This window comes from Canis aureus, chromosome 18, assembly GCF_053574225.1.
Source record: "Canis aureus isolate CA01 chromosome 18, VMU_Caureus_v.1.0, whole genome shotgun sequence".
Lineage (NCBI taxonomy): Eukaryota > Metazoa > Chordata > Mammalia > Carnivora > Canidae > Canis > Canis aureus.
This window is the reverse complement of record NC_135628.1, coordinates 21,940,151-22,008,019: the sequence shown is the minus strand read 5'-3', so window position 1 is coordinate 22,008,019 and position 67,869 is coordinate 21,940,151. Positions and strand designations below refer to the sequence as shown.

The 67,869-nt window shown below is 43.0% G+C and overlaps 3 long non-coding RNA genes and 1 pseudogene across 3 annotated transcripts; 3 read left to right on the top strand and 1 right to left on the bottom strand.

The window, feature by feature from the left end:
* Positions 1-24,596: 24,596 nt before the first annotated feature.
* LOC144288296 (uncharacterized) lies at positions 24,597-29,417 on the top strand. Its single transcript, XR_013356257.1, has 3 exons — positions 24,597-24,909; positions 27,472-27,602; positions 28,067-29,417. It is a non-coding gene; the product is annotated as an uncharacterized LOC144288296 (long non-coding RNA).
* Positions 29,418-42,940: 13,523 nt separating this feature from the next.
* On the bottom strand, positions 42,941-46,215 carry LOC144288729 (uncharacterized). The gene is made up of 2 exons (XR_013356712.1): positions 46,000-46,215; positions 42,941-45,201 (listed from the first exon to the last, which is right to left on the bottom strand). It is a non-coding gene; the product is annotated as an uncharacterized LOC144288729 (long non-coding RNA).
* On the top strand, positions 43,445-51,855 carry LOC144288730 (uncharacterized). The gene is made up of 3 exons (XR_013356713.1): positions 43,445-46,373; positions 47,038-47,128; positions 51,674-51,855. It is a non-coding gene; the product is annotated as an uncharacterized LOC144288730 (long non-coding RNA).
* LOC144289245 (U4 spliceosomal RNA) lies at positions 49,067-49,137 on the top strand (annotated as a pseudogene).
* Positions 51,856-67,869: the final 16,014 nt, after the last annotated feature.

Here is a 67,869-nt window from a genome sequence, read left to right as displayed (position 1 = left end):
TCCCCTCCTGCCTCCCACCCTTAATAAGTAGCACCACCTTTCACTTTGTTGCTCAAATAAAAAAAATAGAATTCTTTATTCTTTCATTTCTTTACTCGCTCACCTCCCTCAACCCAACAGAAAGTTCCTTTACGTTTACCTCTAAATCGTAATATCCTTCATCTTGATCTTCATTTCTACCAGTATAATCCAAGCCAGCATCTTTCTCTCTGATTTACTGGTCTCCTTGCTTCCACTCTTGCTTGCCCTTTACAATCCATTCTTCCTGTTAAATGAAAACTTGTCCTTCATATTCTTTTTTTTTTTTTTTTTTTTTTATTTATTTATGAGAGTCACAGAGAGAGAGAGAGAGGCAGAGACATAGGCAGAGGGAGAAGCAGGCTCCATGCACCGGGAGCCCGATGTGGGATTCGATCCCAGGTCTCCAGGATCGTGCCCTGGGCCAAAGGCAGGCGCCAAACCGCTGCGCCACCCAGGGATCCCTGTCCTTCATATTCTTAAACCCAGTTGATCTCCATCACACTCACCATGACTACCAGGATCATTGCTCTCAATACTTACTCTTTCCCTTCATAGAATTTTACATCCAAATCCTTGCTGTGGCATCGTGTTGGGAAGGATGTATTTCCCTGCCCCTTAACCTTGAAACTGGTCGTGTAACTCCTTTGGCCAATGGGATGTTAGCAGACACTTTGCAAACAGAGGCTAGAAATACGTTTGGGAAGTTTGGCATGCCCCTGTCTTCCTACAGCCCACCGGAGATACTATGCCCTGAGAACTCCTAGTCTAAGGAAAATGTGTGTGGAGACATGACAGCAAATATGAACCCAACCTGAAGCCACCTACCCACACACCTGCAAACAGAGTTGGTTCCATGGTGCTACATGACTACTGTAGCCAACTCGCAATTTCAATATTTTTGTCTTAATACTGAATCCTTTCCTACTGTAAAAATATTTCTTCCAAGTTTGATTTCTATTATCAGGATCACCCTGAAAATACACATTTTTCTGTTGGAAGATTTAGGACTTCCTACAGAAATTCAAGCATTTACAAATGAAATTTAAAGTACTCTTACAGGGGCACCTGGGTGGCTCAGTGGTTGAGCGTCTGCTTGCCTTCGGCTCAGGTCATGATCCCGGAGTCCTGGGATCGAGTCCTGCATCAAGCTCCCCACAGGGTGCCTGCCTCTTTCTCTGCCTGTGTCTCTGCCTCTCCTGTGTCTCTCATGAACAAATAAAATCTTTAAAAAATAATAATAAAATACTCTTACAGATTTGACTTAAATATGTGGAGTAGGAAAACTTCTGCTTGCATACTGATTTACTTAATAATAGCATGGTGATGGTTATGAACTTGAATATTATCAAAACTTGGCAGAATTCAATTCTATTAATAAATTGCTACAATAGCTTGTCTAGCCGTACAGGGCCCCTTGCTTAAAAGGGCCCCATGCTGGCACTAATTGCTCTCCTATTACTGTTTTGAAATTATTGATTTTTTCAATAGGACTTTACATTTTCATTTTGTTCTAGGACCCCAAATTATATAGCTGGTATCCCCAAAAATGAATACTTATTATAAATTACTGAGTTTTGCGTGGTTTTATCTATATGTTCTTCCTAGTATCTATCAACTTCTAAAATGATGCTCACTTATTTTCTTGTTACCGCTGTCTCCTTCACACAGAGTAGAAACTCCACAGCAGCAAGCACTTTGTTTGTCTTGTGTGTCTTTATAGGTTCAGGGCCTGGTGCATCATGGTCTTTCAATAAACACTTGTCAAATAAATAAGTGAACAATTTTACTAGCTTCTAAAATCAGGCAAAGAGCTGTGAGAGCTTCATGGACAAAACCATTGGTTCTCCCATAGGAAGAAGGTTTACAGAAGAAGTAAGGCTCAAGCTGTTCATTTCCCTCCCTCACCCTTTGGTATCTTTTGCCTATTCAGAATGCCCAGTACCTTAGTGAAATCCTCCAGAAATCATCTTCTAGAAATCCAGTTGAAGGAAAAGGTAAGAAAGGCTTCTTTTCTTGGGGCACCCAAGGGTAAGTTCATTAGCTCAAGGTGTGGGGGAGCACAGACTGTTCACTGTCCCCCTGATTCATTTCTTTTCTTTGAATAATGCCCAGAATTTTATCTGGGCACTGGCCACTCAGCTTGTGTCTCCCTTGCAGCTATCTGTGCCATGTGACTCGTTCCAGTCAGTAAGATAGAAGCAGAAATAAATTGTACAACAACATCCACTTTACAGAGTTGCTTTAAGAATCCAATGAGCTGACTTTGCATGTGGAGGATGTAAAACAATATCTGACTCAGAGTGAGCACTCAATGAATGTTGGTCACAGTCATCATTACTGTTCGAATTTTTAGTTTTGTCCTCGTGCCAGGGTTAATTATGAATCTTCCACTGTTCTTACAACCATGTTGTATCATGAGTTTCTCATGATTGATTCAAGGTTGTTTCTTATTGTCATTCAGCAGAGTTCATTACCTTGGAAGAGATACTGCAATGGACTAACTAACCAGGGGCCTCCCCGTCGCATTCCAGTTCCCATGGGCAAATGTATTCCTGAGTCTTGGGAAAATGCATCCAGCTCAGATCTGATGTTAATGCTCTATGCTCTGTATGAGGCTTTACCGAGCACGGGCATTTCCCAGAGCATTTAGAGTCTTATTAGAAATGGCCAGAAGCATGCACTACTTTTTGGCGATAACTAGTTCCCTATTTGCAATATTTGCAAATCACTCCGTTGTAAAGCTGGGATCAGTTGTCAGAGAAGACAGAAAGAGATTGAACAAAAAATATTTCTCCTGGAGAGAAACTGATTTTAAGGTTGTATTGTGTATCCGCTACCCTTTCTTGCATCTTTCATGCATGGCCAAATGGTACAGGATTAGGACTTTGAGCATATGACGTTGAAGATAGATAAGCTGGATTTAAGCCCCAGCTCCATCTCTCCAAGTGGGTGACCTTGGGCAAGTCACAGGTCACCAAGTGTTTAAGTATGGAGTAATAACGCCCACCTCACGCGATTGTGGTTGACTTAAGAAATAAATGAGATGATAAATGCGAAGTATTTACCACAGCATCTGGAGCACAGTGGGCTGTCCTGGTTGTTGCTGTGGCATAGTCCAGAACTAATTGGGCCCAAGTCATCTCTGCCACATAACTTTCAACAGAGCTTCCCGATGACAGATCTGGTTTCGCAAGTCACCCACAATCAACAGATCCAGTGGGCAAATCATTCCCGTTCTCCCAGAGGGATTTCAATTTCCTATTGTCCTGCTCAATTAAAGAATTCATAACTGCCTCCTGCCCGTAGTGTTCAGCATTTTAAACCATGCTCCGTAAATAGAACACATTCCATCTTCTTTTAGCCACACCCCTCCCAGCCAGGGCCATCTTTTCCTAGAACATTCCCATCCATTTCATCGCATTTTCCCATTTCGAGGCTGGTTCATGGCCTTGGGAATCACATCCCCCAACGGTTTCTCACCGTAGGTGACTCTCTGGGAACAGGCCGCACGGAGGGCCTGACATATCTCCTGAGCTGAGATGTACGCTCAACACACTTGAAGTGGGGAGGAGTTCCCTTTGAGCTGCACAGGCGATAGCCAGGGTTCATGAGAAAGTGCTTGAATACGGGCACACTCGGGGGATTGCTCAACTTAGGAAGGGCAGGAGCAGAGCTCGTGAGAACAGGGGATGAGTTCAAGCCCCAGGCCCCACCACACGTTCAGACATTCACACCCTTCCTTGCATTTTTCTCCCAGAGAGCAGCAAAGAGCAGCATGAACCACAGCAGTGCATTGAGCCCAGGCTGGACTGAAAAAGCAAACAAAACAACTCTCTCATGGCCCCATGCTAGAGAGCTCACCTCTTGGCCAGTATAAAATATCTGTGATAATATAATTCGGGAATAAGTCACCTCATTCTCTACTAGTCTTTGCTATTGAATCAATAAAAGTTTCCCATTTTAGATATATACACCACTTTCCTGAAAATAATGCTCAGAGTATTTTAAAAATAAGAATATTCGTCAATCGCATATAACCCACCATGCAAAGAAAGCAGGAGGGATCGGGCTATCACTTGGACAGAATATAGTTGCTAGGACGTGGGTCTCAGTGGGTCTCTCAGTGTTCTTCGAGTGCAATAATGAAGGCATTAAATTACCAGGTCAGAGGCCCCAATTCACAAAGAAATAATATCAGTTTATTATTTCTAATCTTATTAAGTTAGAAAATAGTCTTGAGATGTAATGTCATCCCAGAATGGCTAAAGTATTGATTATGTGAAGCTGCATTCATGGATAATTCAAGGAGCCTGATTTCATTTAATTTCAGTAATTTTTAAAGCATTCCAACAAATTTTCTATAAAGCAAATAATCCTAAATTATTCCCATAAATAATGTAGATATATGGTCAGATTTGCTTAGTATTTACCAGTTACACACTTTGCATTGTGAGTTAGAGAAAAAGGATTATTTTTAATCCTATTTTCCCAATCCCCAGTGTCTTCCTCAAGGCAAATGGGCCTTTAAAAAAATGTATTGCAATTTTAAAAGATAAATATGGACATTATCAATATAGGACTTATGACAATCCACTGATGCTTGTCATTTTCTTGTAATTCTATTATGTCTAAAGCTGAAACCTCAATACTCTCTGATTTGAGATTATGACAGCAAGGAGAAGCATATAGCCAGGTATCACAGTGTTGCCCTACAGCAGCCGGACTTGCAGAGAACCCTTGACCTTGTCAGAGCCTCATTTTTCTCTGCCCACTGGCAAAGCTCTACCTGGAGGTAGAACCAAAAAGAAGCCTATCTCCCCAGCAGCAAACCACATTCTCCCCACACATTCCAGGAAAGCGGTCCCATGGCCCCAGAATCTGGTGGGTAGGAAAGCCCAGCTACTAGTGCCAGCAGCTTGATCCAGCATTTAATGAACACCTACTATGTTCCAAGACCCAGGCTAGGCCCTGAAGGATAAAGATTAGCCAAGCTCATATTTTCTATTTCAAGAAGTCCCCAACTTGATGTATGTTTGGATAGGAGAGGCTCAGGAAAATGATGTCTGGGAGGGGCTAAGGGCCTTTTCTCCCTGAGTGGAGATTACCAGGGGTAGCAAACTACCACCTTCTTTTGTCACCGCCACACACAGTGTCCTTTTTCTCCTGAGCATGAGCAGCTAGTTACCACCCACTAGGTACCAGTTACTGCTCTAGGTATTAGAAATATGGCCATTAGGAAAATCCAGATTGTGCTCTCCAGGGGCTTACCATTTGGTGGGGAGTCAATGAAAATGAAAATAGTACTACATGATATACTCTGTAAGAGTCAATACTTGTGGAAGACCATCTGGGGAAGATGACACTGAAGCAGTCTCTAAACACAATAATCCCATGTAAAAGGGGAGGCGGAAGTGGGGTAGGGAATTTTGGACAGAGAGGAAAAGCACATGCAAAGGCCCAGAGGTGAGAGAGAGCAACATGATGGAACTTCCCAGTGGTATGTCAGGAATACATGGTGCAAGGAGGAGAGCGAACACGAGTCCAGCTCCTAAAGGCCTAACATCTTGGATGCTGTGCTATGAGACTGGTATCATGGTTGAGTTGCTCAGCATCAACTTCAGCTCTGACCCTTCCACCAGTGTACCCTCCTTGGCCTGTGTCCCACATAGAATCTAGTGGACAGTTTCTCCTCTGTTTCTCATTCACATCCCTCCAGGTTGTTAATTAGACTTTTCCTATCTCTCTCCCCAAGATGTTGTGAGCAAGAAAGCAAAGTGCCTTCACACACAATTAATGAGCCCGGAGTCACTGATCCAAACCTGAGACTCACGTCCTCAAGAATGTTTCCTCTCAGGATATTTATTAGCCCAGAAGACATGTGTGGGCAGAGCATGTTATTTAGTGACCTGTAATGCCTGAATAATGATCACAATAAATCAGACCTCATTATTATGTGCGGGAGAGCCGGACGGCCCAACTGGCTAGGTAATGAGGTCTAATTTAATGCCCTTGTATTATTCTCCACATGTTTGCTGGGAAATCAGGGGTGGGGGCTCATTCCCATAGGTCCAGATGCCCTGGATGTGCAGCAGTTGCACAGGGAGGCTTGTGGCCCAAGCATATGTTAGGAGTCAGGAAAAGAGTGATCAACGATGCTCTGTCCCTCTGAGTGGGTTACGGCGAAGGTCTGGTCCCCTCACACACGCTGAAACAGGAAGAGCCAATAGCCAGAGCTAATTATAACAAAGAGCAGCACCCAGGATCTATTTCTTAGGAGTAAAAGGCAGGCTACCAGGGCAGGAAACACCAGCACAGACAGAGAAATCCAAATCTCCCTGAAAAGAAATATAACTGTCAGAGGGCTACCTTCATAAGCCAGGCCTCTTAGACCAGTCTATAATAGAGTCTGCTCAGAGCATCCGAGCCAGGGGAGGTGATTCTTGCTCCAGCCTCCTTTGAACGTGACCAGCCCTCACTTCTTTCTTGCTGTGAGGGGCCTTTTGCAACAGCAATCCATTATTGCGCTTTTTAATTCTTCATGCGCAGCCTTTTCTCATTGATTACCTAACATCATTAGTTTGGGCTCAGCCCATCTGAAAGTCAATGGAATGATCAATTTTAACCATATGATGAACAAAAATTTGCTCTTAAAGCATCCAGAGACTGAAATCATTTATCTTTTGCCCACCAAACTGTAAATCTTTTCCTGCTATTGGTTTCTTGTTGGGTAGCAGACATAAAGAAGGAGCCAGCCAGAGACCTTTGCGAAGGTGGCCTTCTCGAGATCCCCGTGGGGCTATCATCTGCGAGACCTCCGACATCCAATGGCAGTTACAAAGTGTCATATCCGTGTGCAGCCTCAGGTGCCAGACGGGCAGCCAGCTCAGTGCTCTGTTCGCTGGAGCTCTGGCTGCTCTCTTCGCCCGCTCCCAGTCCTCTCGTTGGTGGAACCTAGTTACACCCAGAAAACAGCCTGCAACCCACAAGTCTGGGGATCGTGGTGGGCAGCTCAGTCCCCACATAAAAAGCAATGTTTAGGGGTGCCCTTGTGGCACAGTTGATAGGGTGTCAGACTCTTGGTGTCAGCTCAGGTCATGACCTCAGGGTGGTGAGATTGAGCCCCAAGTGGGGCTCCAAGCTTAGCAGGAAGTCTCCTGGAGATTCTCTCTCTCTCTCTCCCTCTCCCCCTCCTCTCTCTCTTTCTCTCTCTCTCTCTCTCTCAAATAAATAAATCTTTTTTAAAGCAATGTTTAGTCAAGTCCTCCTTGTCCTCCATGACAGCAAAATAACTGAGTTCTCTTGCATTCTTTCTGAACAACAACTCAATATTTCTATGGGAAATAACACCAGAGGAAAGGTGTTCTCCAAGTTAACTTTGAACTTGAATAGGATTCTTAAATCTGCCTCTATTCTGGGATCTCTGAGCTCATAATGCATCAGGAAGTTTTTTTAATAATATAAATCTGATGCAGAATGAATCATCTGAATATAGGAGGGCAACTGCTGAGAGAGACTCATTGTGTTTAAAGCTCCCAGAATAATTTTAAAAGATTATTTTTATCCCCTTCAAAAATCTGCTCTGTTGCAGGTCATCTAGCTGAATATGAAACATTTGTGGAACATTAAATAAATCTCCGGAAAGGGGCTGAGTGTGTGCTTGGCGACTGACACAGAGACTTGCTTGATTAGAAGCCAAAACAGTGAGATGGAGGGTGGGGCCTAGTGGAATAGAATCTATCTGGGCTTCAGTGTCACAATGAGAAGAAAACTGAACCATAATCGAATTATCCTCAAAAATCACTCAGCGTGGTGTTCTCAGAAAGTGGACATACCCACGGCTCAGTAAGACTGACCCGGCTAGATTTTCTCTGGCACTGAAATAGATGACTGTGTCTTTACTTGAGCTGGATTTGGGATTAGTTGGCATAAAAAATTCATGCCCATAAACACTAGAATGACACAGAGTATCAAAAGAGGCCGATGCCCAGAGGAGACAGGAAGGCCAAAGTCACCTTCGAGGACCAGCAAAGTTACGCCTCCTGCCCCGCGTACACGGTAGCATGGTGGTTCTCGAAACTTAGCCATCATCAGAATGGCCAGAAGCTGGCTGAAGGACCAATGGACTGATGGACCCGCTTCCAGGGTTTCTGATTCAGTAGGTCTGAGGTGGGCCTGAGAGCTGGCGTTCCTAGCGATGCTGGGGCTGAGTCAGCAAACACACTTTGAGGACCATCACTTTAGGGCAGACCTTGTCTTGTGGACTGGTGGGGAGAACCCTCTGTACCAACCCCTTCCCTGGGCAGCTGTTCACGGTGCTTTCCTGGTACATTTGCAACTACACGTCTGTTTTCTCCAGTTCCCAAGCAGTCAACCGTCTCTGGCCAGACTTACTGCCAGCTCCGCTTCCTCTTATCATTGGTCTATTTTCACAGGCTGAGGACGAACGTGGGATGGCCTTCATAAACATCAAAAGACCTCAGTCTTTAATTCCTTGCTGATACTAGCCTGTAGGTTCCTCCATCGATTTACGAACAGTGTCTACATTTGCTGGATCACACAATATTTTCATATAGGCAACAGTCTTACTTTGTCCCTCTGGGCTGAGTCAAGTCTTCTCACATGCACACTTTTTGTTGGCTTTTATCTATTAAAACGTACCCCCAGGAAAAGAAGCCACACCAGAGCAAATGACACATGTAGCGCAATGCACTCAACGCAGAGCCTTTTTTTAATATGGCACGCCAGTGATTTACTGGCTTATGGCAGGATTCAGGATGTGCAAGAGATGTACATATTAATCAAGTATATATATGTATATATATACATAAATGTTACATATATAACACATATATTTTATATATATGTATGTGTAATATTTCAGAGACAAATAGTGTTAAAACTCATCAGACATTCACAGATTAGACTTCAATTCACTCTAAGAGTGCATAGGTAAAATCACATAAATTTTGTCTGATGTGTTCCATAGAATGTGTTTTTACTGTGTTTTACTCTAAGGAAAATAGAGACCACATGGTTTAGAGAAAGAAGAAAGGCAGCCACCTCCCATCTCGTTCTCTCCTTGGCTCCAGAAGGGTGACATAGATAAAGTTCTGTCCCAGGCAGTGCAAGCCAATTTACACAGTGGAAAGAAAAAGAGAAAGAACGAGCTTACCTAACCTATGGCCTCATCAGCACCGGAAGATCCTCTTTCCCAGAGTCCAGAACTCTCAAACTAGGAAAAAATTCAGAGTTGATTTTTGACTTTTGCCCAGAATCATTTAAGAAATTTTGGTTTAAAAAAGGAGGGGGGGCAGCCCGGGTGGCTCAGTGGTTTAGCGCCTGTCTTCAGCCCAGGGCGTGATCCTGGGGATCCCGGATTGAGAGCCACGTCGGGCTCCCTGCATAGAGCCTGCATCTCCCTCTGCCTGTGTCTGATTCTCATGAGTAAATAAATAAAATCTTTTAAAAAAAAAAAAAAGAAGAAAGAGATTCTGGTTAAGAATAGTTTTGTGCCTAGCTGTTTGATTTTTTTTTAAATAGCATGTATATATTCACTTCTTATATATCTCTAATCTTATCAGATTTAACGAACAGTTATAGTGTCTTTAAAATAAAGGCTTGTTTTCTTAATACTTTAAAGTGGAAATTTTGTGGGGCGTCTGGGTGGCTCAGTCAGTTAAGTGTCCGTTTTTGGCTCAGGTCATGACCCCAGAGTCCTGGGATCGAGCCCTGAATGGCGCTCCCTATTCAGTGGAGAGTCTGCTTCTCCCTCTTCCCTGTGCCCCTGCTCATGCTCTCTCTCTCTCTCTCATTCACTTTCTCTCTCATAAATAAATAAATAAATAAATAAATAAATAAATAAATAAAATCTTAAAAAAAAGAAGAAAATGGAGATTGTGTGTGTGTGTGTGTGTCTGTCTGTCTTTGAGTGTTTCAGATCTGAGGCTGGGAATAGGGAGGGCTTCATGCCATCCAAAACAGATGCCACCACATACTCCGTGACTACTTCTACAGATACTGTCTCCCAGGAGCACAAATCCTCTGGAAAAGCATTCTTGCAAATCCAAGCCCAACTTTGAGTGGCAAAGTGATACACCTAATAGAGGATCCAATTACCCAGGAAAGACTTGAGGAGGGTTCTACACTCCTAACATTGGGGTGACTCGAGTTGTTCCTTCTCCCATACCCATAATCTCCTCCCTTCAAATTCAGGAAACTGGTGAGAGTTTTTGTGAAAGCAGAACTTTCTCCCTACTTTTCTAGGAATACTGTAGCCTGGGTACTGCAACATCCCTTTTCTCTGTATATTTTTCTTCCTCCGATTCTGTAATTAAAATGTCCAGCATATAAATACTTTCCATTGTTTCCAGCTTTGCATGGGTAAAGGTTGTAATTCTGGGATATAGACTTAATTACTTACTCTATGTAGGACTCTGTGTTGGTTATAAGCTTTTCCAAGAATTTCAACGGTCTTAAGTTCTGACATTTCCCGAGTGACCATCCACAAGCATGCTTGGCTCCGGACTGTCGGGACAGATGTCAATATCTCCAAGAAGCAGGGATTTAGCGTTTGGGCTCTGACTGAGCCACACTAACTATTATTCTGCTCCTCTAGACGTTGATCTATACTAAATCTTGTGGAGGACCCGTGCTGTTTCTTCTCCCTTCTCCGTCCTTTAGAAGCACCATCCTGCCTCTCCTACAGGTTATCCCTAGACCTTATTTCTTTATTGGCTTCTTCAGAAAGCTCCAACTAATGTCTGTGTTTTGTTTTGTTTTTCCCAAAGTAATGCTAACTGCTATGTTAGAAGAACCCAGAAATCTCAACGGTTTAACAAACTGATTTCTCACTCATGTCACAGCCCATGTCATGTGAGACTGCTCCTCACTGGTCCCGTCCATCAGACTATTTAGGGGGGCTTTCCATGTTGGGGGGCTCAGCATCTTCATTAGGCAACTCCCAACGTTGTCCCAGAACTCACTTCCACCCTAACCAGCTGAATGGGGCAACAAGCATGGGTAACCTCCCATGGGAGGTTAAACAGGCTCAGCCTGGAGGTGGGGCAAATCACTGTGGCTCACATTGCTCTGGCCTGAGCCCCAGTATGCAGCTACCCAATTGCAAAGGAGGCTAGAAATGCAGTTATCAGCATGAGTCTGGGAGGAAGAGGAAGCAGGTTTGGGAGATTCCTCGGCAGCCTCTGCTACCATGGCTTTTAGAGTCTTTGGACAGTCTCTCCCTGATGGAAGACAGAGATAGGAAAGAGCCATGGCTGACCTGCTGTCTGCAGCCTCTCTCATTCCTGGCTTTCAGATTTTTTAGTAAGGGGAGTCCCAGGCCTACCCATGGGGAGAGTCTTCTAAGAGAAGAAAGGAAAGATGAAAGTATGACAAAATAACTACCAAGAAATCACAGCTCCTTTTGGAATAGGAAGCACAAGGTTCCTATTGACCTGTGTGCATACATTTGAAACAATTAAGCAGATACGATAGGAAGTTAGGTGTTGGCTGTGAGAAGCTCAGAGAAGTAACTGGTAGCCTGCAATGTTCTAGCACCTCGTTGGTACACAACTGGGGTGGGCCTTTTGCTAGGAAACTGTTAAGTCACCTGCTCATTATGCTTTCTTTCCCTGGTCTACAGTGCCCAAGGGAGGTTCATGTGAGGAGCTTGATTTTGCTGTGCTAGACAAAGCAATTTTTTGTGTCATCCCATTTGTTAGTGACTGTGAGACATCAGCACCATGCCTAGGATGGGCCCAGGTGGCACCTGCCCAGTTGCACAGGAAGTGCAAACAACAAAACTTGTAAAGAACTGTAAGAAAGACTCTTTAGTAGTAATGGCTCTGGCTCTGGGTGATGCAAGGATCCTAGTGGGTTAATAGTCACCGAGGTCCTGGGAGTCATTTGATCTTTACCGTAAACCCTAGAAAGAGCTCTTTCCCTGCTGTTCCTATTTTTAGCATAACTTTCTCTTGTTTGGTTTTATGGACACTAAAGGCTAGAACCCCTTAACACTGAGAAAGATTTTTCAGATTTGATTTGGTCATCATTCAGCCAGATTTGTCAATCCAAACAAGATTTGAGAATCCCACCCAGGGAAAGATTCTGGAAGCTGGGAGAATGCACAAATGCAATCACCTCTTCCTCCCAAGTCACCTCGCAAAGGCCAAGGGAATGGAGATGTGTCCAGGAAAAGACTGTGTTTTCTCTTTTGGATCCAGTTTCCATTCTTAAGAGGCCCCTGCGAAAGACCATCATATGTGGGTTCACTCCTTATCTCTAAACATAGAATTAACTGGATCCCAGAAGAGACTGGAGATCTGAAGGAGTGCCTCTCTCCTGGGACTGTGGGTCCACAGCCTTCAGTCTACCTCAGATATGGTCCGCTGCTCAGGTGAGAGACCTCACTAGAGGCCAACAGTCCCCCCAGGAACAAAGCATTCGCACCATTTCATGTGGTTCTTTGGATTAGAATGCCTGGTGCCATTCAAACCCTTGCAAAGATTCTCTATGACATTATTACAGCACTTGGTACAATTCAGCTGCTCCAGACCCATTTGCAGATTCGTGAGTCTTCTTGATTTGCTCTTTTCTTTTGTTCCCTGGCCTCCCATCTCATGTTCCTTTCAGGAATTATTATCTTCACAGTCAATGGGCAGCTACAGGAAATAAAAGAAGCTGTCTTCTTCTTTCAGTGACTAGAGAGGGGCCTCCTCCAGATCTTCCTTAATTTTTTCCCCAGACAGATATTTTATTCCAAGTTGATCACAAAGGTTTTAGTTTGTATGAACACCCAAATGCCAATAAAGCAGCATTAAGAAGAGTGTTGTCATCAGTGATGAGTAAGAGGGCAATTAGGGAATTTCGAGAAGCTCTACAATATGGTAGAGCTCAAGGGTGGGGGATGGGCAGGGTTTCGACAAAGTGATGAAGAGTGGAGTTGAGTGAGTAGAACTGGGGCCACCTGAAGGGCACCTGCCCTCTCTGAAAGGGCCACCCCTCTGCAGCTTCTGTTGATGGCTGCCAGCCCCAGTGTGGGCCCAGGATGCCAGATCTACCAAGTTGCAAGACAAAGTGGAAATAAATATTTCCATATGAATTATCTTAATCCTGCAATGATGAAAACCAATTTATACTTCTAAAAATCCTTAGCTGGCTCAATCAAACACATCTGATGGTGGATGCTCATGGGACCTCTGGTGTGCAACCTCTACAAGTCTACCCTTCCATAAACAATGGAGAACCAGCTATTGTTGATATGTCTCTTTTGTACATTGGTACAGTTCCAGGTCATGGGATGTCCATGTGCAAAATAAAACAACTCACATTCAGAACTTACCATTAGGTAGTGGAGAGCATTTGACTGTAGAACTTATCACACAAAAAAATTTGATTTAACAAAATAGACTCAATCTTCTCACAGTGAAAAGTGAGAGTACAGGCTTTTGTGTGCTTCACCTCCTCTAAAAACAAAATATGATCTTTTCTCAGCATTTTAAATCACTCACTACTACTCGATATAATTTTCACTGAAAAGAGATCTTCATTGCCATGAAGCAGTATGAATGTACTTCATGCCACTAAACCGTACACCCAACTGTTTAAAATGTTTAAAATGGTAATTTTACATTATGTGCATTTTACCACAATTTAAAATAGTGGGGGTAGGGGGAGTGGATTATATCCAAGATTTTGGTCTTGGGATGCCGGGCCACAAACATGACTAATCAGCAGCCTTGGGCAGGGGTGGAGTATTCCACTCAATTAGACCTCAAAAAAGATCTGTTGATTGATTGGAAAAGGGCAAATTGCTTAAATACTACCTCAGGAGGGAAGGGAGAGAGGATTTGAATAAAGGTGCTGAAAACCTGAAAGCAAGCCAAAGTCCTATAAACAGTCTAGAGAATTGAGCAGAGCAGACAGGCCTGTCTGGTTTATGAAGGCACAGCACCTATCCGTGACCAGTTCCCATGAAAGAGGGTAAGACTTTCAACTGGAAAAATAAGTAGACATGCGAGAGCTATATGCCCATTTGGCTAAAGCTGGTTTGGCTGGGCCAGACCAGCATATAAAGGTTGGACTTTGGGGATGGATTATTTCAAACATCAAAGCCTAAACTACTGCTCACATCTTCTCATTGGAAAAAGACTTAACCTCCATCGTACCACTACCCTCCTAGGTCAATAACCATTAATACAAGTAATTGGCCCAAATTCATAGTCAGCGGACATGGTCATTGGATATCAGCTGATTTCATTGCCACATATTTTTTATATCTACTTCATTAAAGATTTTAATGAATCCAGTTCTTAATAGGCCACATCTCTTCCTAAAGCAATGGAACTGGAAAAAAAAATGTTAAATACTACCAGAGAAGTCAATGATTTTTAATCATCTAAAATTCATCATAAAATTGTTTTATATCTCAGGGAAATGTAAAATCAGGTAAACACAAAACAATCCAATTCTCCTTGCCCTCACGAAATCTGCCTCTGTATTCATTTTTACTTAATTCTCAATGGAAAAAATGTTCTCCCATGGGAGAAGGCTTGTTTGCTGTCCCTCATAACCACTGCAGTAGAGCTTGAGAGTCTGGGAAAGTCGGCGTTCCTGGTTCTGTGCATTGAGATCTTGAATCTTCTTAAGGTCAAAGAGAATTCTACTCCTTCTATTGTTCTTCTTGCTTGAGGTCATTACCTAAGTGCTTCTCTTTAGTTACAAAGCCTAGCGTGGGGGCACCTGGGTGGCTCGGTGGTTGAACATCTGCCTTTGGCTCAGATTGTGATCCTGGGGTCCTAGGATGGAGTCCCACCCAAGCCTGTTTCTCCCTCTGCCTACGTCTCTGTCTTTCTCTGTGTATCTCTCATGAATAAATAAATAAAATCTTTTAAAAAAATAAAATCTCCAAGTGGGCTTTCCAGATATGTAATTAGTAATAGTGATAACATTTTTTTTAAGTTTGCAATGGGGTAGAAAATACAGAATAATTACAACCATGTAAAAAACCAACATCCCCTTTTTAAAAATAAGTGCATAGAAAAAAGTATGAGAAATACACTAAAATATTTATAGCAATCTTCCTTAGTCATGTAAGATTTGCGATCTTTTTGCTATAGCAAATCAAAATAAAATGCTATTTAACTTCATAGAGAGCTTTTTCCTCTATTATTATGAAACCAAAAAATGAAAATTAATTAAGAGCAGTTACGGTTTTATTGGGTTCTACTTCCCTATCCTGAGCATCAATTTTTTTATAATAAGATGTATTTTATAATTGACATATTTTAAATTCATGAAGTAGGGCACGTTTGTCACCTGGTGTCAATCATCTATAGGGGAGAAGGCAGGCAGGATATTACCAAGTGACTGTCCCCCTGGTCCCTGGTGCTCCAAGTCCAGGGGGACACGGGTGCCAGCCACCAGAGTCTCTGAAGGGAATGAATGTGTTAAGAATAGTTCCCTCCACCAATTTTAGGAGCCGAGTCCCTGACTTACACAGGGGATGGGGAGTTGTGGTAGGTAGGGGTGGTGGGCAGTTTACCACATCACATTTTCACATTTTCATCTATCATAATTTTAGATCTTTATATTTCTGGAGTTGGTGATTGATAGCCTCCAAACACATAAACACTCTCCACCTGTACAAAATGCACCAGGGACTTTGCTCTCATAAAGACAGGATCAAGGAGGGAGTGAATCAAATTCTAAAACCCTCTCCTTAGCAGAAGTAAGTCCCAGGATCGGCTGTGGCTACAGAGGGTGACAGTTTCTAGATGCTGTTACTTTGCAGCAAATTGAAGTTTTGTAGTCTTATCTATTACCAGAAAAGCCCTCTAAAACACACACACACACACACACACACACACACAAACAAAAAAAAACATAGCCAGTGGGGGAGAAAGCAGGAGCCCCATCGTCTCATTTTTAACTAGGACCAGCTGAAAAACGAAGGCAAGCACCACACAAACCATCTTATGTCTGCCAATTCATTTCCTGGCCCCAAAAGAAAAAAAAAAAAAAAACCAAACCCTCGTGTTTCCTCTCAAGCAGGCCAAACATGGCAAAGCACCAGGGGAATTCTGAATGGAATCAATTGCACTTGTTACTAACTGAGTTTTCTTTTATTCTTATATTACCAAGGGCTGGATACTCAGCTGCAAGCAATTATAATGAAGAGTTACTGAGTAATGGTTTCCAGATTGCTCCATGATGGGGCATTAATTGAAAGGGACAATTTAAGAGCTTAGGCCATGTAAATGCATTTCTTATTCTGTCAGATTGAGAAATTTCTGGATGGAAAGGGCTGAAATGCTCAGAACTGATAAAGACTTAATAATGCCCATTTAAACCAGCATTTTCAAAATGAGTTTCATGTTTTTAAGAGAACAAATAGAAAATGGTGAACTGTGGGCTTGTTCATTCAATCAGGAAAATATTCTAAATAGCACATTTGCATGCCACACTCATAGGCATATACATTATATAAGATGTTACATGATTAATCTGTCGTTGCGGTGCAAAGCCAGTTCAGCTTTCAAGTAAACTTTTCTACTTTGAGTTGCATGCGATTATAATGCATGTTAAGCTCTGTGCATGTGTGTACACTTTAAAATTTGAAACAGTATTTAAAGACACATAAGTGGGTTTTATATATGTGCACATGATCTGAACATTTAAAACAGCATTTAAACAGATTTGCATGCATATGAAAATAGACCTCCACCCAAAAGTTAATCACCAAGTCCATATCAGAGAGTTTCTTTTAAGGTGGACTTTTATTAACCTGAACCGCATTAAACAGAAACATTTTCAAAGAGGTTCTTGGACATGTCACAGCAAGGACGGGCACCAGAAGAGAATAAGCGAGTTAAAGCCAGACGAGGAAAAAACAAAAAACAAAAAACAAAATGCTCCACTCCTCTAAAATAATAGTACTGGCTTGTGAGGTCTAATCTCAGACTTCTGCATTAGTACTGGTTTAATTTTTGAAAAGGAAGGAAGGAAAAAAGGAGGAAAGAAGGGAGAGAAAGGAAGGAATAGATAAAAAAAAATAGGTGATAGGTAGCTAATGGACAGATAGATGATAGATTAGATTGATCAATAGATAAATCAATAGATAGGTAGATGGATGGATGGATGGGTAATAAGTGATCGAGAGGTAGATAGATTGGTAGAAACAGAAGCAGATACATTTCAGGACCTAAATTCAAAGTTGGGGTTAGAAAGAAGGGCCATGTCTGCTACCTCGTTCTCATTCTGTTTTCTACATCTGAACTGCCATCTGAGAATTGACCTTTCACCCTTCCCTCTACCTTAAGCCTCTCTCTTTCCCCTGTCTGGCTTTGTGCAGGGGCGTAGCAGTGCTTATGGTGAGCTTTCCCTGGAGCCTTGACACAAACCATGACTTGGAAGCCAAAATAGGCAGGAGAGAGAAGTCATCACCATGGGTAAATTGAGAGCATCCAATCAAAAAGAATGAGAAGGTCAAGCCTCATTATTATTGTTATTATTGTTGCATTGCCCATTTTCATTCATCCATTCAACAGGCTATGATGTATGTGCCCCCCCCCTTCGCCCCCATCTATCACTTCAAACGCTGGCGATGCAAAAAAACCCAGATGAAGACGTCTTACCCGTTCACAGGCTTACCATGGCTGATGGGTCCATTGATAGACTACTGCCTGGCTCAAAATCTTCTTTCTTACTGGATTAGTCAGTCATTTATAGAATAAAAGCCCTGGATTCATATGAGACTCTTCACTTTGGACTGTTGTTTATTTGATGACAGTCAACAATGAAAAAGTCTCGTGGTCTCTTTTGCTCCTTCTAAAGTCAAGGCCAAGCCTCAACAGAATGCCTCAGATGGCAGTCCTTGCACTAACACACCCGAAGTGAAAAACCACTTGAACAGTGGATCTTCAGTTTGGTTCAGGAGTCGAGAACTTTTGGAAGCAATAATCTAAATAATTTTTCAAATGGAACTGTCAAGGATACAAGGTGAGATAGAGGAAAGCATATCTTTTTTTTTTTTTTTTGCCATGAAATAAAACAGGGTACCATGCATTTGCATGGCAATCGTTAGCAAACAGCATTGTCTAGAACAGTTTCCTTTTGTCCAAAAAACACCTCCACTCTGTATCTGTCCTTTATTTTGCTCTCCTTTCTTCCTCCTAAGTTTTTCAGTCATGGAGAAATCTGAAATTTTCATTGTGAGTTTCAAAATCCCATTTACTAATTTCTAAGCTCTGAAGAGAAAAGGTCTCTTTGTAGACATTGTGAATTTAAAAATAAAGAAACTGAAGAGGAAGATGTGGACAGTCTACCTCAATAACTCTTGTGAGTTCTCATGTTGAGGTCTGCACTGATAAATTATCCTAAATCACATCGTAATTTTGCCTAAGAAAGGCAAGCATCATGGGACCTGTTTAAAATATAAAAGTGATCTAGATAGATAGATAGATAGATAGATAGATAGATAGATAGATAGATAGACAGACATGGGAGCATCTTCATGCAGCCTGTCAGGGGGGTGCTGCAACTCCTGGTAGCAGCCAAGCACCCCAAAAGACCCAGGAGATTCCAGGTCAGGTGGCTCCCTTAGTGGCATATGTGGAAGAGACTGATGTGGGGAAATCATTCATTTAAAGTGCAGTTTAATAAGTCCTTATTCTCAGTACTCCACATAACTGGGGGAAAAAAAGAGTCAGGACACACTCTCTTTAGATAACATCGTTCATGCTAAAAAAAAAAAAAATCAATCAATTAATTAATTTTACAAAAGGTCTAGCCAGCACATGCTGGTCTTGCCTGCTTTTTGAAAGCTTGTAAGTTTGCACTATACCACTTTGCTTTTACCCAAGACCTCCATTAGTACCTGTTTTTGCTAACCAAAAGAAATCCGAAGAGGATTTTCACTTTTATACTTAAAAAAATGTGAAAAGCAAAAATAGCACTCGGTGTTGGTTTGCAGGGGGCCATTACCCTGCAGCGTGCACCCCCAGCGAGCGGCGAGAGCGGCCGGCCAGGTTCCTTCCCCGACTCCGCTCAACATCTCAGCATCTCAGCATCTCAGCATCTCAGCATCTCAGCATCAGGCTGCCGCAGCTCTGAACTGTCTATGAGCATCTCTGCTTTATCTCCATTTATTGTGTGTATCCATTGGCAAGATGTGTCCTAAGGTGTCAGAGAAGCCTTTCTACGAGAGGTTATATTTGGGTCTGGGAATGCTCAAAGACTTTTCCACATAAATTACTGGCACTTGCTTCTTTGCAAGAAGCCCCTGTTGCCCCTGCAACAGAGAGGGGTGATATCACCACCACCGAGGTGAAACGTTGAAGAAAATGCCCCTGAAATGCAGGGTTGGGGAGGGAGTAGAGGCAGAAACTCTTTAAGGAAAATCTCGGAGAAAAAAAAAATAAGCTTCTGTTTTAAGGAGAAACTTTAAACTGTCCGAATTTCGGCTTAGGAAAGGTTTCATAGGAACGCTCTGCTGTCAGGTAGTGAGGGGAAGCTGCACTTGCATAACAACCACACAGGTGCCCATGGCCAGTCCCCAAAAGAGCCATCATCCATAACCTTGGATCCTGAGCGTATACTTAGTTTCAACAGCTTACAAAAAAAATTTAATAGTGAATTTGTAGGTGTGCGGTGAAAGGTTTGGAAGTTGATTCGGAGGGGTTGATTTTTTTTTTTTCTAAACTGCTTCAAAGTTGCTAAAACGTGGATAGTATGCTCCACAGTCTTGATTTCCTGCATGACCAGAAAGCCAGAGTCGGCACGTTCATCCCTACACTAAGCAGCTTTGCTTGAATTGGTACCTGGGAACACTAGGATAATTCCTGTGTTTACATACTCCTTTCAAGCGGGGCAGGAGCAACATTTGAGAGGGATTAGCAATCAAAAATTGAGAATCTACCATCACCACACAAACTTGCCTTTTCATTTTGGACAGATCATAAAACACGTAACACGGGCCAGACCCTCGTCCAGCAAACGTTCGAATCCTAATTTTTAAAAATAGCTTTTATATGCGATCGCTCTCTTTTCAATAAAACAAAGATTTGTTTATAGCTGCAATTTAATTAAGAACCTTTACGAAGAGGAAGATCTGGAAACCAGGGATCTTATTTTTTTTCCTCTCTCTTTTTTTTTTTTTTCCACCAGAGTTGTTTGTTTATTGGTTTAATTTTCCCTGAAGTAAAAATACACTTTGAAATGTAACATGTCATTATGTAATTTGTAGTAACAAAGTGCAGGCCCTTGCACACGACAGCAAACAGGACTGCTCCGGCTCACAGACGGCCCCCACATCCATCCCCCACCCTCATCTGATTAACAGCCTGTGTAAACATTCAGCCAACCAGAACACTGGCCAGTGCAAAATTTGGTCAGCCATAAAACTGCCAGCCAAACACAGACATGGGGGGTTTGTGCAGAAATCTTAATTTGGGGGAAATGATCAAAACTAAGACGACATGGCCCCAAAGGAGATAGGGAAGGGCTGACCTTTATTTTCATTAATCCTTCCCTCTCCCTGCAACAGAGAGGGGTGATATCACCACCACCAAGGTGAAACGTTGAAGAAAATGCCCCTGAAATGTAGGGTTGGGGAGGGAATAGAGGCAGAAACTCAACCTCTTTAAGGAAAATCTCAGAGAAAAAAAATAAGCTTCTGTTTTAAGGAGAAACTTTAAACTGTCTGAATTGTTTGAAAAGGTCCTATTTTGACATATCCTGGATGGATTCCCTCCATCAGCATGCTTTCTATTGGGGCAGGGAGAACTAATATGTGTTCTGATTGTGTAGAAATTAATGGAATTGATACACAAAGGGGTGTTTGTGAGCTTTTTTTTTTTCTTTCCCACAAATCTCGTTGCTCTTGGCAAAAGACCCCTCACATAATGGAAAATTCAAAATGTTCATAGTAAAAAAAAATAAGAAACTTATTTAGATTTTTGTTTTAAAGACTACTCTTTAGCAAGATGGCTAACATTTTTTCTGGCTTAGGGCAGTATTTCATAGCTCATTTTGGAGGCCACCTGACACCTAATTTTTAAAAAAATTGAGTCTTTTTTTTTAAATTCACGTTTAAAAAAAATACACTGGTGGTAATGGCAGTGACAAAGGCAGATTGCATTAGTCTGGTTCCTTCTCCTGAATGGCTCCGGGGTTACTGATTATTATAGGGAACCGACCCTCATTGAAATTCCCTACAATTCTCACCTTTGCTCTAGTCATGCTCTTTCATTTTAAATTTCTATTTTGCTTAAAAAACAAGTATGATCAGCCATTTTATGATGCTCTCTAGGATTGTCTGCATTTTCTTTGATTTATCTGATCATGCTCATAAGTGTTTACATTTGCCTTTCACAAGAGTCTCCAAGTTTCATTCTGGGTGGTTTTATGATAAAGAAATTGATATAACTAAACATAATGTAAGCTCCAAATAGAAAAAGAAAATATATTAACATGGTGAGCCTTTTTTTTTTTTTTTCCCAGACACTGGGTGAAGCACTTCCCAAATCATTTAATTACTCACAAAACCCTCAGTTGGGCAGGAGTATTATCACCTCTTTACAGATTTGGAAACTGAGATACAAAGGGTCTGAGTCATTTGCCCCCAGCCAGAGAGCCACAGAGCTGGAGTAGTGGCCCTGGCAGCCTAATGCAAGAGCCGGTCTAGTTCCCCTCCTCGATGTGACACCATTGCCTTGGTGGGGCAGCAGCTCTGTCTCAGAGCCTGGGAACTCGCTGCAAAGAGGCAGATGGGTGGGCAGCCCTTCACAGCACTTTCCTGGGCTAAGTAAATGAGGTGGCCTGGGGGAACTGAAGGGCCACAAGATTCAGAGTTTAAAAAACCATGATTCCTTTACAAGCTCAGCCACAGATGAATTGTACCTTGGAAATGTTTTCTCACCTCTCTAAGTCTCTGTTTCCTCATCTGTGGAGAGGAGAAAATTTTGTGCAATTTACACGAAGTAGCATTTTGTGATGCTTCACAGAAGGCTGTTGGCTCTTGATGTCTCCCTTCCACCCTCATCAGCTTACATCACCTTGCAAGAGGCTTTCATCTCTAACTCCACTAAAACAACTTCCAAAATTCCACTCCTGGCATATAGCTTGCTGGCAAGAGTTTTTCATCCTAAGGAAAAAAGTTTAAACAGAAAATGTTTTGTTACCTTTTTTTTAAACTCATTGCCTCATACTGAGTTGCTTGCGCTCAGGGGAACAAGTTGGGTCTTCTACTCCAAGTGAGTTAAGAGGAGGCAGTTCTGCCTTCAACTCCCTAAACCAGCAAGATAATTTCTAACATTCAAGATTCAGGGATGTTCGGTTCAAATGAATGTGGTCACGGTGTGTGGGCAACAGTTTTGTCAACAGGTGAAAGAAGAGCAGAGATGTTAAAGAAACCTCCTCTTTGATGGTGCATTCACCAACTTGTGGTTGTTGGACCTTCTCTGTCCCAGCCTGCCTTCCATGAGTTCCTTCGTTGTTGGAGTCAGGGGCAAGTTCAGACAAACTACGATGCAAAAGACTTCTGATGGTTCCATGAAACATGCTTCCAATTCTGTGAGCTATTTAACTTTAATCTGTCTTGAAGACCACTAGAGATTTCCACCTTCTTGGGATGGCAGAAAGCTTGAGGCTCTTCTAAATGACCTTTACAATCTTACACATCTCTCTGAAAACATTTCAGTTTTCCCCACTTCATCTCCCGCCCTCACCTCCAGCCACCGCATGAGCGCTTGCGCAGAGTAGAACCTTAAATGCTTCCGATGATAAATTAGTTGTCAATACACAGACAAGTCACTTTTTCCGAAGCCTCCTGGACTAGAAGCACATTCTACTTCCTCTCAAAGGTCCCAGAGCTACCTGCACATTACCATGCACTGAAGAAAAATGTTATTCACATATTCAAGCTGCATTAATCTGTTGAAAGGAGGATAGATTCTTAAATGGAGTTTTAAACAATCCTCCCCTCCGAGATCATCTGTGCTCACAGCCCAGTATTTGTACAAGATGAAATGATTTACAAAATCGGGCCTGGAAAAATTAGAGGGCAACTCCAAAAGGCAAGAGCGTGTTGCAGTAGATCATTCATCCTGCCAAGGAAACTTTTGTAGTCTTCAAAAGGCTATGAGACACTGCTCTCTATCCAGGGCAAAGGACTCATCAAAAAGGCGGGAGGTATGTTGGCTACGCAGCCAGCATGGAGAGCCGGAGGTTTTGGCAGGGCACTTCCACCCTAAAAGCAGACAGAGTCCTGGAAGGATGCTCACATAAACAAAGCAGGGAGACAGCTTCAGCTCTGCAGTGAGGCTCACCCTTTCCCAGATCAAAGCCTGTGCCAGAGAGACAGCTCTGTGGAACACAGTGTCCTTTCTGGAACATCCAACTCCGGGGGAGAGACTTGAACCCGAGCCACCATCTTGCCACCTGTAGCCAATGACTTAGTGTGCAAAGGCTCTCCCAGGGTGGGGGGACTGCAGCTGCTCAAACAGCAGAAAATCAATGGAAAGATAAGACAACACAAGGGAGGGAAGTTTCCACCTCAAACTATCACAAGCTCAGATCAGCTAGTTTGTGGAAAAAATTGTATCCAGCCAACCCTGTCTATGGAGTATAGAAAGGGGATGAAAATTGGTACAGGGTCGTGGTTAAGAACACAAGTTCCAGGAGTGCCTCGGTGGCTCAGTCGGTTGAGCGTCCAACTCTTGGTTTCAGTTCAGGTCATGGTCTCAGGGTCCTGGGATGAGCCCTGGGTTGGGCTCCATGCTCAGCAGAGAGTCTGCTTATCCCTCTCCCTCTGCTCCTCCACCTGTGCTCTCTCTCTCTCTCTCATAAATAAATAAAATCTACAAAAAAAAGAATAAGAACAACAACAACGACAACAACAACACAAGTTCCAAAACCAAGTTGCTTGCCTTTGGCACTCTGTTCTGGCACTTGCTAGGTGTGTAAACTCCAGCCGATGACTGGACTTCCCTATGCCTTAGTTTTCTCACCTGCAAAATGGACCTGATAGCACCTGCTCCACAGGGTGGTTGACCCATAAGAAAGCTCTAAAAAGGTTGCAATTATTATTCGAAGTAACACAGTCCTGATTCTATACAGGTTCTGCTACTTAGTAGTTTTGTGAACTTGGAGAAACAACACAATTTGGGGGCAACTTACTCATCTGTAAATGGATTTTAATACAACGCTGGCAGTGTTGCTACAGGATTTGATTTTTATATGGCATACAGTAGATATTCAGTAAATGGAACTTCTGATTATTATTATTTTTCCTGTTTTTCAAAGGAGGGAGCTCACAGGATTCGTTAGACTGGAAGACATACGCCAGTAAAACTTAGAACCCTCTTATGCTCCCAAAGCTTTATCCATATGCAAATGAGATACGTTCCTGGGGATGCCTGGGTCCTAGGTGTTTTAATACACAACTAATTTTATTTTAAGAGAGAAAAAAGAACCTGGAAGTGTTCCCGAATTTAACATCTGCACGCGGAGGGGATGACGAAATGCATTAGTCCTGAAGAATAACGTTCTCCCATCTTCTCGGAAAACATCTGGGGTATTAGCCTCCCCTGCGCTCATCCCCCTCCCCACCTCCCACCACAAAGCTGGCTCTCTGCTGACAGTTTATCAGAGATAAATGGAAACACCTGGGAGCCAGATAAGGCCAACTGAGTGTGATCAGCTGAGGAGCCCTTGGGGACACATGCCACTCAGTATTTCTTTCTCCACACCAGGCAGGGTGGGAGCACGATCTGGCCTGTGACGGATGGCGAGGCTCACTTTCACATCCATCCTTTCCTTCATTCGTTCCAACCTCAAGAGGCCAGCCTGCCCGGCTTCCCGCCTGACCTAGGTCAACATTGAAACCACCAGGTAAGTCAGATGTTCATTGATCCTGCTCTTCATCATTTCCGCAAGAAGACTTTCAGGAACTAACTCTGTGTTTTGTTCAGATCTTTGATCACCTTTGCCTTTGTCAAACCAAGCCCTCTCTGGTTAAAACCCTCTTATCCCTACAGAGATGTGCAGATTCCAATAGGCTCTTGTGCCCTGTGGTCATTCAAACAAATATTTTTGTGGCCATTTCCACCTTCCCAAACTGGAACAATTCTTAAATTTCTTTTCTTCCCATGTCTCTACATTATGCTAGACTAAACAGTCCCTGTCTCCTTTAACCTTTCTTCAGAGGTCCTACTTGCTCCCTTTCAATTAGCTGATTCCTTTTCTCTCAACTCATTCCAGCTTCTGCACATCATTTAGAGGCTGAAACTTGACACAGAACTCTAATACTTGACAACAGATCCAGCTGCTATTCAAATGAGATTATTCCAGTGTGTTTTAGCACAGCTACTACCTGGATATATGATACCTAAGCAAGTTGCATAACATTTCTGGGTCTCGATTTCTTTAGTTGTGAAATTGTTTCAGTCATAAAGAACAAGGACTGTGAACATGGCATTAGGAAGACAAACCAGCAGCCAACAGAGACTTTCTAAAAGAACTGAATAAAGAAAGACACATAGGGGTTAACTCGATAAAAAAAGGAAAAGAGAAGAAAGCAATCCTAGAGGCAACTACATGTGCAAAGGTCCTGGGGCCTGAACTCCTTTGAACCATGATGATCAGATCCCAGAACACAGGGAAACAGGTCACAGAATGAGGAAATGAAAGTAAAGGAGATAAATGCCAGATGACATAGGGCCTTGTTAGCTAAGATAAGGATTTTAGTCTCTCTCCTCAAGGCACAGAGAAGATGAGACACTTATAAAGAGCACATTTTGTACAATTTCCAAGGAAAGTAGCTACAGAAGGGATTGGACACAAGGAAGACATGGTGCGTGTAGAAGACTCTGGAGGCAATCTAGGAGTGAAAGTGTGAGAAATTGTACTGTGGTGGCAGCATGAAGACAAAGAGGCATGGACAGATTTGGAAATGAGGATCAACAACCCTTACTGATGCAGTGAATATGGCAAAGAGGGAGAAGGAGGTGTGAAGGATGGCTGCCAAGTGTTTGTGTGCTCATCTTCGGATGGCGGTGCTGTGTATTGAGAGCAGGAATGTGGGAGGAGAGATACAGGTTGCAGGGAGAAGGTTTGAGTTCAATTTTTGGCCATGTGGAGTTTGAAGTGCTGTGAGATGGCCAAGTCAAGATGTTGAATAGGCAAATGGATTTATGGCTGGGGGCTCTGGGGAGAGGCTAGGCTGGAGATATAGATTTAAGAGTCATCAGCATATAGATAATAATTAAAACCATAAGCATGGACAAGCTCACAGACAGAGGGTGTAGGATGGGAAGAACAGGGCAGTGGATCAAGCCTTGAAATTTTCCAATATTTAACAGTCAGTAAAATGGACGATGAGCCAGGAAAAAGACCAAGGAGAATCCCAGAGGTCGGAGAAAATTAGGAGGGTGTTAGGTCATGGAACCCAAAAAAGAGGGTGTTTTGAGAAGAAGGGAATGTCAACAGCAAGGCTGTTACATTTCCTTGTCTTTAATGACCTAATCCAGGTGACATTCCCATCAAACTTTCATGTGTGTGCACAGTGCTGAGTTTTTCCAACTTGAAATTTTGCCATTTTCCCTATGCATACTGTGGCTTATTGTTGGGTGTTGTGACCAAACTTTCTATCCAACGGAATTAGTATAGAACACAGGTTACATCTCATTTATCCAGAAGCTTCTGCTATCCAGAGTGTGGTCAAGAATTAGGGAGGGAAAAAACCCCGAAAAACTTAACGATCATTATGAAATTCTCACCACGAATATTTGTGCATTTACGAAGAGGAGCTCTTGTTTAGCTTTCACTTAGAACCTTTATCTTGTAAGTTCTGAAAAAGTTGATATTTGGTTTCTCAGTGCACAGTGAAATGGAAAGAACTTTGCAGCGAGGGGCTGGGGGGAGGCATGGCTCACAGAGGCATGCAAAAATTGTGATAGTACAGTCCAGTCAGCGGTCCTTAGGAAGTAGGTTAAAGTGTACAAAAGGCAAGCAAGAGAACAAGACATTATAGCACTCCGAGTTCATGTAGTGAGGCATGGATACATCCTACTCCTCAGTAATCCTAGGGAAAACATCACACTATAATGTCTCATAATAACAGAGTAATCTGATACATTTTAAATACATGTTTGTGACATCAAAATATAATTTTTTTTTCAAAATGGAAATTTAAAAAGCCTATCATGTGGTTTTCCATATTCCTTCGTCCCTTGTATTTGCTATAAACTGATCATTAGAGCGGGTGGCTCAATGGGATTCCAGTTAAATTTTTTGGTAAGCATTCATCATAGGAGGTGATGTGAATCTCAGGTTATTCTGAGATGTTAGGATTGGTCCAGGGGGTCAGGTCAACTGTAACATCCATTTTGAAGTTCTTGTTGACCTCTCACCTAACGGTTTTACAATTATCATTGCCTGGATTTATTATTTCAGTTGGAGTCAAAAGGCCTGGAGTGTGGCAAGCTCTACAACACCAATCACCTTATTTCTTCAACAAACAAATTGCAAAGAGAAAAGGAGCGAGGGGAAGCCACAGATTAAAAGAGTCACAACCACCAAATGCGGTATGAAGGCATTGTTCTGCTTATTAGTAAATAAACATTTATGAGTTTATGGGGACATTTGGACACTGATTGGAAATGTGATCCTATTAAGGAACTGCTATTTTTAGATGTGATGACAACGCTGTAATGATGTATTTTTAAAAGCTGCTGTTTATCGGGATAGTACTGAAGTACCTATTGATGCCATGATATGATGTCTGGTATTAGCTTCAGAATAATCCAGGGGGTGAGGCGACGGGCCCTGGAGGTGCCGGGCAGGGGGCCTGTAGAGGAATAAATGAGCAGCCCTGAGAGTGGTTGAAACTGGATGTTGGGAACCTGAGTGTTCACGTGCCCTGTTCTCTGCCTTCTATATATGCTTGAAATGTTCCTTTTAAAAAGCTGAAAAATAGGGGGAAAAAAGTCATTTCTTTTTCACGCTGTTATTCTGGAAGAAAAGATTTCTACAATGTTTCCTTCAGCAGGGCAGACGGATAATTTGGAGCATCTGAAGAGACGTGCCTGGGGCCACGGGGGCGCCACTGTGGGTACCTCATTACTGAAACACCAAAGCGAAGCCAGCGGCGGGGAAGAAAGCACTGCACATCCCACACGGTGACGGGCTAGAAAGCTTCACTGTCTCACTCAGAAACTATTCCTAATCGAAGACACTCCCAGACTTCAGTTCTGACAGCAAAACCCCGTGGCCCTTGGCGGTCTGACTCAGCAGGCTGGCTGATGGGAGGGCTCTGGGCCTCAGTGGCCCAAGTTTGAAGTCCGATTCTCTTCCCTTTCTCCCTCCTCTGCTCCAGAGAAGTCACCATTTGTTGGCTGACTCAGTGGTAGCTTCAGGGGAAGCTGGTGGCTGGGGGGGACCAGTTCAGGGACTAGTCAGGATCCATCTGAGGCTTGTATACCCCCCTTACCTGTATTTACACTTTTACAGTTGCCTGAGTTCAAGAAGACCATCACCTACTGAAATCCTACTCATCTTTTAAGAACTATTTTAAATGCCATCAAACTCCCAGATCTTTTCCCAGCCTGCTCATCAAAGCTGAGCTCTTTCCCAGCCCACCCTTCCTCTAAAACCCCCAACTTCTTTTTTTTTAAGATTTTATTTATTTATTCACAAGAAAGAGAGAGAGAGAGAGAGGCAGAGACACAGGCAGAGGGAGAAGCAGGCTCCATGCAGGGAGCCCGACGTGGGACTCGATCCCGGGTCTCCAGGATCAGGCCCTGGGCTGAAGGTGGCGCTAAACCGCTGAGCCACCCGGGCTGCCCTGATCCCTCCAGCTTCTTGCTTGTAGGCCTTATATAGTATGTTTGAGTATCCAGAGCCCTGGCTAGGTGGTCAAACTCTCGATGGCTGGACTGTGTCTCCTCCACCTGTGTACCCACTGTCCCCGAGTCACCCCCTGTCCCCAGCCACTCTCTGCTGGTTTAGAGTGGCTGTGGAATAGATGAGCTCACCCAAGGCCTTGCAACCGCCTTCCACCACCCAGCCTCCTTCCTGCTACCTCTCCTTTTCCTTCCGCCCCCCTCCCCACAGCACCTCTCTCTATTTCCCTCAGTTGAGAAGTGAGAGCATGGAGCATCGGAAAAGAGGAGGATCGATTTCACACCCGGGCCTCAGGCCGTCTGGGCCCATTGCCGGTGCCAGGCCATTTGTCTGGTGGGTGCAGAAGTGGGGGAGAAATCTCGGCCCTACCGCCTCACGCGCCCATCACCGCTTTCTGGATCAGCAAACCCCTCTCTCAGTCAATAGGAGCTTTGTGAGCCAAACAACAGATGCCACAGGGCCTCGAAGGCAAATAAATATGGTTATTCAACGTTCTATCGCACTGTGTATAATTCAGGAAATTCAATTATGGTTTCCCCGGCAACAGTAACACAACTCAGGCCGGGCGCACAGGCCTTGTGTTCTGGTGCACAAGGGGTTGACCCCGACCCCTTCACACATCGGAGACAACGCAATCTGGGCAGACTTACAATTATTATTGGAAACCTCCGTGGGTCCTCCCGAAGCCTGCTCTTCCTAATTTAAAGCTGTTTTTCAGCATTGGTTATAAAGACTTAAAAAGAAAAAAAAAAAAAAAGCACTCACACAATCTCAGATATATTTAAGTGTGGGATGATTAAGCGACACGGGTACAAGTTCAGAATCTGGAGACGGTTGAGGCATGGAAAAGCAGAGCAGGACCTCTTTGGGCTGAGGATTGTCAGGATCAGACCTGCCTACTTCCCAGAGCTGGGGTTTCGGCCTGCGGTCTATGATGTCCCTAGACACCAATGCCATCGTGGCTGGGAGAGTCTGGCACCAGCCCGGCTGCAGTAGACAGCTGGTCTACTGTCTAAGTGGCTACAGAAGCTTAGGCAAGGTACTTGCCTTTTCTGTGCCACAGCCTCCCCACCCACGAAATGGGATGATGGTGTTAGTAGACTACAGGGTTATTCAGTTGGTGTGGCTTTGGAGCAGAGAGTATTATTGGACCACTTGGTAGGATTTACTCATGACAACACTTAGCCATTTTTCATGACCCCACTTGTAATTCTGTGCCTGAGCCAAGATCAGAATTGGGACATGTTACATATGCACTACCTTGAGTTGGTTCTTTTTTTATTTTCTTAGCAAACCATATTTCTTTTTCCACTCCTCACTCCTCCATGAACTTTAATTAAGCGTTCTCCCATCTAGAGAGCAAGGCGAGGGTTAGGTTTTGTTTTTGAAAAGACTCGCAAGCTTGTATGGCAGCAGGTTTTTCCACAGTTTGACAGCTGCAGTTCAGCTCGATGCCGCTGATTTATAAGACACTGAGCTCATTGGCTTGATCCTCTGTTCTCCCCCAGCCGTTTCTCAATCGAGTTGCACTGGCTGGAAACATCTGAGAAAGAAATTTACTGAGAGATGCACAAACAGCCTATTCACATTTCATAATTTTCAGGAGCTTTCCCCAGAGGACTCAGTGGTAGCCTGTTAACGCAGGCACGACCCCTGGCCAGTGTCCCTACATCCTGTCACCCCACTCACTGGTGCAGACAATACCCGGGTCCCCTCCAAACTCGACTTCTTTGACTCTAATGCTAAGTGATGGAGCTAACACAGCACATGCTGTTCTCAAATCTTGCCCGGCCTCGCCTGTGACAGCAGGATTAGACAGGGAAATATGGACGGAAGGCACCCAATGGATTTAGTGATTTAATTGTCTGAGCACTTAAAAATTCAGGATTAATGCCACTTTAAGTGTGGCTGCTCCTTTCTCATTAACAGGAATCTGTTTAAAATAATTCACTTGAATAAAGACTTAATGGAGGCTCAGAAGAATGTCTTTGTATGACTCATCTACCTCCTCTTTCCCCTCTAGCCAGCCCCTCTCCCCAGATCAATTTGGTCTTAACATACAGAACCTCTAATCTGAAATCAGCATTTCCCACGAAGCTCTCCATTTGTGCTTGAAGTAATTTGCAATGGCCACTTTCTGCATCTTGTTCTCAGACGTGTCTTGGTCAATTAGTGCAACGTCACAGCCGTGTGTAGTTATTCTAACTCCAGCTGTGAGCTGTTAATAATAAACTTACCCACAGGACAATCATGCCATATGGTTGATGGTCAATCAAGACTAAAATATGCATTAGGAAAAAAAAATGCTCCTGTCAACAGTGAGGGGGTGTAGGTCATCGGTTAAGGATGTTGGATCGTCAGAACCGAGTTTGGGTTAATGGTGTATGCCCGACATCCTTACCTTGCTCCTACCCTATGATATTTGTCCTGAGACACAAAGGCATGATAGCTGAAATGACACAGCTGGAATCAGAAGACAAGTAGACAAAACATGGTGAGATGTATAATATAGGTTTGGGAATAGGGATTTGTTGAGGAGAAACATAGCTCAGATTCTCTACTAGGAAAAGGAGACAGAGCTGCATTTTGATCGTGGGAAATGATTTGTATGCTACAAGACAAATTCTATTTAATGGGGGTTGTGAGGCAAATAAAAACAAACTGATTTGTGGCAAACGAGTGAAAGAGGAGCAATAACCCACTTGGGTGATTCCAATTAACCTCCTCCACAGGACTGAAAGGCTTAAGGGTATGTGGCTTTGGTTTTGAATTGTGGGTTTGGGGCAGGGTGTGAGGAGGGGGGATGTGTGGCAAATAGTTTAACCTTGACTTGTGCTCCTAGCCATAGCTACCCCAGTAGAAAAGCAAATGGCAAGGCCAATAGAGCATATACTTGTTTCAATGGCAGAACTAATACTTATACAGGTCTACATCTGTTTCACCAGAAATGGCCAAGAACCAGGGTAGAATGGTGTTCCCTAAGTAAATAGCCACTCCAAATGCTTCATTCAGTTGTGCTTTTTAGACTGTGTGCTTGTATGTTCACGTGACAAGTTCTTAATATAAGATCTATCATGAATATCTCTTGATAATGCATGAGGGGCCAGACCCTGAACAGCATCCAATCTCTGCACTACAGCAGTTTCTAGTCAATATTTCTTTTTTAAAAAAAATTTTTTCTAGTCAATATTTCTAAACTGGATACCCAGGTTCAATCAGGTCATCGTCTCCTTGGAATTTAAACAATTCCCCGCCAACTCTTAGCAAAGAACCTCCTTTTCCCTCTCCTACTTTCTTTTATCTTTTTTTTTTTCTCCTCTGGTCTAAGAGTGAAACGATTGCATTCCCACAGAGTCTTCTTTTCTATAAAAAGGAGGAAGTATTTTTCCCCACTAAAAAGACATTTTCATTGCCATTCGAAGGGTAATCTTGAAATAAAAATCTTATTAAAAGCCAGGAGTCCTATTTTCTTGCTGTGGAGCCTGACTTGATTGCTTGATAATTAGAAGCGCCCTGCTAATGATTGAGCTAGGGGGTCGTCTTCAGTGAGGGAGGGCCTCCTAAAGGGCCCCCTCACTTGTGATTACACTTTTGTCTTTGAGAAGGCAAACTATTCACTTCTCCTCCCTGGAGGGGAGTCTAGGGAAGACGCCCCGTCAGGGGACAAGCACACATACACGTGCACACACGCACACGCATGCACACACTTGTTTAGACCAATTAGTTGATCGCTAAGGGGTCACTGACTTTTCTATCATTCCGAAGCTATTTCACTAACTCAGCATTTCTCAACTAGGATCGCTTTCGCCCTCAGCAGAAGTTCAGGAACATCCGAAGATGTTTTTGGTTGTTAGGACTTAGAGAGAAGGATGCCTCTAGCATCCAGTGGATGCTGCTGAAGATCCCACAGAGCACATGGCATGCCCCTCCCCCCAGTCATCTAGCCCAAAATGTCAATAATGCCAACGTTGAGAAATACTGCACTATCTTGATTAACTCAATTTGAGCCGATAGGTAGATCTATGGATTTAGATTCAGAATGAAAGCAATGAGGCAAAGGGCTGCTGAGTTCCTCATTCATCATCCTCACTTCACCCACCAAAGGACTGTGGCTGATTCACCCCAACTCCACCTACGCGAGTTTTCTCTGTGATGTTGGAAACCAGGGCTCAGCCAACTATAGCCTAATGGGCTGCTACCTGTTACCATATACCCAATGATCTTCAACTGTTTTTTACATTTTTAAGTGGTTGATAAAAAATAAAAAGAACATTTTGTCACATGTGAAAATTATATGAAATCTACATTTCAATCCAGCACAGTTATCTTCATTTTTTTACATATTGTCCATGGCTCCTTTTACAACCAGGAGACAGAGTAGTTGCCACAGATTGTATGGCCCCCAAAGCCTAAAATATTTCCTATCTGGCCCTTCCCAGAAAAGGTTTGCTGACCCATACTATAAAACCTAAGACCAGTTATGTGATCTGCACAGCAGACTCGATGATTCCTTGGAGGTAACAGATCCCATGAGTGACTGGGTTATGTGCATAACATTGCATTATTTCTGCAGATAATACTCTCAGATCTCATCAGATCGGTAGGAGGCACCTCAATATGAGTTGTTTTCCTAATCTTCCCACTCCATTATAATTTTCATCATTGTGGTTTTCATCTCCTTCTGCTTCCCCAGCTTTAGCCTGGATCTGGGGCAGGAAAGTAGCAGTAGAAGGGAGGAAGGCCTGGATTATCCTCCTTTTGAAAGGGATCCCTAGCCTTGAGTAATAGAGAAAATTGCATTGAACACTAACCATGAACTTTCAAATATCCCCCCAAGATGATTGTACCCTTATTCTTTCAGAATTTATCTTTGGGGCCCAAGAAAAATGTCTTTCTGCAGCCCCAGCAAAAATGGAGTTTAGGGACATTGGCACATACGACATAGACAAAAAGAGATTAGCTGGAACAGGATTCTACGAACGCAGGGGCTGTTGCTGTTTCACCTCACCAATTTAATACCAAAAGGAATGCAATTCAAAAATCCTGCCCCTAGTCCTGTGTGTGCCACAGGGGTTAAGCACCATGGCCCACCACCCATCCACCCACCTACACACACATTCTAGTTCAGAGACATGACATGGACACACATGGGAGAGAATCCAGAGGAGCAGAAATCAGTTCTAGATTTGGAGGTGATGATGACAGTGACGAGAAGGAAGACTAGGAGGGGGCATCACATTTACTGAGGTGTCAGGAAGTATTCTGGCCCCTTTCCATAGATCCACACAGCAATTTGCAGTGTTGATAGATCCATTTTATAGATGGGAAAACTGAACTGCAAGAAGTGACTTATCTAAGGACAGAGAGCTAATAAAGCCGTGGAACGAGGATTCAAACCACATCCATCTGACTGTTCCTTTCTGTGGTGAGGGAATGCTTCACTGAAGAGGCAGGATGTGAAGGAGACTGGAAGGGTGAGGAAGATTCAGATTGTCAAACCTGAGGGGAAAAGATTCTAAATAGGATAAAGAGGTGGAAATAAAGAAACAGATGCCGGGATAGGTTATAGTAGGGATGTTCCGAGCTGGAATAGAGGGATCTTGGAGGTTTACAGAGTTTATACAGGGCAGATACTGCTGGAAAGTGACTGGACCCCAACGCTGCCAGATGCAATCACTTTGAGGAATACATCTTGCAAAGACTTGACTTTTGATATTGAATCCATGTGAAAGGAACGTACCATAATAAAAAGGTTACTGTTAGAATAGCTTTATTCATAACAGCCAAAACTTGCAAGCAAGCGACCGAGATGTCCCTCAATAGGTAAGTGGGTACACTGGTACATCCAGACAATGGAATATCATTCAACACTAAAGAGAAATGAGCTATCAAGACACCAAAGGACATGGAGGATCCTTAAATGCATATTGCTAAGTAAAAGAAGCCAATCTGAAAGGCTACATGCGTATGCTTCCAACTACGTGGCAGTTTGGAAAAGGCAAAACTACAGCAACAGAAAAAGTTTAGTGGTTGCAGGGGTTTGGGGAAGAGGGAGGGAGAGATGAATAGGTGGAGCTCAAGGGAGCTTTAAGGCAGTGAAACAACTCTGCATGATATTATAATAGTGGAGACATGTCAGTACACATCTGTCAAAATCCGCAGAATATATGACACAAAGAGTGATCCCTGATACGAACTATGGACTTTAGTTAACAATAACAGATCAACACTGACTCATCACTTGTAATGAATGCTCCACACTAATGCAAAATGGTATTTTAAAAATAGGGGACATTGGGGGTGGGTGGAAGAGGGGGCCTATGGGAACTCTCTGTACCTTTTCCTCAACCTCTTTGTGTAAACCGTAAAACTACTCAAAAAATAAATAAATAAAAGATTATTGGACTGGACCTGGATTCTAAACCTTGCTCTGCTAACCAGCTCTTAGAGCAAATCGTAGCCTCTCTGGGTCTTCCAGGTCAACAGCTCACTACATGGCATCATCATGACATTCCACGACTCTGACATAACATACATGGACCCATTCTCCTTTGTTGAAGAGTAGACGACAGACCCAGTGTATTTGGGCCTCGGGGCCAGAAATGTCAGCCCTGAGAGGGTTTGGACGTTTGCAGCAGGGGATGGAGACCCATGCCATCACTTCCCTCTTTCTTGTGCATGAGGTCATTTGCATTCGAGGGCTCCAAGTACCAATGTGCTTGTGGTGGTGGCTGTTATTTATTTAGAACAGTTACTGATTCTCAACTTCTTCAAACATTAACACAGCGTGTTTTTCAGCACAGAGCATTTTGCAGCGTGATAGAAACTGGCACCCACAAAATGTGTTGACTTTAGAGGAGTAGATGTGAGAATTAAAACGTCTTCCTTCTACACTCAGTTTCTGAGCTTATGTGCTGAGCTGCCTGACAGAAAGTTGGCCTCAACCTGCCCCCCAGCTGCCATGTAAATGACAGGGTGACTGGCTGGACAGATGTGCTAATATTTACAGGCAGAACCAGCTTCCATGTCACTGAATCTCCATTCACCTCGTTTTATGGTTTCTTCCCTGCCCGCCTCATAGAGTTGCCTAGAGGAAGGGGGGTGTCTGAGCTCGTATCCCAACTCCTCAAAAGTCACAATTACACTGAGCAGGTTTCAGCAGGTCAGGTACACACAATCCCGTCAGAATATTGCTCGCGAAGAAGGGAAATGTAAATGCCACGTAAGACAGTGAATTTCACTCATATAAAAACATGTGTTGGAAATACACATCATTTTTAGATGGCACTCAGTTTTTTTTCTACCCGCAAATGCACTCTTAACAGTTTGGGAAGGGAAAAAAAATAGCATCACCAACTTTTACTTGTATGTAAACTCTGTACATACAAGGTTTAAACAGATGTGTGTGTTTATAACTCCAAAGATGCACATATGTAAAACATTCCGCAGGATATTTATTTGCACAGTTGATTTGACTGAAAGACCCCGTATTTACATCTTTTAATTGTGTTATGTGGGACAGTGCTACATACATTGTTTATGTATGTGACATTTATGATCGAAAACCAAGTGGCTCGTGGAAGTTACTTCTTCATGGGTTTGCAAAATATTCCAGACCTAAAAATTAATTGCTCCCAAAAAAGGTGTGCGTGGGGGTAGGGTACCGAATGTCAGTTGGTTCCAAAATACTTAATGACTGTAAAAAGTAAAGATTAAGAAATTAAAAAAAAAAAAAACAACCCTACTCCAGACAAATCACAAAACTTGAGACTACTTTTCCCATTCAGGCAAAGAAAGAAGCTCTCTGTTTCTCTTGATGTTAATGTGTGATATTTGAAAGAGGGAGCAGCACGGGGTAGGGATGGGGAGGTGGGCAGACCTCTCTGGAGCCCACGTCCAACACTTCTCAACGAGGATTCCAGAAGGCCCAGCCTGTAAATGCCTATATTGTCTTCCTTCTCTGCAGCCGCAGCCAGCTGAACATTTTGCTTGGTCTCTCCACAAAGGTTTTCTTCTTGCATCCAAGCTCCCAGGTTTTAAAACCCACTCCATTTGGAAAAATCCTAAAATCTGAAAGGATGTGGGCTGAAGTGTTGAAGTGCTTAGCCACACATGGAATACACAACTCAGAGAAATGAAGTGGCACATTTATCAAGTCTCAACGTGAGATTCTCAAGTTTGGCGGCCAGTAGAGATTTATTCGAGTGGCACCGGCCAGAGGTTTACTGAACATCTTCACCCTCCTGACATGTGTGCGTTGTTTTATCTCCCTGCTCAAGTATGTAGGTTTCTCTACTCTTTGGCACGGATTATTAACGCCACTGACAATTCTGCTATTGCCCCCGTCTCTTTATCAATAACTCAGGCTTATGAATCCAATAAATATCCGCCTAGACTTAAATTGTACATTGGTGGATTCTCTCATCTTTCCCTCTTAGTTTTCCACAGCATTGGGGCACATTATCACACCGCGTGAGATGTGCTCGTACGTAGAATAGTACCCCTAGGGGAGTGCTGGTAGCATTTCTTAGGTCACACCAAGTCACTCTGAAAATACACACTGTGGTACTCGTCTTCACATATGGAAAGTAGAGGTTCTCATAGAACTTGCAGTCTCTCTCTATTTTAAATTCCAATGGACATGGAAACAACCAAGCTAAGGAATTTTCGCTTCCACTCTGTGCAGCTGTACACAGAGTGGCTGGTTAGTTTGCAGGGCAGAGGGAAGGGGGAGTTAGTGTTATTTTGCCTCTACCCCAACTCGATCTTAGGCATACTGGTTCCAGTAAAATCAGGTTAAAATCATCACTGAAGGCAGCTTGAAGGAGGTTTAAGATAACTGGGAAGGTGTGCATGCACAGGAACTTCAGGCCTCTGCTAGCACCCACTGGTGGACCCACCACCTGCTCCTCAGTCACAGCCCGGAACATGCACCCCAGCTCCAGCCTGGACCATGACAGAGACATCCATTATCACAAAGGCATGGTGGGGTGCTCTCAACCTCTAGAAAAACCAGTGGCCAAGCCCTGATTTCTCTGGTAGGGTCAAAGTACACAATGGGAACCCCAAATGGTGAGGGAGAAGGGGCGTCTGGAAGATTGTATCAAATGAGCGAATTTCAGTAATGGTGGAAAGGAGGAATCAGAAGTAAGAGAGCGTTGGTGAAAGGGTAGGGGTACACACTGCAAGATAAAAATGGTATCTTCTTGCCCTCCTTCTTGTCCCCCCTCCTCCGTCCCTCCGCCTGGTGAAGGTGGGATTTGCAAAGAAATAGACTTATCTCCATATGACAGGTAATGTGCAAGAGCCCACGTAGAGGAAAGAGGAAATGGGGGAGGCCAACCCCACTCGCCTGTCACATACAAACATCACCACCACCATCATCAGCCATTACTCTGGAAGTTTGTTTTCCCTACACCTTTTAGGGAAAAGGGGAAAGTTTTAAATCTGGGGGAAAGATAGTTCTCCATATTTCTGGAGGACTAAATCTCAGCTTGCAAGCAGTGTTTGTGACGAGCCCTTTGTCTAGAACAGCTAAGGCTTACGGAAGGACACGTCTGATGTACTGGGGCTATCTCAAGCTGTCATTCTCTACGGTCGGCCTCGGGGTTCCACAGGGAGTGCTCCCACTCCTACAGGGTGGAACGCACTGCAGATCTTTGTTTCAGTCGTAATAGGTCTTCTCTCTCTCTCTCTCTTTCTCTCTCTCTCTGCCATCCTGGAAGGAGGATCAGTCAGTTCTTTCCACACCTGTCCTACTTGAGAGTTTCCACTTTCATACTCAGGCCCTTGCTGTGTCATGCAGGTTGCGAATAACTTCCCTCTTTTTTCACTTGAGCTTGAGCATCTTCTGCCCTCGTTGATGCGCTACCCAATCTACCCCTGTAGCATCATCACCAGAGACAGCACCAGGAGATTCTCCTGCAGAGTCTCTTGTCCTGCCTGACTCTGTCCACAGGCCAGTACCTCAGGACCTGGAGATGCACAGTGTGTGGCAGTGTGTGTGGGGGGGATGTCACATGCCCTATTTTACCTGCAAAGTTTCACAATACTCTATCTCCATGCTGAAGTTCCTGAGACTTCTCACCCAAAGAGGCCTGCTTCATGTCTGTAAGTATAAATTTATTTCATAATATTTTTTAAAGATTTTCATTTATTTATTTGAGAGAGAGAGAGCACAAGCAGGGTGGCAGGAGGCAGAAGGAGAGGGAGAAGCAGGCACCCCGTTGAGCAGGGAGCCCAATCTGGGGCTCCATCCCAGGACCTCAGGATCATGACCTACACTGAAGGCAGACACTTAACAGACTGAGCCACCCAAGCGCCCCATAAGTATTAACTTATTTTAGAACCCCGTCTTTTGAGTCATGCCTTCTACCATTTTGCAGAAGCGTTGTTCTGAGGAGCATGTGCCAGGAAATGTCGCCAGTCCACATGGTGGTACCCGCGTTGTGGGGTCAACCAGGGTCCAAGTGCTTGTATGTTCTGTGCCTTGGGAAACGAGCTTCCTTTCCAACCTATCAGCCATGTCTTCAACACAGAAGTGTACAGCACTTCCTGCTAATGCCTGAGATGCAAGATCTGGGGTAACCAGCCTGGGATCCCAACCCTAACTATTCAGAGAACTTCAAGAGATTCCTCTTGTCTGCCTTCAAAGGACAAAGACTGATGATTGTCCTATAAATTTTTTTCTCCTCTTGTTCTTTGATAAAAGAACTTCTAAATTTTGGCTGGACATGGATGGATTCTGAGTAAAACTATAGTTCGCAGCCTCCCTTGTGGATAGGTGTACAATGGCAGGAAATGATGTGTGCAGCATCTAGGAACTGTGCTTGAAGGAAGGGGGCATGTTCTTTTCCTTTTTCTGTTCTCTGCTCCTAGTAGGATGTGATGGCAGGAGCTTGAGCAGCCATCTTGAGTCACATGGTATAAGCCACATGCTCAACAAGATAGAAGGTCCTTGACATGGTAGAGTGAAATATCAGCTCCAGATTGACACATCTGTGTTTCCTTTTTATGAATAATAATATAATTTTTACTATTAAGCCACTGTTATTTTGAAGTTTTGGCCACCTCAGCAGAATCTATTCCTAACTCATTTGGCTCCTCTCTTTAGCTAAACCCTCAGATCTCTCCAAGGTAAACTAAAAGCCCACATTATTTTCTAGAACAACCTCTCAGAAAGTCATCTTGACTGGGAACAAGTTAGCATCTGGTGACCCCACTGGACTGTCTCTCGTGATGACCATCTGCCTCCTTTATCTGGACCCTCTCTTACCCAAAGAGAGCAGGAGGTGGGAGCTGCCTGAACAATCATCCACACCCCCGTGATGAGCCTGGGTGGTCTAGTCTGAGTGCCCATATGTTTTCTCACTCTTTGCCCCAGATAACCATTCCCTGAGTTGCCAGACTTTTGGTATTATGTGTTCATTTGGCTCTATTCCCATTTGCTATTAGTGTCCTCCCCACATGAACCATCCAATTTGTTCATTAGTATATGTGCACCATCTATTCTGACGGGCTGCAGTCTGATGTGGTTCTGATTCAACATCACACAACCTGGAAATTAACAGAGATGCTCCAATCCACTACTGTCACCCTGCTCGTCCACTCCGTGTTTAAATCTGCAGTACCAAGGCTAGTAATTCAAAGGAAGGCAAAACTTGAGCTGTGTCACCCACAGATACTCGCTGAGCTGGGTGACCCTAGGTCATTGGTCGTTGGCTAGAATGTGGTTCACAGGGAGGAACTAATGAATGAAATACACATGCAACCCATGTGTACATCACCACACATAACCCGTTGTGATGAATCTTTCTCCCTCTCTGTTTATAAGATACATGAATAATAGAAGTACATTAATTATATTTCATAAAGGTAAAGCTCTGCATATGTACAAGTGTTTGATTGTAAACCCTTTATTTATACCTTTATCCTAGCAGTTATCAGTGCCTGGAATTAGAGTCTGAGGCATATGCTTCTCTTCTGCTTCTCACTGCAGATGTTTGTGGCACGTCTGCATTTCCCCAGTACTTAGCTTAGGGCAGCAGTTAAGGAAGAGCAAATGCTTTGGAGTCAGACAGCCTTGATTTTGAATCTTGAATCACTGTGGACTCTGAACAAAATACTTAATCTTACCAAAGCTCAATTTCCCTACTCAAAAAATAGGGATTATAATACATACCTCCTAGACTGTGGTGAGGTTTAAATTAAATAGTACACAAAGCTGTCAGCAAATGGGACCTGTAATTAAATCTCAGGGGCACAGGTATCAAGTGTTCAAGAAATAGTTGATCAAATGGAGTTTTCGAGAAGCAAAACTCCATCTCCCTAATCTAGAGATTTATCTGTACATCACCAGGTCCCCTCTCTAAGACATTCAGGGATTTATTATTTATTCTGTCCAAAAGTATTAAGCTTACCCTATGTACCAGGCAGTGAAAGAGAACCGAGGGATGCTGAGATAAGTGTGACACAGCCCTTGTCATCGAGGTGCTTACAATCTAGTAGGGGACAGACAGGCAAACCGATAAGTCCCACATGGTTATAAATCCTATGCTAGAAGCGCTATAGAATTTAGTGAGTGCCCGAGGAAGGGAGGTAGCTCTAGTTGGGTGGTCATGATATAAAGAGAGCAAAGTCACAAAAGGCTTTGAGGCAGAAGGGATTTCTAAATTGGGCCTTGAAAAGTAAGTCAGTATTTGTCAGCCAGACCACCCTCAGCACAAGCAACCATGGGAGCAGAGGCAATGGGGAGAAGTGCATCAGGTTGGCTTAGGGGGAGACGACAGATAATTGTCCCTGGCTGAGGGACAGTGGAGGACCAAAGACCAGGGTGCAGGATGGAGTTGGAAATGGAGCATGGCCAGCTGGGAAGTTTAGTCCTTATACTACAAATGGTTAGGAGCTCACTCAACAAATGTGTCACCACCCAAAAAAGATGGGCCAAGTTACTCAGAGAAGGGCCTGGAACACCTATAGCAACCAGGTTTCCCAATGTCTGGAGACAGTGGAGCAGTTGTGTTCACCCATGCAAGTCGTAAGGCCCTTGTCTCCTACATCCTCTGGCGTTCCCCCCAATATCCTCCCGCACACCAGGCCCTCCCCACCCTCAGCAAATAGCTTCCACCTGCTGTTTCTGCTTCCTCACAAGTCCGTTCTCTGCTAGATGATGGTTCATTATCTAATTTTTTTAAATCCCAGATATCCAAATCAATCAATCAATACAATAAAAATAAAAATAAAAAATAAAATCTCAGATAACAGTACATATCAGTTTCTTCTTCATTCCAAGCTATATAGTTGCATTTAAACAAGGACTTTGTAGGTAATACTTTAAATCAAATGGATAAAAACCCTAATGATAGAGTGTCAAGCACTCTGACACTTTTGTGAAGAGAAGAGTTTGCACAAGAAAGTGACATTTTGCCACCAATTGTGGGTGTAGAGTCAATTGCTTTCTTAGAGTATATTGCCAACAAAAAGGTTTTCAGAAAAAAATAATTGAGGGGCACCTGATTGGCTCAATGGTTGAGTGTCTGCCTTTGGCTCAGGTTGTGATCCTGGGATCCTGGGATGGAGTCCCACATCAGGCTCCCCACAGGGAGCCAGGGGACCTGCTTCTCCCTCTGCCTATGTCTCTGCCTCTCTCTGTGTGTGTCTCTCATGAATAAATAAATAAAATCTTGTTTAAAAAGAAAAAATAATAATTGGCTTGTACAAAGGCTGAGAAAAATTATAAGCACAGTGACATACACTTTTGACCCTATCCCTGTGACTGGCACGTGGCAGCTGAGTCACAAATGAGGAAAGGGAAGTAGGCGAGGAGGAAGGAAGGGAAGAAGGGAAGGAAGAAGAGTGAATCCCTAATCTTTTTTTATAGGGCTCCTGGCATGGATGCTGGTGGCTAAAAACAGATACTTTTCCAACTCCTGAGGGGGACAGAACAAGGTACATAGATATCAACTTTATTGCCACGAACAGTGTTACCCTAAATTTTGAAATATCTGAGTGTACGAAAGGCTCACGTTGCATGCTTTTTATTGGATGCATAGATCTATGTTTATAGAAAGTTCTAATGGTTGCCAAGACAGATTGCAAAAGCGATTCCATATTTTCAGAGATGCTGATATGTCCTGCTGTGTTCTCATAAAGTTTTCAATACCGGCTGTAAGGCAGATTATGATACTAATGTCTCCCTTGGGATCCAGCCATCGCAGCTCTTTGGTAAACGTCCTAGAGTTCGGGTGAACGCACCAAAGAGCTGTCACTCGGGGACACGAGCGCAGCATGAAGACTTCAGGAGCAGAGGCAGGCTCTTGGGAAACGTTTCTTCGGGCTCTGGCTTCCCGGCCGCTCACCGTGTGTTCTCTCCCCAGCTCTGAGGTTGGTGTGGTTGCGACCCCTTCCTCACAGGTGCACCGTGATTTTGGAAAGACAACGACAAAGTCATGGGAATGATGGTGTCACTGTTAAGGGGGCCTTCAGCCGGTAATACTCTAATAAGAAATGATGCTTAAACCCTTTAAACCGAATTTTTTTTTAGGGAAGCACCTCCAAGTGCTTGAAAGGGAAGCATCACGGTTTGAGGGGCAGATATGAAAAATAAAAGACTCCCCCTCTTACATCACAATGACGGGGATCCGACCCGACCCAAGGCCCCGGTGAGCGCAGCGCAGCGCCCCCGCCGAGATGTAACAGGAACCGGCACCTGCTGGTCCCAGGGAACTGTACCTGCTGGTCCTCAGGGAACTGGCACCTGCTGATCCTCAGGGAACTGGCACCTGCTCGACCTCAAGAAACGTATTACAATTACCTTTCGGCTGCAAATTATTGTTCCCTTCTGTCCTCTGCCTCCTCCAAGAGGTCCAGGTGGCCCATGACTTCTAAAGATGCTCTGTGAAGGTGCACAACCTCTTCCGAGATAATAGGAAACAAATTGTAACTATTCGGGGAAGATGGTTTTGCACCGATCTGTTAGGCAAGGCGGGGGAGTTGAACTGCCGTGCGTGTCGGTGAGAGCGTGGGGTGATGGAAACGCTCACACATTTCTGGCGCAAGTGCAAAGACGGATGGCCTTGCTGGAAAACAGCTTGGTGGTATTTACCCAAAGTTTAAGGAAATGTACAGCTTGATTCAGCAGCTGCTCCACTTCTAGAAAGTTATGGCCTTTTGCAAGTACTTCGCTCATAGGTGAAATGGGGTCTGTTAGCTGCCCTTAGGGAAGCACTGTTAAAACAGCAAGAGAGTCAAAGCATCCTAAGTGTCTGCCGCTAGGGGAGGTGCCAAGTGGTATGCCCACAAGGGGGAAAGAAAAAGCTGTAATGACCAAGGAGGTGCCATATGAGCTCAGATGGAATCAGAGGCAGACACACGTGTAGGTGGACCAAACAGGGCATAGAGAGAGTGTGCGGTACATACGTGGTGTGGTGGGTCCGGAGCAGGTGTATCAGGGCAGCCGTCCTGCAACGCCGTCCCTGGCCCTCCCCTGAATCTGCCCAGGACACGAGTGCACTCAGTGGCCAACCATCTAGTTCACAGAGCTCATCCCCTTAGAAACCCAGCTCTGTCTTAGATTCCCTGAAAAGCCAGCCTGTCTGTTGGTGTTTGTGACGATGAAATGTCCCCAGTGGATACTTCAGATCCACACATGGCTCTCCATCACCCTTTAGCCCACCGGAGAACCCCCAACCCATGTGAATGGCTGCTGTCAATGTCCTGGCACCTGCTGCTCTGTCCAGCCACCTTTAAGCTTCCAGAAGCAAGGCACAGTCTAAGCAAACCATGTCAGGGCTGGTGTGGGTTGCGGAAGTACCCAGGCTCTGGGACTTGGAGTCTGGCCATGTCTGAAAATCTGAAGTTGTGGGTTTGGGTGTTTGTTGGCAGGAGGAAAAGAGCCAGCAGGGAGGAAGGTTTGTGCCCTGGGTTCCAGCCAGAGGAACCAAGGAAGACTCTGGGGTGAGACCCTGAGCCATGTCTCCCCATTTCTCCCTGAGCGCAAAGTGGCTCCAGCACAGGGAGAGCTGAAGGAGGCCTGCTAGCTTCTAAAATCTATGGAAGCTCCAGTAATAAGTGTCCAGAACAATCAGAGGGGTAGAACTTAGAGTCCCCAGGAATCAGCATTCTCAAGTGCCTTGGTGGGAAACAGACACCAAAAAAGGACCCCGAGGGCTGTGTGTAAAACCGTAGGAAACATACCGGCTCATAAAATCAGGACACTTGGACAGGAGGGCACAGGTGCCCCTGCTATGCAGCCTGAAGCAAAGGTTCACCAGCAGGAGAAGCCTAAGGAATTTTGGGTTACCAAAGCAGACAGATTGCCTGCTTCAACTTGCAGGAATCAGGATTACTGAAAACAGGACGGAAAGTCTTTTATCCTTCAAGAGGACGGTTCCCAAGAGGTGGTGCAGAGCATGCTGTGGTTCATGCCTTCCTTCCCCACCAAGTCCAGTCTTGCCAAAGAGGAGGTTTGCTGGGACCAGGGAGATGCCGGCCCTCCCCAGAGTCAGCTGCTCCTAAAAACGTTTTCTTGTCTTGGCTACAGACACCTATCAGGATGTACCCAGAGCCTCTGTCTACTATGCCAACAGAATATAATACCTGACAAGAGGAAATAAATCTGATTATCCAAAGCAGAAGCCAAAACCAGAAGGGTGGTTGCAGTTTCCAGCGGTGAATAAATCCAAGGCTGTTCTTTTGCAACAGACAGCCTGGATGTTTAAGAGGAAGTGAGAAGTCACTCAAGACCACTTCTCTAGCCTCCAAACTGGTCTCTCTGATCATCTCTTCTCTGCCCCAGGCAGTAGGGTTACCTTTCCCAAAAGCCCACTTTGATTGTTAATAAAATAAAGTGGTTCTTCAGGCATCATATATGATCCAAGACTCTTAGCTTGGCTTTTACAATTGTCTGAGTTGAAGCAGTATTTCCAGGACTACCTCCAGCTAAACTCAATAAACTCAAGGCCAGCAGGTTGACTCATCTGTTCTCCAAAGAAAAAAAAGAAAAAAGAAAAAAAAAAAACCTCCTTTCCACCTTTGTGCTTGCTGCTTGGCACCCACCCCACATCCATCACCATTTATTACCATCTTTCAAGATCCAACTCAACACCACCTCCTCCAGGAAGACCTCCTAATTCTCCCAGCCTTCAGTGCTCTCTCTGTCTTCGGAACTTCTGCAGGCCCCATTGTCTCTGCTCCTTGTGGGATTCTTCTCATGTGGCCTTGTACTGCAACTGCTTTCTAAATGGGCTGTACTCTCTTCAGGAGTTAGTGGTTTTGGGGATTTTCTGCACCAAGAATTCCCTGATATCTCTCAGTACTTAGCATTACCTTTCACATGTAATATTGACTCACGGCATTTAGATTAGAAGAGGCCTGCTATGGACTGAATTGCATCTCTACCCCCCACAAAAATTCATATGTTGAAGCCCTACCCCCCAATGTGATGGTATTTGGAGGTGAGGCTTTGGGGAAATAATTATGTTCAGATGAGATGGTGAGAATAGGGTTCTCATGATTGGATGAGTGCCCTTACAAGAAAAGAGACAGTTTTTGTTTGCTTGTTTGTTATCCAGTTGGCCAAGTTTTGTCTTTTGTTTGGACAGTTTCAGCCTTTTGCATTTAAAGAAATTGGTGTAAGAAAGAACTTGTGCCATTTTGTTATTTGTTTTCTACCTTCTTAAAGTCTCTCATTTTCTCCATTACTGCTTTGTTTTTGTGTTCAGTTGATTTTTTTAGTGAACCCGATTCGCTTCTCATTTTTTTTTTTGCATGTGTTTGTGGAATGCTTTATTTATAGTTATCACAGGAGTTACAATTAGCAGCCTAAATTCCTAACAATCTAGTTTGAATTGATACCAACTTCACTTCGGTAGGATGCAAAACCTCTGCTCCTATAAAGCCCTGTTCTCATTTTATGTCACTGATGTCACAAATTACCTTTTTATATATTGTGTGCCCCATAACATAGGTACGTATCATTATTTGAACCCATTTATCTCTTAATTCATGTAGGAGATAAAAAAAATAGAGTTAGGAAACCAAACAGAAACAAAAACAAAACTCTATCTTCAAACTCCTCTCTCTCTCTCTCTCTTTCTCCCTCCTGTGTGTGGACACAAGAGAGAAGCCAGCCATCTGCAAGCCAGGAAGAGAGCTCTGATCAGACCCTGCCATGCTGGCACCCTGGTCTCAGACTGTGCCTTCCAGAATCGTAAGAAAAGAAGTTCCTGTTGTTTAAGCCACACAGCCTGTGCTACTTCGCTAGGGCAGCCTGAGCTGGCTAAGACAGGACTCTAAGTGGTCCTCTGAGCTGGCCTTCTTATTTTACACAGTGATCCAAAGGGATACAGAGCCGAGCAGGGGTCAAAACACAGCCAGGCCCCCAGCCCCCAGCTCTAGCAAGTATAACAAGCTTGCCAAATATCACAGAATGAAAGAAAAGGCCCAGAGCAATAAGTATATTTTTCTTAAACATGTCTGTACCTTTAAACTCTTTTTATCATAGCTTTGAAATAACAAACCGAAGGTCCAAGGGGAACCTCCTGCAAGGTCTGAAATTGAGAATTTGGCTTAGGAGGCTGCCAGGGATGAGGAGAGAAAGAGAGAGGCCTACCTATTTGGTTATAATAATATTATAATTACAGAGTGTGAGTTATGCAAAGGAGAACAGACGGCAGGATTCACCACCTCAAGAGATTTCTTGTACCTGCACAAACTGAAGCATTTCAGAGCTTGGCTTTCTGTTACTCGCACTACATTCCACTCTTAAGAGTGTTTTACAGCTCACAAAGGGCTTCCTCTTACGTAGTCTCCTGCAGCCTAGGCCACAACCAGCACAGGAATTAGCATCTCTGTGGAGCCAATTACCTCCTCAAGCCTTAATTTCCATAAGTGACCTGAGCAAAGTCACACAGCTGCTGAGGGTTGGAGCTGAGACCGGAATATTGTGTGTGTGTGTGTGTGTGTGTGTGTGTGTGAGAGAGAGAGAGAGAGAGAGAGAGAGTTGGGGTGGGCTTGACCCCACTTCACTATACACTCCAGGACTGCATTCCAAGAAGCCCACGAACATTCTCCATTCACTGGTAGCTGAAAGAAAACTGAACTTTTAATGACAGACCCAAGTTTCAGCCCCAGCTCTGTCCCCAATTCATGACTGACCTGGGTGAATTACTTCGTCTCTCTAGTTGCCAGTTTCTTCAACCATGAAAGAAGTGTGTTGAATAGCTTTGTCTTTGATTCCCTTTCAATGCAGACAATCTGTGATTTTCAGAACTAAATAGGGTTAGATAAAAGAGTGGGCCAACTCGTTTCCACAAGATGCTGATCCCTGGACCAGGTCCCCAGGAGGAAGACATTATTCATGAGGCATCCTCCCCACACTCTTCATATGGAGGAGGGAGGGTGGGGACAAGACCTGCATCTGGTCTGAAAGCAAAGGAGCTGAAGCCTGTCCCATCGCTCTAGTTAAAGGATTCTGCGTTAGCCCTGCACACCAAAGTGGTCAACGTGGTTTGGAGGTAAATCAAAACCAAGTATGCAAGCGATCAAAAGCTTTACTCCACGGAGACCTACAAAAGGCACATTTCCCAGACACTCTTCCCTATGGAATGTAAGATCTTCTGATATCTTGTCTAATTTAGACCCCAAACTCTAGTAAGTTTAGGCCAGAAACAGTCCTGGATTTAATAAATACCCAAATCATAGTAAATCAGAAAGCAATGTTTACAGCACTGAAAATCTCTTTATTATGGCAGCATCTATAGGTCTTAACTGTATTTTTACTAATAAAATACAAACACTGCAAGAGTTTAGTGTATCATTCCACGAGTTTTTCATCTTCAACACAGACTATTTTTAATCACATTCAAAAAAATGTCAAAGGCTCCATGTCTTTGGGGAAACAGAACATCCATCAAGAGAGAATTTAAAGCATGTTTTCAACAAGTAAGAAATAAAGTCATGGTCAAGAAAAGATGAGATTCAAAAAAAAATAACCTATACTAGGGCATACTAGCACTGGCTTTCGAATCCCACATTATGGGATTCTTATATTCTGTATTAACTCATATTTGCACATATTATAGAAATTTCAAGGAATCTCAACCAATAGATTTCTTCTGATCAGCAGATGTACAAAAAGAGGATAACCAGCTTTGCGCAGTGGCAGTATCGTGGCCAATGAGGTTTATCCGAGGTGCGATTATTGCTAATTGAAAAAGAGGGTAGCTGGAAAACATATTCATCAGAGGAAATACAATTTGCAACTAAGACAGAGCTTTCCAAATTTCTGCATTAGAGTGCCGCCTTCACGATTTTGTGCAGTTCCATTGTACTCACTCCAATATTATTTACTTAATACTTAACTTTAAGTTCATACTAAACCATGAAATCTGTGAAATGCCAAGTTCCACACGTAAGTTATTTCTTCTCAAACACATTAAGCTATATCATAGCCATTAAAAATATTCAATTGATAGCCCCTTAAAATTCTAGATTATTCACTTGGACCAGGAGTTGATCCTGTAACTTTCAAAGTTTGTTGGCTGCCATTGGGTTTCGTCATTCATCGCCTTATGAAGTATTCAGTTAATATAGACACAAAATAAATAAGACACAAAACGCATATCATCCAGCTCCTGCCATGATAGTCATCATAGGGAAATAGGGATGGGAAGACAAACAGCAGAATTAGAATTACAGCAAGCTGCTGCTGGCATAATAGAGACGTGTATAAAGCACCAGGAGAGCAGAAGAGAAAGCGCTCAATTCTGCTTCCTGGAGGAGGTGGCATCTGAGCTGGGGCACTTGTTAGCTGTGGAATGTTGAGAAATTACTCCAGCTCTCTGAACCATTCAGAGTGATAAGCAGTCGATGATCTCAGGTATCTAGAAGAGTGGCTCTCAAATTTATTGGTCTCAGGGCCCCTTTATGCTCTGAAAAATTGCTGAGCAGCCCAAAGAGCTAGTGATTTGTATCTATCAGTCCTGATTGTATTAGAATTTAAAGCTGAGAATTTTTAAGTTTTTGTTGTTCATTAAAAGAACAATGATAAGTGCACATTAACATAAATAGCATTTTTATTATCTTCCAAGACAAACAAAAAAGTCTACTAAGTGAAATAAGCCAGTTACACCAAGACAAATGCTGTGTGATTTCATTTATATGAGGCTCCTAGAGTAGTCACATTCACAGAGGCCGAAAGGAGGAGGGTATTGTGGGGTGCGGAGGGGGGGGCGGGGAGCGGCACATGGGGAGTCATTATTTAATGGGTATAGAGTTTTAGTCACTCAGGATGAAAAGAGTTATACAGATTGCACAACAATGGGAATGCACTTAACACTTAACACCACTGAACTATACACTTAAACATGGTTATGATGGTAAATTTTATGTTGTGTGTATTTTACCACAATTAAAAGTTTTTAAAAATTAAGTTGAGGGGGGATCCCTGGGTGGCACAGCGGTTTGGCGCCTGCCTTTGGCCCAGGGCGTGATCCTGGAGACCCAGGATCGAATCCCACGTCGGGCTCCGGGTGGATGGAACCTGCTTCTCCCTCTGCCTGTGTCTCTACCTCTCTCTCTCTCTCTGTGTGTGTGTGACTATCATAAATTAAACAACAACAACAAAAAAAACATTTAAAAAAATTAAGTTGAGGGACGCCGGGGTGGCTCAGTGGTTTAGCGCCACCTTCAGCTGAGGGTGTGATCCTGGAGACCCCGGATCGAGTCCCACACTGGGCTCCCTGCCTGAGTCTCTGCCTCTCTCGCTGTGTCTCTCACGAATAAGTAAATAAAATCTTTTTAAAAAATTAAGTTGAGTAATAGGAATAGTATGGTTTTACAGTTTTGTAGACCTAACGTTTCATTTTGTCTAACTTAGCACAGCTGGCTTCTCTTACCTGCTCCTGCATTCATCCTGTTGCAATATGTTGTTTTGGTTGAAGTATATGAAGAATATCCACCATTATGATTATGTGATTAAAAGGGAAGACATTAATAAAAAAAATTAAAAAAAAAAAAAAAAAGGGATCCCTGGGTGGCGCAGCGGTTTGGCGCCTGCCTTTGGCCCGGGGCACGATCCTGGAGACCCGGGATCGAATCCCACGTCGGGCTCCCAGTGCATGGAGACTGCTTCTCCCTCTGCCTGTGTCTCTGCCTCTCTCTCTCTCTCTCTCTCTGTGACTATCATAAATAAATTTTAAAAAATTAAAAAAAAGGGAAGACATTTTGATAACTTTATTAGATAATTGTGCATCTTTTCCTTTGATACTACCCCAAAACTCAACAAGTGGTCATTTCTTAAAGGTTAGTTATAATGTGGAATCTGGAACTACTCAAATTAACTTTAATACTTGGTTATATTAAAATCCATTTTCTACCTTGCGCCTCACATAACTTTTTGACCCATGCATGATTTCTTCACATAGACTACTGGTTGTTGGGGGGGATGTTAGTTCACTCTTCTAGATGTTGTCCCATTTCATTTTACAATATCTAAAAAGTTACATGTGTTACTATCACCTCTGATGTCATCAGAAAAGTTTTTAAGTATTCTGAATTTATCAAGCTCATGGTGCTGAATACAAGTTTTCCAAAATTCCAATTTTCTCTTGAAAGCTTACGTTTGTTATTTATTGGCCATACATACTATCAAGTGACTTCCTTGGCATAATAAATGTATTTTGTTTGTTCTCATAAAAAGATCTACTAAATCTGCCATGTCTAAATATCCACAGGGTGTGTGTTATTCTTGCAGGTGAAAATGGAACTCCAAGAAAGAAGTGACTATTCAGCTCCAGCTCAAAATATGTCACATGAGCTTTTCCTCAAGAAGATTGTACCTCAGTGTGCAGAAGCTCTCCTGTCCCATATTGTCACACAGAATTATAAAAAGATGTATACTTAAAGGTCAGGTTTTAATAAAATGAATAACTTTTACACCTTCATCAGGGGTGTTCCTAAATAAAACTGGCTTTCTTTCCCTTCTGTAAGTAAGTACATGGTGGTGAAACACACAATGACCACTGGCACAATTTGATGTCTGGCCTTGATTTATGCTAAGGAGCCAGCAGATTTACCCGTCATTGCTTTTGCACCTTCCGTGTAAATGCCAGCACAGTGAAAAAGGCATGAAACATCTTTCTCTTAGTATGAAACACTTTGATCTTGTGAATTCCCCGGAAGCAGTCTATGGGCCATGCCTTGAAAGCCTCTGATCTAGAGGTCTTTTCTTTTTTAATCTTCATATTTAGGTATTATACCAGAAATGTTCCTGCTCCTAAGTATAAATTAAGATTGAGAAAACAAATAAAGACCAAATGAAGTATTGTAATGCTTGAATTTTTTTCTGAATGGGGTTCTGGACCTAAGACACCCTAGCATGGTACCTTCAATACTAAAGAGAAAATTCAAGCGGGTGCTATATTAGGCAGAACAAGAAAACAAAAATTATCCAAGCAGGTTACTCTGAGAGACATCTCTAAGGGGGTTTATGGTTTCTAAATGTTTATTTTCTCTTTTAAAAAAATGATATTTTTCTTCCAAAAAACCTGAAGGAAGGAAACCCCCTCATTGTTATCCATATTATTTTTCTATTTAAATTCAAAATATTATTCCTTAATTGGGGAAACAGTCATGGCTTTCACAAGCAGTGACAAGAGAAACTTTTCTTAAAACAGAACGATTTTTTCAACCTCAAAATATATACAAACTGCTGGATTTCAAGGAACAAAATTATTGGAAGTTCACTACATTTGTCGTATTTCAGGCTAAGTGTGTAAATAATAAAGGTCTAACTCAAAAAAAAAAACAAGGCTGATAATTCCATGGTGACCAGCCAGACTCCCATTCCCATCATTTATTCATATGTTGATAGACTTCCCCAGGAAGCCTGGGAAAATAACAGAAGTAACTCAACTTTACCCAAGAGAAAAGGCTTCATTTTTCCTTGGCAGATTCATTCCTAATCACATAGCAGGGAACCATTATTAACATCTGGATATTCAAAAAGAGCCACTGAATTATTATAAAAATGTTTCAAATCATCAGCCTAAAACTCAAATGATCTACAATGTGCATGATGCTTTTTTTTCCCCCTTTAGTCAAGAAGATAAATGGAGAAATTCTTTATATTTCAACTTCCATTACACATTTGTTTTTAATCTGGGGGAAATTCATGTCTGCCTACTGTACCTCCATATCAAAGACTGATATGTCAACATTAGCTTCTGCTCCTCTCACCATGAATTTCTTTTAAGAATACAATATTTTTAGGAGTGAGATTACTGCAAAAATCAGTCGGTCCCAAACAGTTATAAGTTAGATACTAATACTGAGTTCAATTCTTCTTTAGTGTAGTTATGTGCTGTTAGATTGAACCACAATTAGGCATATCAGATGTTTTTATGTTTAACTAAAACATAAAACAGTTTTCCTCCTTTAAACAGTTTCTAAAAATTAATTGTCATGACTTGTCATAGACACACACACACACACACACACACACACACATTATAATATTCTTTGCAAAACCTTCAGATCTCAACCTGGGGAGCTACTAATCCTGTAGTCAGTAGCCCTAGATAAACATAAGATACTCGTCTATTTAAAACTCTCTGGTGGCTTCCCATTCCTCTCAGATCACTATATAAAGTCCCACTGTGGCCCACAAAGTTCTGCTTCAGCTTCATCAAAAGAGAGTCAGCCAAGGTGGAAAAAAAAAGTGTTTTGGGAACCCCCCAGCAAGGACAAGGAACAGGTTAAAATCTGTGCAAGCAACCTCTAGTCAGGCAAGGCCCATTCCAGACCTTTTGCCCTAGTAGTGGGTACTGACTTTCCACCACTCTGCTCTCCCTGTCTGCATGACAAGCCTCTTCATCACCCACCCCAACCCCTGCCCCGGCCTCCTTTTCCACCAATTGCCCATCCCTAGCCTCCCTGAGCTAGGCTCTGCCCCAATTGGTCTTCATGTCTGTTTTTCCCAACCAAATCCTACTCAACTGTCAAAAAGTCTCAGGAAAAGAGCCAGTAAAGAAATCTTGCCAAGTTCTGCCTCATACAGACTCACAGGCCCTGTAGCCTTCCTCTGCAGGCCTCCTCACACTGACCACACAGCAGATAAGTAGCCGTTGAGGTCGTCTGTTTTTACAGGTCTGTCTCCCCACTAAGCCTCATAAAAGCAGAGACAGGGTCTGTTTGGCTAGCATAACTCCCCAAAACCTACAAAAGAAAATATACATATATGCCCTCTGAAAGCATTCCTTCCTTGTGGGGCAAATTTCTTAATAAGAAGAAACTTCCCCTAAACCAAACTTGACATTGGGGTGAAAGCCAGTGAAGTGAATTCAAGGGGGCTTCTGAGGGGGAAATCTTGACAATCTGCTGGAGGTGAGGGAGAGAATGGGAGGAGGCTGAGGATTTTTAGGTAGGTCCCTCCCCTGACAGTTGTGTGGCCTGGTTCAACACAACAGACCGAGGCCCCAAAACCACCCATCTAATTATTTATAAGCTTAAAATCAATGGCTAATGAACAGTCAAGTGTAATACTTCCTATCCTCCTATCTTGAAAAATACACCTTCAAAGTAAACTGAAAGTCTGAGTAATGAAACATAGTGAAATATAGAGATTTTAACCAAGTTGGGTTTTCTGCACTCAGATTACCTACATTTAAAAATGCTTCAGTAGGAAATAATTATTTTCTTCGTTGTCTAAATACACACAACACACATAGAGTTTATATTTATCCATTAGGAAAGAATGGTGCCCGTTGTTTTGAAAAAAACAAAATAACTGGTTTCCAGGATGCTCAGAATCCAAGTCTATTGAACTATGAAACCAACATGTATACAAACAATATATGTACATGTTGTCCATGAAGAAATTGCTGTTCTCATTTAATTATTTTCCCCTTTTATACCTTTCCCCCAAAACAAGTCCTGCACCTTCTCCCCCTTGGGCAGTTTTCAACTCTGTCTTCCATCCTTGGAGTCTCCGTAGAGTGAAGGGTCTTCGAGTCTCAGAATCTATTAACTATGTCCTGCCTTATGATTACAATGATGTTTTGCAGATTGTCATGGAATAGGGCAGTTCTAAAAGTGACAAAGGACAGATACAACTAACACCAGTTGACCTTACTTTACAGAGTGAATGTGATCTAAGAGCATCGAACTCCCAATGGCTTCCACTCCCCTTTGTTGTCCATTGTCTGTGAAGAGGTTGTCCACCTTCATTTCGGAGAGTGACTTCAATGAGGGCCTTTCATTTTACTCTTTGTCCTCCATTCTGTCAAATATTCACCATAATATTCATTCAAATGTCCCATAAAGAACTTTAATAGATGGTGTATAACTAAATATAAATAAAGGATCCGTGAATCCCTCTGAAAAGTGAAACAACCTGTCAACCTGAATGCAAATCTTACGCTGTACCTGTTTTGTCCAATTTTGATGGTCCCACATGGGATATAACCATACCACACCCCAGAGCAAGGCTTATCCACACTTCTCTTTGCTGACCTGCTACTCCACTTACTACTTTTTTTGTGTGAAGACAAAAAACACACCAGAAATGAACTTGAAAGAATCAGAAATCCCAATTGTTGAACTGAGAACAATGATTAAGGCATCATAAGTAATTGCTTTGAATGCCAAGATGTCTCTGTAAGGGCTACCCATCCCAACAGGGCACCTGTTGCTTCTTTTCCTTCATAATTTCCCTCCTCTTTAAATTTTTCTAAAGTGACTTCTCAGGCTGGAACCTGCCACATCACCAGTAAGAGAAGGGAGGAGGAGAAAATTCCAAGGTGAAATGTATTAAACACAGACTTATTTTTCACCTTCTCCTTTTGGCTCCGCCTCCAGCAGGACTAATGATTCCAGGAAGTGAGAGCAATTAAATTTCACTTGGTGTAAAGTTGAAGAAATTGTCCCACGTGAAAAGAATGTTTCTTTGCCACATTCCATCAGTGGCAATAAACAGGCAGATTTCACTGGTTTTGATATAGTAGTGCGAGCTTTCACAAGGCTCAGGTTGATTTCATTTTAAAAAGTTGAATTTATGGGACAGAGGACTGGAAGGTTTGTACTGACATGTTTAAAACCCTCTTTTAAAAAGTGGCATATTGCATCGTTCCATTTAAGTGTTCACACCGCAGACTGAAACATAATCTGTTTACTGACAAAACAACTTTTTATTGCCCTGTGAATAATTTCCCATTGAAAAAGAAAACAATGTACAGTATTTTAGTGCTTTGTGAAACATCTGGAAATTTTTCTTCAGTTGCTAAAGCTATTAGGAATTTGCATCCACGTTCAAACTACTGATTTTTTAATTTAATGCAGAACAACTTCAAATATACTATTGAACAAACCTATAAGCAACAGCTTCCAGAAGCCCACCAAGGGCAGTCAGAGACAAAGCAACAAACTCATCACAAGGCAAATCTGGTTTCACCATGAGCCCGTTAGGGACGTTTTGCTTCTTTGTCCTCACTTTCCTGCACACCGTGTAAAGTGGATTGTATTAGGGTGACAGGCGATGCCAGATGCTCTAACAAATAAGCCCCAGTCTCAGTGGTTTGACATGGCGCAAGTGTTCTTCCTGCTCACCCAATAGTCCAACATGGTGTACCAAGCAGGCTGGCAGCTTTTACGTGGAAATGCAGGGACTTTATTTCCATCTCTGACTCTGCACCTTCCACAGGGAGCCTCGCAGCAAAGAGACAGAGCATGGACACAGGAGTGGTGCCCATTAGGCCTGCTCACATTCCATGGGCTAGAATTCAGTCGTGTGACCAAATTCATCACAAATGAGGCAGGAACCACACTCCCAGTCCCAGCAAGGAAAGAAAGGGGTTTGGCCAAGAGCCAGAGTCTGTAGATCACAGTCAGCAGGTTACCAAATTTTAAAAATTTCCCCCAAATTCTAACATGGTCAGTGCTCAGTATCCACGTATCCAACCCCTATGGTGGGCACTGTGTCACTCCCTCTACTAAGGGTCCTGGCAGTTTGCTGAAGGGACTGATGAGGCAGCAAAGCCACTGGGCTTCAGATGCTTTTTCCTGGTCTCAGCTCCAAAGCCTGTACCTTTATTTGTGAAAGTTGTGAAATGGGACTAACTAGTTATGGAGAAAAGGGCAGCACATTGACCAACCAGCTCTGGAAGTAAGTGCAAGCGTCAGTGTCAAAAATCCTCTTTGCATTCTATTCTGTTTTACTCTTCTCCCAAGGCTGTTATTTCTCCACAAGAGACCTTCTCTGCAAATTGAAGACTTAAGTGCTATTTACCAAAAAAAAGAAAAAAAAAAAAAAGGCTTTCCACAATTGTTTACTTGCCTGTGTGTAGGTGCAACACTCAGACCTAAAGAGGATGCAGTCCTAGGAGCCAGGTTCCCTCAAGAACGTGCCCACCTAGAAAAGATAAATTAAAATAGGGTGCCAGAGTGGCTCAGTCGGTTAGGCGACTGCTTTTAGCTCAGGTCATGGTCTTGGGGTCCTGGGATCAAGCCCTGCATTGGGATCCCTCCTCAGTGGGAAGCCTGCTTTTCCCTCTCCCTCTCCCTCTGTGCTCTTCCTCTGCCTCAAATGAAAAATTATATCTTAAAAAAAAGATAAATTAAAATATAAATAACCGAAAGTTGTTTATAGATTTTTCCTTCCCCACTCTGTGTCTCCTCCTACACAGTCGAGGTGAGCAGCTCTTCTCTATGATGCCATCAGATACAATCCTACTTGATCGCCTTATAATTGAATATTTACCTGCCAGCCTCCTCCATTACCCTATAAACTCCCTGGAGTAAGGAACCTTCTATATGGTGCTCATCCCTCACACATACCACGGTCTCTGACTCCCAATAGGTGCTTTTTAAATGTGCCTGAAATGGGATCGAGTTGAATGTAAGTTAGAAAAAGATACGTTCCATAAGACAGTCAAAGAATCAAAGAGCTACTAGTGTTCAAAAGAGAGAACCATGCATCTGGCTCAAAGGGAGGGGGGGCAGGGACGGGGGGGACAATTTCCTGAAGCATTTGAAGTGGACTTTAAAGGAAGGGTAGAGTTTCAACAAGCAGAATTTCAGCAATGGCACTGCAGAGGAACAGCATACCTAAATGCTCAGAGGTGGAAAAGCAAAGAGGAGTCTGAGGAACAGCTAGTATTCCGGTTTATTGTGCGCGTAAAGTGTGTGAAGGGAGAGATAAGAGGCAGGAATGCAATGTGATTGTTCTAGAAAAGGCTGTGATTCTCAGGCTGGCACATTTCAATTTAATCCTGTGGCCAAGAGAGAGCTGGGGGAGGTCTGGGTACTAGGAGGATCAATCTGTCAAGAGGGGAAGGGATGGAGGATATGGACGAGAGGCAGAAGGAAGCACCTCTTGCAATAAGCTGCAGGTGAACAGGACCAGAGCCCTAGGTGAGGCAATGGACAGGAAGGACGGGGCAGGTGGAACTTGAGGGTTTGAGGCATGGGCAGAGGAAGGGCCCAGAGCTCTTAAAAATAGGCCAGATTCTAAGGAACGATGACGAGGCAGGAGTGCTGGGGGGATGACAATGCGACGCTGCCTCAAGAGGAACTTGAAGGGGGAATACTGATTTGGTGATTGAAGGGAAGGTGAAAAAATGGGTTTGAAATATTTTGAGCTTGAAGCACTTGGGAGAGACAGGGCAGGGTTTTGGGAAGGCAGGACAACCAAATGGAGCTAAGGAGGAGCTGGCAATGGAAAACTGTGAGGGCCAGGTGGGCCAGGTGGTAAGGGGGTGCCACTTGGCCCACACCTTGGATTCATGAAATTTCTCAAACTGAGTCTCAATGTTGCCTTTAAATGAGTTTATAGGTGGATGTGTTGGAATTTGTGTGGGTGTTGGAAATTTGATAAGTATACATTTGCAAACTACACCACAATCTTGTGACCCTATTGGGATGTCTATTCACTGTCCTAATATACACAGAGACTTTTAAAAAATATAAATGTCAAAAAAAATAAAATAAAATAGAAATGTCTTTTAAGGGATCCCCAGGTGGCGCAGCGGTTTGGCGCCTGCCTTTGGCCCGGGGCGTGATCCTGGAGACCCGGGATCGAATCCCATATCGGGCTCCCGGTGCATGGAGCCTGCTTCTCCCTCTGCCTGTGTCTCTGCCTCTCTGTCTCTCTCTGTGTGACTATCATGAATAAATAAATAAAATATTAAAAAAAAAAGAAATGTCTTTTAATAGCTCTGGTAAGGCATCCCCTCAAAACCTGCATTTATCTCTAACCTCTGAACTATAATTGCTGTATCCCTCCCCACTTCCCACTACCTGAGGGATGGCATTGGGGTAGGACCACAGTAGCCAACCTGGCCTCTGCCAAGCAGAAGGCAGCTCGATAAATAAGTATTTGGGGAGGGATGGCAAGGAAGAGAGAAGTCATTTATTTTGAATTAATAACTATAGACCTCAAAGTGGAAGAAGATTATATATAGAAAGAATTAAAGTATCGTTCTTTCAAAACGGGCAGCAAAACCATCTTGTAGCATTAATAATCTTCTCTAACATACAGCAGATCTTAAATGTGAGCCAGGTGCCATCTTTGGTAGGAAACTTCCTGACAGTACCATGGAAGTTCTGTCCAACTCCGTATGAGGGGTAAGATTGAAGACATAGGAAGATCAGGGAAATTCTGCTCCAGTTGAATTCCATTTCTGAGCACATACAGTCATCTCCTGAGAAACCCTCTGACTGCCTTTTCTATTCCTTGCTCCCTCTGACTCCTGAATGAGTGTGGATGGAGAGAGAGAGAGAGAGAAAGAGAAAGAGAGAGAGAGACAAGATCAAGATGTGGAAAATTTCAGCAGATTTGAAAGACAAAGTATGAAAGATGAAAGATTCTGGGGTTTTTTTCCTTCCCTATTAAACCCCGGGCAGACTGCTTCAAGAAGAAAGAACAGCACATTGCCCAATTATTATAAGAATATACTTCTGATACACCTGTTTTACTTCCCAAAGCTGACTTTGATGACCTTAATTTTACCTACGCTCTGGTATAAATTTTCCCTGAGATCTTTATCTTGTCCTGACACCAATTAGCACATGAGTTTCAGCAGAAGAATCCACGGCAATTTAATACACACCTTCGAAGAGAAGGAAAGACTAATCGAAATGAAGACTGTCTCAAAACCAATTGAACAGGTGTGCATTTCCATAATGGCTGCACAATTCAGCCACGTATTGGTGTTTGCTCCTTTTGCTTGTGAACGGAATTAGTAATCTTCACATGCCCTGTCCCGGTGATTGAAATAAATTACTTTGTTAAATTGCGAAGCAGGTTGACCCATCTGTTGGCCCATGAATGTTCAGATTCTCAGAGGGTTTATTATTCCAAATAATGACTGCCATATGCAGTGGTAAACAGTTCCTTTAAAACTGACTAAAGGATTTGGTGCGACTTTTGAAGGCAATTTATAAAGCTGTTCGTGTTCCCCTAAAGGATCTGCCCTTCAACTAACTTCCAGAAAGGTTGTCTTGATAGGTTAAATCCTAGCCGAGACACCTCATTCTCTTTGGAGAGGACAGAGGAAGGCAAGAGCAGAAACATATGTTCTGTGAACACCTACTACGTGTCAGGCGCGGGCACACCTGTGAGCAGGGCTCCCAGAGCCTCACCTGGGCCCTGTGCAGTGGATAGAGGTGCCAGAAACAGCGGGGGGTGGGGGGGCACAGGTTAAGTGGGCCATCCAAAGACCTGCTGAGTTATGAACGGGGACTCGAACCCAGTCCACTCTGTTCCAAGACACGTTGCGCTATTTCCATCAGGCCTGAGAATCTGATGGAGACTGTTTACCCTGAGAAGTGCAATGTGAATTCTGTGCATTCACAATTTAGACAATTTAGGGAGAAAACATAGACATAGATTTATTTCTTCTTTTCTGATTCTGCAAACAGCCCCATTCTGACAGTGCTTGTCCCCGTGTCTCTGAAACATGAGCCCTCCTCTTGTCTTCCTCCTCTCTTTTAAGGGGAAAGGAGCAGGGCTCTCAACTCCCATTGGCAAAGAATAGAATAGGAACAAAGACAAAAATCTGGGGGTCCTCTTCTCGTATATGGCTTTCCTTGCTTTAGACCATCCTCATTTTCAGATCCCCAGGGAGAGTGCGTGTTCTGCTCACACAAGGTCCACACACTGCTCTGACCACGGACCAGCCATGATTCGTTCATGATGTTAGTGGTGACTCACTGGCTAGATTACAGATGTTAAACTGCTGATGGATGGCCCAAAGCCAGCACATGGTCGGCTCTTCTGGTATTCGACTGCAGTATTAATCATGTGTGGAAAGGTACTTTTTTCCCCTCTGTGAAAAATGAAATGGCTAATATACAGTATGGAATGAGTGCCCCGAAACAATTCCTTTCTTAACGGGGAAAAGAATAAAGCTATTAAAAGAATAAACTCTCATATGTGACATGATGACAGTGGGATTTTTTCTGACGAGCTAAATGAATAAGTTCACTCTCTTTTGATTTATGCCAGTGCAAAGAGTCTCTCAAAGCTTCAAAAGGCAGAGAGTGCATTTGGAGATGCCAATGGGTCTCCACTCTCTTTGTTTAAAGAGAATAAGAAGCTAAGACTGAGCCAAAAGGAGACAGGCAGAGACCTGTAGAGGTGAGCCACTAAGTGCTCAGCAACCGAGGGGAGGAGCGCCCGTGTTGGGGAGGAGGGAACAGAAGAACCTTTGGTGGAGGAGGCTTGCCCTCATTTCAGCAAACCCTGAGACATCTTTGCAACAGCCAAAGCAGGGCCCTGCCTCTGTGGTTGGTCTCGTCCTAGACCCCAGGGGAGCACACCCATTCCTTTGCTGTCAGCCTGAATCTTGAGCAGGGAGCTAGAAATTAGGATTGTTCTTCACCCCTGCCAAAGATGGAACCGTAGGAAAAAACAAAGTCCACATTAACAACCTTAGGAAAGGCTTCATGTACTAAAAACTAATTCCTGACAGAGGAATATATCTGACATCACAAAAGATTGCCCAGATAATGTCTATTAGAATATTACTCAGCCATTAGAAACGACAAATACCCACCATTTGCTATGACGTGGATGGACCTGGAGGGTATTATGCTGAGTGAAGTAAGTCAATCGGAAAAGGACAAACATTATATGGTCTCATTCATTTGGGGAATATAAAAATTAGTGAAAGGGAATAAAGGGAAAAGAGAGAAAATGAGTGAAAATATCAGTGAGGGTGACAAAACATGAGACACCTAACTCTGGGAAATAAACAAGGTGTAGTGGAAGGGGAGGGGGGCGGGGGGTTGGGGTGACTGGGTGATGGACACTGAGGGGGGCACTTGGCGGGATGAGCAGTGGGTGTTATGCTATATGTTGGCAAACTGAACTCCAATTAAAAATTTTTTTAAAAAAGAGATAATGTCCATTAAATCAAAAAAAAATGTTTGAATGATGTATTTTTATTTAAATCAAGAGCAATGTGATCAGAAAAGCATAAAACATCAGACAAACCCAAATTTGGAAAAACCCAAATTCGAAAATAGTCTCTGAGATAACCAGCCAGTGCTCTTCAAAGGTCATGAAAGACTGAGGAATTATCACAAGTTAGAGGAGAGTAAGAGGAGATGATAAATAGCAAATGCAACATGAGAATGTAGATCGGACCCGGGATACAATGAAGATGAAGAACGTTCGTGGAACAACAAAGAAATTTAGAGATTAATTACTAGCAGCTAACAGTTAATCTGGAGATTAACATTTGGAGAAATTAACTTTATCAGATGTGCTCATTGCTGAGGGATGTCCCTGCTTTCAGTGGACAGGGCAGTACGTATATGACCCACGTGTATATACCTGCATGTATTTACTTCTGTGTATTTGACGGTATACATGTGAAAATAAATGTGAGTTTATGTTGATTATTCTGATTCCAATCTAGCACCACTGGGTTCATTCCAGCATTACCTCCTTGCTTCTCTAGAACTCCATCCACAGTGAACACTGAGCTCTGTTTATAAGTTTTCATCGCTGCTACATAGGAATATAATTGACTTTACATATTGACTTTGTGTCCTACAACCTTGCTAAACTCACTTTATAGTTCAAGGAGCATTTTTATAGATTCTTTAGGCTTTTCTACATAGATAATCATGTTGTCTAAAAATAGAGACCAATTTATTTCTTTTCCAATATATACGCCTTTTCTTCTTTTGCTTCTCAATTACATGAAATAAGATTGGTAAAAGGGCAGAACTTGCCTTGTTCCCAATCTTTGGGGAAAAGATTTGAGTCTCTCACCACCAAGTATGAGAGCTATATATTGTTGTTATTATTATTAGCAGTAGATTTTTCATAGATGCCCTTTATCCATTGGAGAACTTTCTTTTATTTTTAATTTGTTGAGTGAGAGTTTTTATCTTGGATGATTGCTGAATTTGTCAAATGTTTGTTCTCTAACAAAAAGATCAAATAGCTTTTCTTCTTTAGTCTGTTAATACAGAAAACCATATTCATTGATTTTGAGTGTTCAACCAGCCTTGCATTCCTAGAATGCATCACTTCTCCCGATGCACTGCCCTTTCTATACTTTGTTACAGCAATTTGTTAATATTTTGCGGAGGATTTTTGCATCCACATTCATGAGTGATATTAGTCGGTGGTTTCTTTTTCTTATGTCTCTGGCTTGGGCACTAGTAAAGGTAGGATATGAAGATGGAGAAGCCAATGGTGGAGAAACGGCATCTATGTCTCTACATAGAATTGGTGTGTAAACAAAATTCTGTCCTTTCCTGGAGACCAACAGGCTTGGAGATGGCTGACTCTGGCAAGTCTATAGACTTCTTCTCCCTGTTTTACAATTAGAACAAATTTGGCCACAATCCTGTTGGATCAGCTACTGCATAATATTGACAATGATGTCAACCGCACTCTCCTGAGACTTACTAATTAAATTTCAAAGTTTAATCAAAAGAAAACTCACATGTTTCCTATTAATATGCTGATTTGTTTGGAAGTTGGGTGAATTATAGCTATACTTTCAGAATAAGCTTGGGATGAGTACACCAGATACACAATGAGTTTGAGGTCTAGGATCCTAGAATAGAAAAAAATCAGAAACTGTGGCCTAAATGTAGGGTGTGTTAATAAATATGTGCTGGATGAATATGTACCTCTGTAAAGCTTGTTATATGCTTGAAATGCTTTTCAAGTCTTGTACTACTCACATTTTCAACAATTGTCCTGTTTGGAAAAATAAAACATGAATTTTTCTTAAATAGTGTCATCCTCTTTGACTTTCTACCCACTCGTGTCCTAGAGGAAAACTCACCCAAAGAGTTTCTGGTTCATTGTACTCATCCAATGTTTGTCCAATGTCCAAAGTGATACTTCAACCACATTTATCTTGAGAGCCAGCACACCACTATTGGCCAAGGGCAAATGAGGTTAAGCCTGCACTACCTATTCTCAGCTTCAAAGTTAGAACAAGGAGGTTTCGGTCCATGAGTACAGTTCTTTCCCAAGACCATCCAGCAATGGCAATTTCATCTGCAAACTTTATGTCATGAGCCTAAAATATCTGCATGTGAATAACAGCCATGGTGCTTATTTCCTTCATGCCAGCACAATGCTGCCCCATCTGTCTCCTCCGCACAACCAGCCCATGTGACTGCCACCAGTAACCATCACTCTTCCTTTCTTTAATGAGAAAACTGCATCTCAGGGGGCTCAGGTGGTTAAGGGGTCTGACTCTTGGTTTCAGCTCAGGTCATAATCTCAGGGTCATGAGATCAGGCTCTGTGTCTGGCTGGGTACTCAGCGGGGAGTCTGCTTGAGATGCTGTCTCCCTTTCCCTCTGCCCCTCCACCAGTCACACTGGCACATGCTCAATCTCTCTCTCTCTCTCTCAAATAAATAAATAAATCTTTCTTTAAAAAACTACATCTCTGATCTGCAAGTGGTAGGCACCTGAAATAACAGTTCCCCAAATGATGCCTCAAATCTAGCCTCAACAGAGTTTTTATCATTATGATCAACCATGAGCCCAAATCATAATTGCAATTTTGCTGGTGGTCAGAAAGGGGACTACTCGTGTGTGTGTGTGTGTGTGTGTGTGTGTGTGTGTTCAATTGAACCCAGAGAAAAACTTTAAGAGCATTTCATACCTTTTTAGAATTGTTTGTTGAAACCTCTAATCAAATCAGACATTGAAAAGTCTTTTCCAAGAGTCTTCAGCTATAAAATCCACAAGCTCAAATACTTTAACTTATTCACTATTTGTCTCAGGCACCTAAAATATTGCTTAACAGAGCAGGCCCACAGTAAGTATTTATCGGGGAAATAGATGTTTGGAGGTACAATAACCTGCTTACCTCACCAGTACCATGTATGATGTTGCAGTAAATAGATTCTCCCCTACGTATCGATTTTCTATCAGTTCTAAGGTCATAGCCTAAAGTGGGAACTGTTTCTCCAGAGTTTAGGACTATGTGACAGCTGCAGAAGACACCCAGCAATGAGTTTGCAGGATAATGTCTGAACCACAGTTGATGCTCAATAAAAATGTGTTGAACTAATTATTGAGGAAGAAGGGTGACACTGACTTAAACACACCCTTTGTCAGACATTCTACTTGTGGTTTTTTTTTTAAAGATTTTATTTATTTATTTATTTTAGAGAGAAAGAGTGAGTATCCAGCATGAGAGAGAGCACGAGCAGGGGAGAAGGGTGGAAGGAGAGGGAGAAGCTGGCTCTCTGCTGAGCAGGGGAGCCCAATGTGGGGCTTGCTCCAGAACCAAGCACTTTCATCCTATTTACTTATCTCATAGAAGTGTCTATAGCAGCTACTCTAACATTTCCCATTTGACAGAGAAAAAAAGGTAAAGTTTGGAGAGGTTAAGCAACGTGCCTAGAGTTGTACAGTTTTATGTGGCAGAGCTGAGATTGAAGCAGGACAGGCTGGTCCGAGAACCCACAGCCTGCATCACCCCATAACACTTGTGACTTGCCAACCCATTCCTTCTTCAAGGATTTTGCTCTTCCCTTCCCCTGGGTCTTTGCATAGCTGCCTCCTTATCATTGAAGCCTCTGCCCACTATCACTTCCTCAGGGAGACCTTCCCTGACCATTTCCCGCCACTCATTCTCTCTCCCAGGATTTTATTAGATTCTCCTCTTGGCATGAACCACCACCCGTTATTCTCCTGTTTATGATTTTGTTATTATCAAATCCCTCAACCAGAACTTGAGCTTCGTGAGGACAGGGGTCTGTTTCAGTCCCGTTGGCCACTGTGACCCACAGCCTGGCACGTGAAGGCACTCCCCAGATACTTACTGAATTCCTGAATGACTGCTACAGGCTGGATAACTCGTGGTGTGTTCGAGAAGATGGCACTTGTGAGGCCAACCTTTAGAAAAGCACCTGGTGTATGAGTGGTGTGTGTCTCCAAACCCATTGAGTTCAATTCCCGTATCACTGCCTTTTTGCCATTTCAAACAGGAAAACCGGTGTATACGTGGGCCAATTGAGCATATTTTTCCATGTCAAGAGGAAGGCTCAACAAATTAATGTTTGTAGTGGACGTTATAACCTCTTCAACAAAGATGCTCTGCTGAATACAAATAATTTCCAGCCTTTTCAGATTGGAGCCATACATACTCAGCTTCTACAAGACCAAAATGTCAGTTGTTTCTGGTTTAAAGAATGTGTCTCCACAGACAGCCCTAAGCTTTATACATCACACAGGATAAAATCCAAAGGAAAAAAAATTTATTACAGAAAACTCTCTGGCCTGGGTCCAACATTTGATGGAGAATATTAACAATATTGCTTGGACTTAAGTCTCTCAGTTTCCCCCCCGGACACATGTCTGAATGAGCTTGATGTATGTGACGTGCGTCTTGTTTTCGACCCTTGTAAGTGAGCTTATTGTCAGCATAATTGTTTCACAGATCTCCAGCCAGCCCGAGACCTCACACGATGCTGCCATGTTTGTTTCTTCAGAAAGTTTGGCGGTTCAAATGACATCACCTTCCTTTCCCCCCTCTCCAGCTCTGCGTTTTCTGGACCAGTCCCTTGCGACTGTTCTGATTTCATTCACTTTTAGGTGCTCTTCTCCCTGTCTAGAATCCCTCTCCTCCTGCCTGTGTCTTATCCTTAATTCTTTTTAAAGGCTTGACTCTATTGTCCCATCTCCCCTAGCCTGCCATCATCTCTCAAGTTCACTCCTACTTTCCAGCTTAAGCCAAGCTCCCCTCTTCTAAATTCTAAAAGAAATTTATGGAGACTTTTGATTTAATTGCTTATAATTGTCTACTGGCCTTCGAGCTCCTGGCATGCCTACTTTATTCATTCTGCATCCCCAGCACGTTACTGTGACCTGAGCAGGGTAGCACCTAATAATGATTGGGAACGGTATTTAACTGAATGTATACTGGATCTCGCATTCCCCCTTCCATTTTGTGGTAAACTGACTCAGAGGGGAAAAGTCATTTTCTTCCACTCACTCTTTAAAAAATTGATTTCACTCATAATATGGGAAGGCCAGATTTTCAGTTCCTGGTATCACTCTCCAGGTGACAAGATTTACAGTCACCCAAACTGATGGTGAGTGGAGATAGTGGTCCTGGGAGCAAAGAACACACTAGGATCGAGAACATGAAGGCATTCCTCAGACAGAGGCAACACTGCACATGAACCAAAAAAGGACCAAGATGGGTAAGGGTCAAAGAAGCCTTCTTCTAATCAAAAACTTATACCCCTATGTGTAAGTTTCCATTTAAAATACCATAGCTATGTCCAAGATATAGAGGACATAACACCACGTTCTTGGTGTGGTGTAATTACACAGTAACAAAGCCAGTTTTCATTTGTGGCTTATGGAATGAAGTGCATGCACACATGACCGCATACCAAATGTGGTCTATTATCTCACATTATCATACCTACAGGGAAAATTGATGTGCTTTCTCCTC